The 60096-nt window shown below is 41.1% G+C and overlaps 1 long non-coding RNA gene across 1 annotated transcript; it reads right to left on the bottom strand.

Moving 5' to 3' along the window:
- Positions 1-52957: 52957 nt before the first annotated feature.
- Positions 52958-55906, bottom strand: LOC127657588 (uncharacterized). The gene is made up of 5 exons (XR_007972310.1): positions 54264-55906; positions 53892-53968; positions 53526-53741; positions 53202-53360; positions 52958-53115 (listed from the first exon to the last, which is right to left on the bottom strand). It is a non-coding gene; the product is annotated as an uncharacterized LOC127657588 (long non-coding RNA).
- Positions 55907-60096: the final 4190 nt, after the last annotated feature.

Here is a 60096-nt window from a genome sequence, read left to right as displayed (position 1 = left end):
TTTAGGGGTGGGGTTAGGGGATAAAATCTATAGTTTGTACAGTATAAAAATCATTATGTCAATTAAGAGTCCTCATAAGGATAGCTGCACCAACGAGTGTGTGTGTGTGTGTGTGTGTGTGTGTGTGCGTCTCAAAAATGGTGGTGGGGTGTGGGGGTGGGGGGGCACAAAACTGTTTTTGAAACAATTTAAATAAACCTGTAGTAATCATAGTCTGGCCTGTCATTTAGGAACCAACTGTGCTAATGTTGTGGAAGAGAAGTAATTTACTGCCGCTTCCACAGGTTGCAGTGTACAGTAGAAGTGGAAAGTGCACACACAGTCCCATCATATTCATCAAAGAGAGCTAAAGAAAAACTGTACAATACATCATCCACAAAAGAAGGGACATGTGTTTGCTTACAGACACCTAAGCCCATTCTAAAATATTTTACAGTACATTACTAAGACAACTCTCTACGTAAATGTACATACATTTCCAGTGTCCTGGACTGGTTTATTTAATAGGCTGTTTAGTTCATCACATCATTTAAGTTTATAATGAAATTAACACAAGCTTGTGACATAAACTATAGCATGCATGCTACAATTATAACAGTTAGGAAAAGGCACATGGTAAATATAATATACAGTACATCAAAAATAAATAAATTAATTTAAAAAACACTTTATGGGCATTACATAATGGGATACACACACATATATGGTGCTGATATTTAGTTGGTTATAACAGCACTTGGACATCACTTGTGGTGGCGTAGTGGGCTAATGCACATAACTGTTAATCAGAAGGTCATTGGTTCGATCCCCACAGCCACCACCATTGTGTCCTTGAGTAAGGCACTTAACTCCAGGTTGCTCCGGGGGGATTGTCCCTGTAAGTGCACTGTAAGTCGCATTTGGCAGACGCTTTTGGATAAAAGCGTCTGCCAAATGCATAAATGTAAATGTAAATGTAAACATATAATTTAATTGTGTGTATTTAGGATACATAAAATGTTAAGCAAGACAAAGGAGTCTGCCATTATTATAAAATAAAAAAGTAAAAAAAATAAAACCTTTCACCACAGAATGGTATTGAACACAAAACAAAATATTTATGTCATTTGTGTGGACAGATGTTGTTGAAATAATAATGTAATGGGAATTTCTATTTTTAAAAAGTTATTAAGAGTTTGATAAATTTTATAAAAACACTATTCTTTCTAGAAATTCACAGTGCAAAAAGTGCCCGAAGTTGAAGAAACGCCATATACAGAAACAAGTTCAAGTAATATCACACCAGGAGAAAAGCTGTTGCTAAATATCAGATGTGATTCACCTGAAGGTTACATTTTAGATACAAGACGGTCACTCATTTTGTCTATTTTCACTTCACTAATGTAAATAGTTCCAAATGAAGTCAAAGCCATTGCATGTTGCTGAGCAACGCACAGACTGACAGCCTGTTTAATGTAAACACAGCAGAGAAGAATGCTTAAGTGATCTGTCCAAGTGCTGTTAGTGCTAAATATCAGCACTCTTGGAACACCACTTATCCATTCAGACAAAGGACCAAAATTAACTGATGTATAATATATAATTAGACATGTTAGATAAATATTGGAAGTGCATCAAAATATTAATGTATTTCTTTACTAGGTAAAGACATTTCCAGCCTACTTTTTTGGCATAACAAGGGATTAAAATTAATCAACACATATTTATGTACTCCTTAACATAGATTTCAAAGTACTGTACTGCAATGCTCCGTTATTTCTTTATTCAGTGGCCAACTAATTATTGTTCGAATGCCACAAAAACTTAGTGACCATTCAATTATTCATAGGACATGTTCTGAACAGTTTTGGTGCAAAACCTTTTGTTAATATTTTATACTTTGTCAACTAGTTCCTGAAGCTTATGCAATACACCAAAAAAAAAAAAAAAAAAAAAAAGACTTAAGCCTTGCCAACAGATTCCCATTCCCTAATATCAAGAGAAAAAAAAAAAATACAAAACAAATGGACAACAAAATGCACAACATGAGATGGAATGTATAAACACTCACTTTGGCAGGATCTGAGGCCATATGCATTGAAAGCTCGTGATCAGTCCACGGCTGCATTCCCTTCACTGCAATGGATATGAGAGTGCTCCACTCTAGTGCCCGACAGTAAAAATGCTCGTAAACTGCACCACATGCACCATGATGATCAACGCTATTGAAAGCACTTTAGCTGACAAACGACCACGTCATCCATCGACCGTCCACAAACACGCAGATGCTCGTCACAATAATAAAGCCCACGCTGCAAGTACGAAACAATTACTACACTATTTATACACCATGAGCCTGTTAAACCTGCATAACAGAGACACAGTAAAGCAGTGAGCTTAATCTAGTCCACCTCTAAGATCTGTATTTCAAGAGTGCTGTTCAAAGTAATCTTACCCACAAGACAAAAGCTGTCTTATCTTCCTCCTTTACCTGATTTTCACCTTCAATCTCAGTAGACTGAAAGAAAATAAGCTGTATTCCCTAATTCTTTTACTAGTGTTTAACAACATGCAGGCTAATCTGGCCCAGCAACATTCTGATTCTTTAGTGTGTTTTCCACACATCAGTGGTGGCCCGTGCATTTTAAATCTTTTGCGATTCATGCCATTAAGAAAACACAGTTTCAGAATTAATAAGACACCCTATGGACATCATTCATAGCATCAAAGCCAACTTCTTCTTCTTCTTTCGGCTGCTCCCATTAGGGGTTGCTACAGTGGAACATCTGTGTTCCGTACAGGTTTTTACGCCAGATGCCCTTCCTGACGCAACCCCCAGTGGCTGGGGGACTCTCACTCATGCCTACGGGGTCATTTAGAGTCTCCAATTAATTTAACCTGCATGTTTTTGGACTTGTGGGGGAAACTGGAGCACCTGGAGGAAACACATTCAACACGGGGAGAACATGCAAACTCCACACAGAAATGCCCAGTTGAGCCAGTACTTGAACCCAGGACCCTCTTGCTGTGTGGCGACAGTGCTAAACACTGAAAGCTCAATCAAGCCTAATTTTAACTGCAGCATGATTGTTTTGTGAAATGAACTTAACTTTAAAAAAATCATAATTGGTCACACGAATCTACCAAAGAGGTCTATAATACTTGGAAAAAGCTATCTAATAGTATTTGTTTTAAATGTTGCTTGCAATAAATGTTTTTTTCGGGGTACACTATTACTTTTAAAAACTTGAAGTGACACTGAATGCTCCAGCCAAATATCACGGTTTCACAGTATCATGGTATATGGTATAACACAATTACTATTATTAGTGAAAACAAAAGGGTTCTTTTTTTATAAAAAAATTTATTTTGAGCAAACACTTTATTATAATTGAAACTTGTTTTTTTTTTTATTGAAGTATGTGTAAAAAAAGTCTCCCTTTGAAAATAAATAAAATAAATAGAAAAAATAAGAAAGCTAACAGAATTATAATAAACCGAATTATAAACATGATAAAAAATAGCATGTAACTATAACATGTTATATAACTAAAGCATGTTAGTTTACATGTTAGTATAGCTTTTTAAATTAACTACTAAATGAAAAATAACATAAGCTGTGTGAGCTTTTAAAGTAATGTCCTATGATTATTAACAATTAACATATTCTGCTCCTGTCTGTACTTGTAACTCAGTGGTTCTGAACTGGTTTTGCTTCAGGACAGATTTTACATTGGAAATCAAGTGGCGACCCACCATAATAAAAACATAACCTGTATTGTATCCTGGGTCGCATTTCCTTTTATGTTACATAGATTTGTTCATAGTTTTCCAGTACAAGGACATGCATCAAATGACATTATTTTTGTTGTTGATGTCAACATGTTTTCTCTCCCCCTTTTAAAAATTGAACAGCATATTTACTTATATGGGCCCATTATTATCCCGTTTGTTACCTAATATTAAATATTTATACACATATTACACAGAAGTAAGGTCAGTGTAGCTAGTCTTAAATAACAGTAATAGTAATAATAACAAGAATTCATAAAAAATAAATAATAGCTGAAACACATCTTGAAACTTTAACAACAACTGCCACTGTTCATATAAAATGAAGTCTAATCACTGACGTGCGGTCTGGGTAGGCAAACTTGGCACTGCCTACCCTGCCAAAATTCAAAAATAAAATGATTATTAAATAATAAACTTGTATTTGTAATTTTACATTTTATTCTTGTGATTTATATATGCAATATGTGTGTTATTCCAGTTGTTTAGACGTTATGATGACAAATGTAGCAGTTACGCATAATCAACTAAAAACAAATGGTAGAATAAGCAGTGCTTTTACGGTCCATTCATTGCAGACGACACGCGGAAAACCCATGTTGCGCATGCACACTTCGATCCTGTATTCTTTAACATGTACGGCAAAAAGCACAAATCTGCTGTGCCTTTTGACATAAATATGTTATGCCCGTAATCATCTCCGTTACGTATCAGACCTGGACCAATTAAAATCGAGATATTCCTGGACATTTGCGTAGCTAACGTCATTACACCACAGCTAGCGTACATGCCTAATCCCCGCCAAATTCAAAATAAAAATGACAGCACCGGCCGTAATCACGGAATTAAGAAATTTTTCCAAACAAAAGTTAATTGCAAGAGGGAGGTCTACGCCAGCCTTAGATGGACTAGTACAGCAAAAGGGCCCAAAAATTATCCGATCATTTCAAACTGATTGGTATGTAAGAAAAGATTGGCTATGTGGCTGTGCTAACAATCAGCGGCTGCTATCCCTGCCTGCTTTTTTCAACCAGTCAGACTGTTTGGACTTCAGCGGGATATTGTGATTTGAACAACATGCCCGCAGATTTAACCAAGCATGAAAAGTCGTCAGCTCACATCCAGTGTCAAATTACACTGAAAACCTTTGGAAAATCTCGGATCGACCTTGCACTTGACGAGCAAAGGAAGCTCAATATAACCTACCACAATGAAAAGGTAAAGGAAAACCGAGAGGTTTTGAAGGATCTGATAAATGCGTAACGTTTATTGTTTACGTGCTTGTGTGTGTGTGTGTGTGTGTGTGTGTGTGTGTGTGTGTGTGTGTGTGTGAGAGAGAGAGAGAGAGAGAGTACACAATATACATCCTGATTTGTACATTTCTTGATAAGCCGCGCTTGTGCGTAACGTTCACTGTTTACGCGCTTGTGTGTGTGTGTGTGTGTGTGTGTGTGTGTGTGTGTGTGTGTGTGTGTGAGAGAGAGAGAGAGAGAGTACACGATACATACTTCCTGATTTGTAAACTTCTTGATATGCCGCGCTTGTGCGTAACGTTCACTGTTATTACGTATTATTAGCTTAAACAATAAATCAGGTAATCTGGCTTTCATAACTCAGTGCCTAGCCTCTTTAAGACATCACCGCACGTCACTGGGTCTAATAGATTCTTCCTTTAGATTATTTCATATGAAACTATAATATTTTGTCAAAATATAACAGTTACTTTTACTCATGTAAAATCGTGAAACAATTTTGTAAAGGTGATGATTATTTGTATTATTTTGGCGCATAGCACAGTGTTGTTCTTTTCGTCCTCAGTACTGTTTGGCATGTCAGGGCTGCCTACTTTTTGAGAGGTTTGATTTGACAACCTCCATAACGCTTTAAACTAGAAAAGTCTCACTAGAAGTTCTGATGTCTGCGCGCCGCAATATCGAGGGAAACCCAATTGTTGCACGCGCACGCCAGAGAGAAGAGCAGATCATGATCGCGAGCTCGTCACACTCGTGTGAAAGTGCAGATGAGAAGCTTTTAGCTGTTTGCAAGATTATCATTAAATCTGCCTCGGCAGTCCTAAATAGGCTATCCCTTGGGCGGCCACCAAAATATCTTCAATGGGAGAACCATGGCAATGTTCTTTCACTGCTGTCTGCGACCCAGTCCGAATAGACGAGTTGAGAAACATTGCTTTAACTCACACATACGCTCACTTATGGCAGACCCCCTCCCTCGCTTCTCTCTGACATTTTATCCGCTACGTGTGTGTGATGCAAGTTGACGCGTCTGACAGGCAGACAAGGAGGTAAGGAGATGTGCACGCGCATGTAAGATTCTCCGTTTTCTCAATACCATAGATAAGCAAATGTACATAACCGTCAATATTCATACCGTGGTATACCGTGAAACCCTACAGCCAACTCGTCAGCATGATCTCACGATCTTCACTTTCGAATTAAGTACATCACTTAAAGCGTGATTTTGTCACTCAAGGCCAGCTAGAAGGCCTTGACTGGAACATATCCTAAATACCACACCCACCAAGCATAAATAAATCAATCTTATTAGTTGATGAATATGACAAACTGACATTAGAGCCATTTATCGAAATTCTGAAGGCCTAACGGGGGAGGAGCTCAGACTCACACGCTGATTCGGCATACGATTTGTGAAACAGCTAACATGCTTCACTTGTAAGCATCGAGGAATAATTTCTGATTGGATCAACTTTTTGTTTCCCTTCTGTCACTCACTCGACGTGTCAGTGATGTGACACTAGGGGTCTTTCTTGAGAGCCTCAGTTGCCTCTGAGCTTTGAGAAAGGCCAATGAGAATTGGCAAACAGAATATGCATGTCCCTCCCCCTGACATACAGGTATAAAAGGGGGGAATTGTGAATCTGTTTAGCCAGATTTTTTCTTCAGAGCAGAGCGGTTGTGTGTCCATCAAGCTGGTGTTCACGACTGTTCCACTCAAACCTCTACAGAGCTTTTGCTGTTGGATCTTACGTTGTGTTACCAGCGGCTTTCTCTTCTCTGCATGGCCATGCAGTCTACACCCCTGAGTGCTTCCACAACGCTTCTAAAAGAGCATAAATCCTCTAAAAGAGTATCATTTTCTCTAAAAGAGTAAGACATTTGGCATTGAACGTCTTATTAAAGACAAGTCTTTTTGAAGATGCCTTTCCGCCAGTGTGTAGTTCCAGGAAACGGCAGATTTCTCTCCACCTCTGATGGTCATAGGTGCAACCTGTTTGTCTGGATCGTGATCACACCGAGGCAGCGTTTGTGGAAGGTTCTTGTTCTCACTGCGAGAACTTGACCATGGCAACGTTGCTTTCTGAAAGGAAACGCCACTCCAGCCGCCCCTACATCGCGCCTTCCTCCCACGGGATGGAGGTCGACCCGGCTGGCGATGGAGGTGATTTGGGGATTTCAGCGGGCACGGCTTCGCTGGTTAAAACCTCACAAACCACCTGCCCCCAGCATGCTTGTTTGCTTCCGTCCAGGTCCGAGATGATGACCGGCTCGCCCCATGGCCAGTCTGATGTCTCCTTCGGCCCGCCCAGTTTGAGGCCGACACGCAGATGGCCGACATGCTTGCCCGGGCCTGCGTGAGTGTGGGGCTGGACTGGAACCCTCCATCCTCCCCTCAACCCTCGTGGCTAGATGACTGGTTCCTTGAGTTAGGGCGCCGCTCACAGCCACATACCCCCCCCAGTCCCCCTCTTCCCGGAAGTGCACGACAAGCTGACAAAGTCATGGAGGGCACCTTTTACTGCCCGAATCCGATCTCCTCGCTCATCTGCTCTCTCTATCCTCGACGGCAGGGCGGCCCATGGGTACATGGAGGTTCCCCAGGTGGACAAAGCGGTTGCATTGCACCTGTGCCCACAGAACATGACCACATGGAGGGATTGTCCGACACTCCCCTCCAAGGCCTGCAGAATGACATCGTCCCTGGTGCTGAAAGCCTACGGTGCCACTGGACAGGCCGCCTCCACCCTGCATGCCATGGCCCTCCTGCAAGTTCCCCAGGCCAAGGCACTTAAAGATCTGCACTTGGGTAGTCCTGATCCCGACGTGCTGCAGGAGCTGCACTCAGCAACTGACCTTGCCCTCCGGGTCACGAAGGTCACAGCACGGGCACTCGGACAGGCGATGGCCACCCTCGTGGTCCAGAAACGACATCTGTGGCTGAACATAGTTGAGATGCGTGACACAGACAAAGCACCCAATACATTTGCAAGATCAAAAACCTCCAACGGTTGAGTCGGGACAGCTGACAGGGTGTACCGCTTGCGCATAGCGCCTTTTCCCCTCTTCTGAGGCGAACCCGTGCACTTTTACCCCCAGGTGAGTCCACAAAAGCTTGCGCTCCCTGGATGACATATTTGCCACATGTGACCTCCCCAGCCTGGGTAGGATGTGGTCTCCATGGGTTCTTTTCCCACTGAGAGAATAGAAGTCATAAAAATCTGACTAAATAGATGCATGTTTTAGCGTTAGCTTGCTTGCACCTGCATCAGCAGTTCACGTAACATGGTTCAGTGTCGTGGCATTATTGGGTGGGGACCCCTAGTGTCACTTCACCAACACAACGTCGAGTGAGTGACAGAAGGGGAACATCTAGGTTACTGTCTTAACCCCCATTCCCTGATGGAGGGAACGAGACGTTGTGTTCCTTTTGCCACAACACCGTACCAACCACTGTAATGGCCGAAACGTATTCTCGGCTCCTCAGTGCAAAACCTGACTAAACAGATGCACGATTCCCTCCTTTTATACGCGTATGACCAGGGGAGGGACATGCAAATTCTGTTCGACAATTCTCATTGACCTTTTCTCAAATCTCAGAGGCAACTGAGGCTCTCAAGAGAGACCCCTAGTGTCACTTCACCGACACAAAGTCTTGTTCCTTCCATCGGGGAATGGGGTTATGACAGTAACCTAGATGTTTTTTTCCCCATTTGTTTGTAGATGAATTAGGAGTGGAAATTGATTGAAAATACATAGGCAAAAAGGTGAATGAGAATGAACATATTTATTTTTTAGGCATGTTACATCAGCAGAGAGTGCTTTGCCTGAGAATTTGACACTGCCACACATCATATAAATACCAAACACCAAAGATTGGTAAATGGTGTAGCCTGGAGGTCATAGGCTCTCAGCTCATAAGCACAGGGTTGTGGGTTTGAAACCCCAAAAGGGGAAATCCATGAACTATCACCATTGTGCCCTTGGGCAAGACACTTAACCACAGGTTGCTCCAGAGGGACTATTCCTGTAATAAGTGTACACTCTGGATAAAAGTTTCAGCTAAGTGATAAAGTAGCTGAACGACACCTAGTATATTATTTCGAAATACAGAACTGTTAGACTCTGACAGAGGTCCATGAAGTAACGAGGTTAGTGCACTATAGGGGCCTCATCTCCAAAGCTTCACAATTTAACAATACACAAAATTAAGAGCTCATTTGGATTGATTCCCACCTCTTTTAAATTATTTTATTCTAACTGTAGGCAATGCAACCCATATGTTGTAGATCAGCAGAGACTTTTGTTGTCAAGGAGTTATAATATACAGTACCTAGAGAAAGCTATGTGTTAGCATTCCAGTTCATCTCAATGGCATTTGCTTGTCTGGCACATGACCCCCCAGAAACAAATGATCTGGAGGCTGCGATCTTAACCAATCAGTACTAGAACCATTTATTATGTTACTCATCATTCATCAATTCCAGAAGAAAGGCAAAAATTTGTCAATTTCACGCCTTTAAGAGCCCACCAAAAACAATCATTCACTGTAAAACATTTACTGTAATATAATTAAATACTTGCGCTGCTTGGAAAAAATACTTTCATCAGAATGCAGGGTTATTTTTAATGTCCATCGATGGGGAAACATGTTTTTTGTAGGGCCCTATGATTTCCACGATGCAGAAAAAAATGGGTTAAAATTAATGTAGGGCTGCTAAATTAATCAAATTACAATTACAATATGTGTCAAGTGTGCTTTTTATACTGCAAAAGGTTGTGATTCAATTGAAAAATTGTTTTCATTTATACTTTGATGCTCAGTTACCATTTTTAACATTCGGTTAACTACAAGGTTTCATGGAAGTTTAATAATTTTTTATTGGGAGTCAGGACGCAGGAATAAAGAATGTTTATTGCAATGGAATTTCCTCAAACACTATTCAAAATATCAGCAAATAAAGTGCACAGTGAGCTATGAGCCTAAATAACACAATGCATAGATCAAATGATAAAATCTCACATTAAACTCAAACAAAGATAATACATTTGTCATTGCTTGTACTTGCGATAATACATTTGTCATTTCCATGATGGATCGAGTGCAAGTATTGTCATGGGCATGCAGTTACACTGCTGTGGTAAAATAGCATTTGATTTTTTAATGATTTGAAAAATAAAATGGCATTGAAAAGTAAAAGCAGCATCTGTGAAAGAACAAAATAAAACAGGGCCCTATTTTTGCCATCATATTGGTGTACATAAACCAGCAGGGGCAAGAAAGGTAACACAAGCCAATTCCTGTTACCACTGCTGAACGTCTAGGTTACGTATGTAACCTCCGTTCCCCGATGGAGGGAACGAGACGTTGTGTCAGAGAAGCGACACTAGGGGTCTCTCTTGAGCGCCGATATTCACCTCTGAACTATGAAAAAAGGCCAATGAGAGTTGGCACCCAGTATTTGCATGTCCCGCCCCCGGACATACGGGTATTTAAGCGGCGCAAATACGGGAGTTCATTCAGGATTTTTCTGAGGAGCCGGAAATGGTCCGGCCACAACAGTGGCTCGGCTCAGACGTTCCCCTTCTGTCGCTCTCTCCACGTTGTGTCAGAGAAGCGACACTAGGGGTCCACTTATAAAAGTGCCATGCGCTGAGCTGTGTACGTGAACTGCTGATACAGGAGCGAGCAGGTATTCTTACGTGCAGGACGACCAACTGTATTCAGGCTGCACGTACCCTTCCCCAATGCCCCAAGTCTGGCCGGGCCTCTTTTCTCTCTATGTTTCTCGCATAGAGCAACTAAGGCCGGGGCCCTTACACGCACTGAGGGAAGGGGGTCTTAGCCCTTATTCAGGGCGGAGAAGACCCTGTGGAGGCCACGCCTACCCGAGAGGGGAGGCAAGTTTAAGTGGCAAAACCATCAGAGGCCTGAATTAGGGCCTAAGTGGAAAAGTTGGTGCAGTGGTGGATCCAGCCTCATAGAGGGGGGAACATACAGCACGGCAACCGAGGCAGCCATGACTGCCTAAGGGAAACATGGGAGTCCGCTCGCCAGAGGGGACAGAACCGTGGTGTTACACACAGGGGGAGTCCGAAGGAGGCCTTACCTGTGGAGCACCTATACCAGTACAGGGTAGCTTGCGGTACCCGCAGTGGCTTGGGTCGGCGAGTTCCTCCGCTGAACTGCGACCCACGAGGGCTAGGGAGGAATCAACCAGTGTCCCAAGCCTGGGATCTCCTGGGAATGAAGGCACTGTTTCCCTGGTTAGGGGAAAGAGCTAGGTGCAAGCGATTCAACCGGTCAGATCGTGGGCGTGCTACCGAGTTCTACGGGCTCCGTACCTGAGAAAACACAGGACGATACTGACTCAACTCGGAGATTGTAGAATCTCACAAAACTGTTAGGTGTTGCCCAGCCCGCTGCTCTACAAATGTCTGCTAGGGCAGTGCCCCTAGCCAGTGCCCATGAGGACGCAACACTCCTGGTGGAGTGGGCTCGGACCCGCAAGGGGGGGGCACGGCCTGGGTGTGATAAGCCAGGGAAATGGCTTCGACAACCCAGTGGGCGAGTCTCTGCTTGGAGACAGCATTCCCTTTCTGCTGTCCCCCAAAGCAGACGAAGAGCTGCTCAGAGCGTCTGGTGCTCTGTGTGCGGTCCAGACAAATCCGTAAAGCACATACTGGACACAGCAGTGAAAGGGCTGGATCTGCCTCCTCCCGGGGCAGCGCTTGCAGGTTCACCACCTGATTCCTGAAGGGTGTGGTAGGAACCTTGGGCACATTGCCCGGTCGCGGTCTTAGGATCACAAAAGTGTCTGCCGGACCGAACTCCAGGCAAGCGTCGCTAACAGAGAACGCATGCAGGTCCCCGAACCTCTTGATGGATCACCTTGAGGGTGGAGGGGGACAGCCTCCTCTTCAGCCTCTCCTGAAGAAACATGAGCACTGACCTAACTGCGTACTTCTGCGGGTCTTCGGCTTGGGAAGAACACCAGTCCGCGAACAGATGCCACTTCAGAGCGTAAAGATGCCTGGTAGAGGGGGCTCTGGCTTGATTGATTGTATCTATGACGGTTGATGGTAGGCCGGCTAGATCTTCCGCATCCCGTCCAAGGGCCAGACGTGGAGGTTCCAGAGGTCTGGGTGCGGGTGCCAGAGCTTGCCCCGTCCCTGAGAAAGAAGGTCCTTCCTCAGGGGAATTCGCCAGGGAGGGGCTGTCGTGAGGAGCGTGAGGTCCGAGAACCAAGTCCGGGTGGGCCAGTAGGGGGCCACCAGAATGACCTGCTCTTTGTCCTCCCTGACCTTGCATAGCACATGTGCAAGAAGGCTCACTGAGGGAAATGCGTACTTGCGCAGCCCCGCGGGCCAGCTGAGTGCCAAAGCATCTGCCCCGAGGGGAGTCTCTGTCCGGGCATATCAGCGCGGGCAGTGGGAGGTTTCTGGGGAGGCAAAACAGGTCTACCTGGGCCTTGTCGAACCTGTCCCAAATCAGCTGGACTGACTGGGGGTGGAGCCTCCACTCTCCGCCGGGCGAGCTTTGTCTTGACAGCGCGTCCCCTATCACATTGAGGTTGCCGGGGATGTGAGTGGCGCACAGTGACTCCAGTCGCTTTTGACTCCAAAGGAGGAGACGACGGGCGAGCTGTGACACGTGGAGGGAGCGTACTCCGCCTTGGCGATTTATGTAGGCTACGACTGTGGTGCTGTGTGTCCTGTCTAGGACGTGCTTGCCCCGAATTAACGGGAGAAACTTCCTCAGGGCAAGGAAAACAGCCAGCAGCTCTGGGCAGTTGATGCGCCAACGCAGCCGGCCTCGGTTCCACTGGCCTGCGGCTGCGTGCCCGTTGTACACGGTGCCCCAACCCAATTTGGAGGCGTCGGTTGTAACCAGAACGCGTCGGGACACCTGCTGCAAGGGTAGTCCTGCCCGTAGAAAGCAGAGGTCTGTCCAGGGTTTGAAGGTTTGGCGGCAGGCAGTGGTAACTTTCACGTTGTTCATGCCGCGGCGCCATGCTCGTCTCGGGACTCGAGTCTGGAGCCAGTGCTGAAGTGGTCTCATATGCATCAACCCCAGCGGCGCGGCCATCACGGAGGATAGCCATATGCCCCAGGAGCTGTTGGAATCGTTTAGAGGGACCACGGCACCTGGCTTGAAGGGAGCAAGGCATTTCAGCACTAACTGAGCACGCTCGTTGGAGAGACGTGCTATTATTGAGACTGAGTCTAACTCCAAACCGGGAAAAGAGATGCTCTGGACCGGGGTGAGCTTGCTCTTTTCCCAGTTGACCTGAAGCCCCAAACGGCTGAGGTGCCTGAGCACCTGGTCTCTGTGCGCGCATAGTAACTCTCGCGAGGGGGCCAGGATGAGCCAGTCGTCGAGGTAATTGAGTATGCTTATGCCGGCTTCTCGGAGCGGGGCAAGAGCTGCCTCTGCGACTTACGTGAAGACGCGAGGGGACAGAGACAGGCCGAAGGGGGGGACTTTGTACTGATATGCCTGGCCGTCGAACGCGAACCGTAGGAAGGGTCGATGTCGAGGGCGAATCGAGACGTGGAAGTACGCGTCCTTCAGGTCTACCGCTGCGAACCAATCTAGATGCGGACGCCAGATAGAGTTTGTTTCTGGGTGAGCATTTTGAACGGGAGTTTGGACAAGGTCCGATTAAAAACTCGCAGGTCCAAGATCGGTTGTAAGCCGCCACCCTTCTTGGGTACAACGAAGTAAGGGCTGTAGACACCCTTCTTCATTTTGGTTGGAGGGACAGGCTCTATCGCGTCCTTTAATAGAAGGGAGGCGATTTCTTCATGCAGGGAATGGGCATGTTGGCCGTGTACTGCGGAAAAATGTACGCCCACGAAGTGGGGCGGAGACCTGGCAAACTGAATTGCGTAACCGAGTCGAATGGTCCGGTGCAGCCAGCGTGACGGGTTGGGCAGTGAAGGCCACGCCTCTAAGCTCCGTGCTAGGGGCACCAAGGGGACGAGTTTTTTGGACGTACCCGGCGGGGCTTCGCAGAGGTGCGGAACAGGTAAAGCAGCGTCGGGAGGCAACGTGGCGTCCCGAGGCTCTGGTGCTGAGAATAAATGCAAAGCACTTACCTTGCTCCGCACACCTGGCAGGGGGCGGGTTCGTGACTGAGGAGGAGGTCTGATGCTGGCATCCTCTGAACTCGTCTGAACCGGCTGGCCTTTTTTTTTTTTGCTTGAAAATAGCCTTCGTCTGTTTCTTCACCACTGAGGACTGCTGGGCGAAGTCGTCAAGTGGTGTCGCCGAATGGACGGAGCTGGGAGACGGGGGCGTTTGAGAAACAGTGCTTTGTCTGCCTCCCGTACAGCCAGTCCATCGTTGCGTTTCTGGACCACGGAGTGGCCATCGTCTGTTTGAGTGCAGTTCCTGCAGCACGTCAAGAACAGGACCACCCAAGTGCAGATTTTGAAGTGCCCTGGCCCGGTGGACTTGCAGGAGGGGGCCATGGCGTACAGGGGGGAGCGGTCTAGGACCGTTCTACCACCGAGGCTAGCGAGAGCGGAGGAGCGAGGAAGCTGGGCTTGCTCAGCTCGTCATGCACGTCCGGGAAAAGCCTACGACCGCAATGCTGTCATGTCTATGTTCTTGTACTGAAAACATAGACCATTCATAAAAACGCTGCCTGCGTGTGATCGCAATCCAGGAATGCAAGGCAGTTCTTATGGCCGTCAGAGGTGGGGAGAATCAACGCATCCAGAAACTAGACAGAGGTGGAAAATCGTCTTTAAAAAGACGCGTCCTGAGAAGGACGTTCAACGCCGCTGTGTTTTGCTCTTTTAGAGCGAAATTCACTCTTTTAGAATAACTCTATCGAGTTGTCTGCACTGTCGAAGTGCCCAGGGGCAAGAATGCACAGCCGTGCACGAATGAGAAAGCCGCTGTTATGCGCCGTCAGATCCAACAGCATGCAGAGCGTCAGAGGATTAAACAGGAACTGGGTGTGTAACTCGCAGCAGACTGCATGCACGACCATCGGCTCCGAAGAAATTTTCTGAATGAACTCCCGTATTTGCGCCGCTTAAATACCCGTATGTCCGGGGGCGGGACATGCAAATACTGGGTGCCAACTCTCGTTGGCCTTTTTTTATAGTTCAGAGGTGAATATCGGCGCTCAAGAGAGACCCAGAGTGTCGCTTCTCTGACACAACGTGGAGAGAGCGACAGAAGGGGAAATCAAGTTTATAATAGAGCTTACTGACATAATAGAGGTATTGACAGTAAATGTGTCTGCTTTCTCTCTTCTGACTGCTGTAATCCAACATGCTCTGTTTTTTTGTCTTCTTTTGGAAAGTTGTAAAAGAGCAATAGCAGATTTATTCTTTAACTGTTGGAGCAACGGGTAAGCAAAAGTTATATTTGCTGTGGTCTCCCATTTACCGCTAAAAGAGTTTACACTGCTATCTTTTAAGTCCACATTCCGAACCATGGTCTGTGAAAAGATTGTCCATAGAGAGCACCAGGCATTTTCCCGGTGGGTCCCTGGGTAATTTAGGCAGTCCCCCTGCTACAAAATTACCAGCCCGTCCTACAGGCGATACAGGCAGGTGCCCTGGGCTTCAACATGACCGCGTGGGCCTCATAACAAAGCGAATATTTCATAAACTCTGCAAGACAAGCCGATACAATGGTTTTTCTTTTTAAATAATGTTAATGGATTTTATTTTAAATTATGACATGTCGGAGCACATATCAGTCAATCAACTTTGTACCTTGCATGGACCTCATTATTTGACATATCACAATAATGGTGACAACTAGGGCTGGGACGGTTACCGCATTACCGCAATACCGCGGTCACGTGACTCCAACCGCGGGTCTGAGCTTGTCACCGTCGTCACCGCAAAAAAACAAAAACAAAAAAAACATTGGCCTGCACATGTGTGCACGTTGTGTCTAATGACATGGATTCGTTGTGTCTAATGACATGGATTCATTGATTCTAATGATATGGATTATGTCTAATGATATTAGCCTACATGGATTCAAGGTTTTCTAAACAAAACTTATCAAAATATGGAGCAAATCCGACCTTTCGCGAGTTGGGGAGCGCAATGTTCCATGACACATAATAACATTCCATTTGTATTAGAGATGCGCGGATGGGCTATTATTTAATCCGCAACCGCATCACAAAACTCATCTGTCCGCACCAACGTTTTTTGCTAAATTTTCAAAACCGCATCCGCGGCGCTGACTGTTTTAAGGTCTGAGCGATGCAAGGCGCTGCTGCCGCGAGGCTAGAAAGCTCTTGGCTGTTCTAGAAAGGAGGCTGATCCAATGCAGCAAAGATATTTTAAAGGCTAAAGTCCCAAGTAGGCTATAGCCTATTGGCTATGTTGTATCCCCAGAATATCAGCAGTGAAGTCCGTTTCCGATTGGCGCACAGGGATAAAAATAAATAAATAAATTGTACGCTTACATCGGCAAACCTGACTACTAGGCTACTGTAGCCTAAAATTTTATCATTTTGTTTTGAATTTTGTTTAAAATGCATTTTAAGATTTCTATTTATTTCTCATGTCTGTGAGGCAGTAGGCCTAGCCGCCGAGTTTCGGTTCATTTATGAGAGAGCTCACGCGCAAGAGATCGCATCGGCGCTTCCACGTCCTGCTGCTGATTATATGTCTGCTATATTTGCTTCTTATTTATTAATTCCAGGCAATTAGTTAATGAAACAGTGATTAAAATTAAGATACAATTTATACAAAACGAAATTTTAAGTTAAAGAAAGGCTTTCTACAAAACAAAACTTAATAAAGTGGTCAAAATCATGTCTGACCCATCTTCAATGCGAATGTATCTGAGAATAATCTTAAATAAGGAAATCTATACAGTGATTAGTTCATGCCAAATTACTGCTTGATGAAAATTTGACTATTTAAAATTGTGCTCGTTTTTTTTCTTCGGATGTAGGTGACAATATTTAAAGTCTGTCTATCAAAAGCGACTTCTGATGTGTGCGCCAAAGTCTGTTGGGGGACTTCTCTGATCCAATGTAATGTATTTAATGCGGTTTACCGCTATACCGCGGGAATATCTTGCTTTTCAACCGCGGTTAGGAAAAATCCATACCGCCCCAGCCCTAGTGACAACCAAAAACAACATATTAAGCATAAGATGAGCTCTGAATAATCACAAAATGACAAATAACTGCAAGTTACATCAAATACAATAACAGTAGCATAAGTAAAATTAGCAAACAGTAAAGTTGTAAGTGAGCGGTATATTGACATTTGCATAATTTATTAATACAACAGGGAGCTGAAGAGCGGCTGGTTGAATAATGCTCACACCTGATACAAATGCAGAAAATAAGTCATGAAAAATATTACTTTGTAACTATTTGAGTCTTTGTTTAAAGGATAGCAGAAAAAGCACATACATATATATATATATATATATCAGAATGGTGCCGGTCAAAGTGACCGGCAGAGGTTTTGTTTTACGGACATTTTGATGATATGCCGGTCAAATATATCGCCTCTTAATTAGTCAAGTTGAGGAAAACTGGAGGCAGTCTATGTAACTTAAAAAATGACACAATCAGGCCGTATAGAATGCAACATATTATTATTAGCTTAACTTAAAAATAGACGAAAAAAAAAACATGAACGTCCGATTGGCGTCAATCAACGGCAATTGTTTTTTACTGTGGTTTCACACACATTCACTTTTTGAAACATTGAGGCACGGATGTACCTAATACAAATAAATAAAACATCTCCAGTTAACTAGCAGATCATTCATTTAGTCCGTTATTAAATAAGAGATCTAGCGCTAAAATCTGTTGTTTTTGAAATCAAGCTGGCGCTCGTGTCCGCTGCTATCAGTTGCATGGACGACGCGCTGCGCCGAGTTGCGCAATCTTCACTAGGACGCAGCGTTTCAATCTATCGCCGTTGCGGAGACTCTCTATTAATTCGGTGAAATCACAAAATAAAATGCACACAAACGTGTCCCTGCTTGATATAGACTGTAACCATGCACTGATGAACATAGGCTATTCAGTTTTGATGATAGAGAAAAGAAACTGCACGAATCGCGCGGATTAGAAGCACTGATCTATCTATAATGAGATGTTCCTGATTCACCATTGTCTGGCCTCTGAAAAAAGCTTTTAAAGCTAGTCTGCCTGGGCCTGGCCATATTTGAAACGTCTCACTCAATGCGTTCGTTGTTTAGGTCTATATTGCAGCCGTTTTAGGCGTGCGCTTTATTTGAAATGCAGCATGCGATGTTGTTTCATAACTTTCAAGCGATAGAGCCTGTTCCTTTATAACATAGCAAGAGATCGGTGTATTTTTGCTTTATACATTTTAGGCTTATTCTCAAATTCAGATTGTGTTAGGGGGACGGGATTATTAGGCAATTTTAATCGGACAATTTGACCGGAGAGATTTAATTTTGTCGGACATTTAATTTTTTTACCGGCCAATGTCCGGTAATTACCGGACAACGGAAACCCTGATATATATATGTATATATATATTTGAGCCGCTGCTGATATTGTTGTACATTTGCCCAATGACAAAGAAATGATCAGTCTTAATGGTAGGTTAATTTGAACAGTGAAAGACTGAATATCAACAAAAAAATACAGCAAAAATGCACGTTATAAATTCAATTGCATTTTAATGAGGGAAATAAGTATGCGACCCCTCTACAAAACATGACTTAGTACTTGGTGGCAAAACCCTTGTTGGCAATCACAGAGGTCAGACGTTTCTTGTAGTTGGCCACCAGGTTTGCACACATCTCAGGAGGGATTTTTGTCCCACTCCTCTTTGCAGATCTTCTCCAAGTTATTAAAGTTTCGAGGCTGACGTTTGGCAACTCGAACCTTCAGCTCCCTCCACAGATTTTCTATGGGATTAAGGTCTGGACACTGGCTAGGCCACTCCAGGACCTTAATGTGCTTCTTCTTGAGCCACTCCTATGTTGCCTTGGCCGTGTATTTTGGGTCATTGTCATGCTGGAATACCCATCCAGGACCCATTTTCAATGCCCTGGCTGAGGGAAGGAGGTTCTCACCAAAGATTTGACGGTACATGGCCCCGTCTATCGTCCCTCTGATGCGGTGAAATTGTCCTCAACATTCTCCTGAGCATTGCAACTCCACGTGGTGAGATCTTGCATGGAGCCCCAGGCCGAGGGAGATTGACAGTGCTTTTGTGTTTCTTCCATTTGCGAATAATCGGACCAACTGTTGTCACCTTCTCACCAAACTGCTTGGAGATGGTCTTGTAGCCCATTCCAGCCTTGTGTAGATCTACAATCTTATCCCTGACATCCTTGGACAGCTCTTTGGTCTTGGCCATGGTGGAGAGTTTGGAATCTGATTGATTGATTGCTTCTGTGAACAGGTGTTTTTTATACAGGTAACAAGCTGAGATTAGGTGCACGGTGCTCCTAATCTCAGCTCGTTACCTGTATAAAAGACACCTGGGAGCCAGAAATCTCTGATTGAGAGGGGGTCGAATACTTATTTCCCTCATTAAAATGCATTTAAATTTCTAAAATATTTGGCATTTTTTTGTTATTCTGTCTCTAACTGTTCAAATTAACCTACCAATAAAATTATAGACTGATAATTTCTTTGTCAGTGGGCAAACGTGCAAAATCAGCAGTAGATCAAATATAATTTCCCTCACTGTGTATATATATATATATATATACACTGTCTGTATACGACAGACAAAACGCTTTTGGACATTGGTTCTACAATTACACACCATAAACCGGACTTAAAATTCCTCAATGCCGACCCGCTGTTTACAAACACACCAGCGGAGCCCTTTGTCTGGGCTATCCGGCCACGGAAACGCAGAAGGAAAAGGGGAAAAAGAGCCAGCATTCTCATCAGAGTAAGACATTGCACAAATCGACCCACGCTACCCAGTATACTACTGGCAAATATTTAGTCTCTGGACAACAAGCTCTGCGAGCTGAGAGCGCAGATCTCTTTCCAACGAGAGACGAGGGACTGCTGCGTTATTTGCTTTATTTGCCTGGTTGTCTGTGGAGATTCCAAACTCGGCCATCAAACCCACGGGGTTCTCTGTGCACCGAGCGGACAGAGCAAAAGACCTCTCAGGTAAAAGCAGAGGTGGTGGTGTATGTTTTATGATCAACAAATCATGGTGTGATCAGAGGAATGCACATTTTATCAAGTCTTTCTCCTCCCCTGATCTGGAATATCTCATGCTTCTGTGTCGACCATTCTGGCTACCGAGGGAATTCACAGCGGTCATTATCACTGCTGTGTACATCCCCCCAAAAGCCGACACAGACCAGGCACTCAAGGAACTGTACGGGAGTATAAGCAAGCAGGAAACAACGCACCCTGAGGCCACGTTCATTGTTACCGGGGACTTTAACAAAGCCAACTTTAAAACAATCGCACAAAAATACCACCAACACATCAGCTTCAACACACGAGGGCAGCAAATGTTGGACCATTACTATTCTCCTTTCCGGGATGGCTACAAATCCCACCCCCACCATTTGGCAAATCAGACCACTCTTCCATTCTGCTTCTGCCCGCTTACAGGCAGAAACTGAAACGGGAAGCACCCACCCTTAGAACGATCCAGTGCTGGTCGGACCAATCAGACTCTGCGCTACAAGACTGTTTTGATCACGTGGACTGGGAGATGTTCCGGTCCGCCTCTGATGACGACATCGAGGCTTACGCTGATAGCGTAACGTGTTTCATCAGGAAATGCGTAGAGGATGTTGTGCCAACCAAAACAATACTGATCTACCCCAACCAGAAACCATGGGTTAACAGCGATGTTCGTGCGGCACTTAATGCGCAGACCTCCGCTTTTAATTCCGGGAACTTGGAGGAGCATAAACAAGCCAGTTATGCCCTCCGTAACTCTATCAGTGCAGCCAAATGCCAGTACAGGCACAAAATTGAAGGACAGTTCAACACCACTGACTCTAGAATGTGGCAGGGAATTAACATAATTATGGACTACAAAGGGAATACAAACTCCACCGTGAACACCGCTGCCTCTCTCCCGGATAAGCTTAATACATTTTATGCTCGTTTCGAGAACAATATCACCGCACTCGCGGCTGACTCTACAGATGATAGTTCACTCTCCATCTCTGTTGTGGATGTAACCCGATACTTCCGACGGGTGAACATCCGTTAAGTCCAGACGGCATCATCAGAGTGTGCGCGAACCAACTGGCTGGTGTTTTTACGGATATTTTCAACCTGTCTCTCTCCCTGTCTGTAGTTCCCACATGCTTCAAAACGTCAACCATTGTGCCTGTACCGAAGCAAGCCAAAATCACTTGCTTAAATGACTGGCGTCCTGTTGCTCTGACCCCCATCATCAGCAAATGCTTTGAGAGGTTAATCAGAGATCACATCTGCTCTGTGCTGCCCCCCTCTTTGGACCCATTGCAGTTTGCCTACCGCAACATCCGCTCCACTGATGATGCCATTGCATCTACAATACACACTGCTCTCTCCCACCTGGAAAAAAGGAACACATATGAGAGAATGCTGTTTGTAGACTACAGCTCAGCATTCAACACCATAGTGCCCTCCAGGCTTGATGAGAAACTCCGGCCTCTGGGCTTAAACAGCTCGCTGTGCAGCTGGATTCTGGATTTCCTGTCAGGCAGACGTCAGGTAGTTAGAATGGGCAGCAAAATCTCAACACTGGAGCCCCGCAGGGCTGTGTTTTCAGCCAACTCCTGTATTCCCTATACACAGATGACTGTGTGGCAACACATAGCTCCAATGCCATCATTAAGTTTGCTGACGATACGACGGTGGTAGGTCTGATCACTGACAATGATGAAACAGTCTACAGAGAGGAATTGCACACACTAACACGCTGGAGTTAGGAGCACAACTTCTCCCTCAACGTCAGTAAAACCAAGGAGCTTGTGATGGACTTGAGAAAGACAGAGAACACAGCCCCATCACCATTAATGGAGCACCGGTGGAGAGAGTCAGCAGTTTCAAGTTCCTCGGTCTCCACATCACTGTGGAATTCACATGGTCTGTCCAGGCCTTTGTGAAGAAGGCTCACCAGCGCCTCTTCTTCCTGAGACGGCTGAGGAAGTTTGGAATGAACCACCACATCCTCACACGGTTCTACACCAGCACTGTAGAGAGCATCCTGACTGGCTGCATCACCGCCTGATTTGGCAATAGCACTGCCCACAACCGCAAAGCCCTGCAAAGGGTGGTGCGAACTGCCAGACAGATCATCGGAGGTGAGCTTCCCTCCCTCCAGGACATTTATAACAGGCTGTGTGTGAAAAAAGCTCGGAGGATCATCAGAGAGTCCAGCCACCCGAGTCATGGGCTGCTCTCACTGCTACCATCAGGCAGACGGTATCGCAGCATCAGGACCTGCAACAGCCGACTACATGACAGCTTCTTCCCCCAAGCAATCAGACTTTTGAACACTTGATCTCTCACAATCAACCATCAGCACTGCACTATTCACTTAATCTTCATCTTATTATCTCACACTGGACTGTCAAATATATTCCCCTCAATACAACTACTGCATATAAATATTTTATATACTCTTATTTTTCTTTATTGTATGTGTATTCTATATTGTGTGTATTGGTTAATGTACATTGTATATTATATTGTGTTGTGTAAATATGTTGTTTATTGTAATTGGTATATGTCTCGTCACTGTCATGACTGCTATGTTGCTCAGAACTGCACACAAGACTTTCACCTACTGTTGCACTTGTGTACATGGTAGTGCGACAATAAAGTGATTTGATTTGATTTGATTGATATATATATATATTTCCAGATCCTCATATTTCTTTGCATTTCTCGTTTTTTTTTAAAGGCGATTAAGATCTTAAAAACTTTGAAAACATGCTGATTGTCACAGCATCTAAAATACACACTTTCCCTTGTACTTTCATGTACATATCTGTATAGATATCATCTAACATCTGTAAGTTGAAAAAAATAAAACATTTCTGACATGTTATTTGTCTGATTTATAAAGTACTTATTTTTAGTGTTTTCTCAAAAAAAAAAAAAAAAACACTTGTCACATTTACAGTGGTTTTATATGGTTAAAATTTTATTTGATAGTTTATATAAGTTTATAAATTTGTGCAGTGGTGGGGCCCGTTATCATGACTAAAATTTGAAACTGAGACGGAAAATTAAATCAAAGAGCCAGTGTGTTATGGTTTGGTGTACTATAGGCCAGTATTTTAGTGTCTCACACCTAAACCGCTGAGAATGTTTCACAAACCAAGAGAAATGGAACTGAAGTGTACACCATTCGTGTGAATTGTGTGAGATATCGGCTGTCACTACATTACATGGACGCAACACTTGACAAATGCGGCCGGAGGAAAGATCAAAGACAATCAGCACACAGTTTCTGTCGTGTTTTCTGTCAGAAGCAGGAGAATTTTGTCAAATATACAGCATTCTAGTGCATGAATATTGTTTCTCACCCTTGTGATAAAAAAAAAAGAAGTGCACCTTTTCATGACATGACATTACATTACATTGCATATGTCAGTGCTCGTTCTGAAAGAGATATTCCACTAAATGACTGTGAGAAAACTGCAGTTCTTTCAGGACAAAAGTACAGTACAGGTTTAGTTAACACTTAATGTAATTTTCTAATAATGTTTAACATTATTTACTGCTGAAAAACAACACAGTAATCCAAGGAGAAATACATTATTTTCATGTTAAGCATTTTCTCTCCGATAAAAATGAATGCATGTGTAACCGGTCCTGCTCGACTTGCTCTGACTGGAAGTGAGGTTTACACATACTACAAAGCACATACCAGCTGGTTCCCATAACACTCACCTCCCTAAACCTCATTCCAATCCAGGACATGGCACCACTGTAACCGGTCCTACTCGACCCACTTCAAGTGGGATTTGAACAACCGTCTCTGGCATGGGATGTGGACGCACTAACAAGGAGGCTAAAGGCTACAGCACCTAGCGTCAGTCGCTAGTGCGCCTCTTGACTCCCATTACACAAGGTTGCTAAAACAGTAGACTTGTGCAAAGGACAAAACAATACTAATATATATAATTTTTTAACATTAACACATTGATGACTCCAATTTTTAACAGAAAGCGGTTTGTTGAGCTTTAAAAAATTTTTAAAGCTTATGGAACTAAAAACTCTTGACAGAAAAATATTGTTTTTCTTAATTTATTCTTCATTCTTTTGGCAAAAAAGTAGCTTACTAAAAGTGAAGATTGATACAAATTAAATTCTTCCTGGTATTTACATTTAAGCTGTTTTGATTTTATGCGTTTAGGGGCCGTTCACATTGAGCAACGTTTTTGCATCTGTCCACGCTGTTTTTCAGTTGTTTTCATGTGTAAACAAGCTCTAAGTGTACCACTACAACTGTTGCAAAGTGTCTTTTCGGAGCTGAAAAATATTATTCCTGTATTTGGATCTGAAATGTCCCGCATTTGGCTGGAACAAAGTTGGCAACCCTACATGCACTGCATAGAGGTGTACAAAGCTCCTAAATAACATAATTTTCCACAATTCATGCTTTCTTGAGTTTTTTTGTCTACAGAAATTTCTTAGAAAGATGTTTTTTTTTCAATGGAACGACCCATTGACATCGAACAAAAATGCGCGTGTATGCGAATTTCCAAAGTTTGAGTAACCTTGTGAACTTTAATTGTCTATTTCTCATTACATATGATTATCAGCATAAGTATGGCACCGAGTATGGCCGCTGCGTTGCGAGCTCTGACCCAATGTTGCAGTTTTTTGTTTGTTTTTTGTACAATTGTTGTTTTTTGTCTTTGATGTTGTCTGCCTTATTGTCTACAATAGACAAACACTTTGGACATTGGTTCTGCAATAGCACACCGAAAACCGGACTTTAAATACCTCAAAGCCAACCTGCTGTTTACAAACACGACAGCGGAGCCCTTTGTATTTTGCCTTTTGCCACGGAAACGCAGCCGGAAAAGAGGAAGGAGAGCCGGCATCCTCATCAGACTAATACATTGTGCAAATCGACCCCCGCAACCTGGTATTCTACTGGCAAATGTTCAGTCTCTAGACAACAAGTTCTGCGAGCTGAGAGCACAGATCTCTTTCCAACAAGGGACTGCTGCATTATCTGCCTTACAGAGACTTGGATGTCTGCGGATATTCCAGACTCAACCATGTGTACTGGGCACCGTGTACTGGGCGGATAGAGCGAAAGATCTCTCAGGTAAAAGCAGAGGTGGTGGCGTATGTTTTATGATCAACAAATCCTGGTGTGATCAGAGGAATGTACATTCTATCAAATCACTCTGCTCTCTTGATCTGGAATAGCTCATGCTTCTGTGTCGACCATTCTGGCTACCAAGGGAATTCAAAGTGGTCATTATCACCGCTGTCTACATCCTGCCACAAGCCGACACACACTAAGCACTCAATGAACTGTATGGGAGCATAAGAAAGCAGGAAACCGCGCACCCTGAGGCCACGTTCAGTGTGACTGAAGCCAACTTCAGGTCAATAGTACCAAATGTGGCAGTGCGGAGGGCGGGCCGGGTGGTGATTCTACACACCCGGTCCCTTATCAGGCTAATCAAGCATCTGAGAGGGATAAAGGCCGACTGCGGAAGCTGGTGCGGGAGAGAGAGATCGTTTACAGTCAGCTGACTGTCGTGTTTGTGTCTTTTGTTTATTTCATCATTAAACTATTATTTATATTGTCAATTGGGTTCTTGCCTCCTGCTTGTCCATCTAAATCCCTTTACACTGGTGCCGAAAACCGGGAAGGAGGAGGGATGCCCATCATGGAGTCCTCGACACTGCCGTCCACCCGGGGGAACGCCGCTGCCATCCGCCGGGGGATGGAGTAGGGGGGCTGTACGTCATGCCGGGGGCTCCCCAGCCTGAGAGAACGAGGGAGGACTGTGACAGGGCAGAGGGTGGGGCCGGGTGGTGATTCTCCCTTATCAGGCTAATCAAGCCTCCAAGAGGGATAACGGCCGACTGCGGAAGATGGTGCAGGAGAGAGAGATCGTTTACGGGCAGATGACCGTTCTATGTGTGTTTGTGTCTTTTGATTTAGTTCTTTATTAAACTATTATTTATATCGTCAAGCCGGTTTTCGCCTCCTCCTTTCCTTATTCTCTTTACACAGAAATACTACCAACACATCAGTTTCAACACATGAGGGGACAGGGTTTTGGACCATTGCTACTCTCCCTTCTGGGATGGCTACAAATCCCTACCCCGCCCACCATTTGGCAAATCTGACAACTCTTCTGTTCTGCTTCTGCCCGCTTACAGCCAGAAACTGAAACAGGAAGCACCCATCCTCAGAATGATCCAGTGCTGAATGGAACAATCAGATTATATGCTACAGCACTGTTTTGATCACACGGACTGGGAGATATTTCCGGTCCACCTCTGTTGATGACATCAAGGTCTACACTAACGTGTTTCACCAGGAAGTGCATAGAGGATGCTGTACCAACCTAAACAATACGGATCTACTTTAATCAGAAACCATGGATTAATAGCAATGTTCGTGCGGAACTTAATGTGCAGACCTCTGCTTTTAATTCTGGGAATGCGGAGGAGCATAAACAAGCCAGTTATGCCATCCGCAAAACTATCAGAGCAGCCAAACGCCAGTACAGGGACAAGATTGAAGGACAGTTCAACACCACCACATCTAGAAGCATGTGGCAGGGAATTAATATCATCACAGACTTCAAAGTAAATAATGCCACTCTCGCTTGAGAGAGCAATCGTTGCAAAAACTACAGAGGTTAGTTCACTCTTTGTATTTGTAGCGAAAGTAACTCGATCTTTCCGATGGGTGAATACCTGTAAAGCCGCGGGGCCGGACGGCATTCTAGGCCACGTCATCAGAGCGTGCACGAACCAACTGGCTGGCGTTTTTACAGACATTTTCTGTAGACAGGAATCACTGTCATTGTTATAGTGTCTGCTCTAATAAGACCCATTTGCCATGCAGGTGGTATTAACATTTTCACGAATAGCACAAACTCCCTGTCCCCTGTCTCGCCACCAAAGGGCTTTCTGAATGTAGTCTGTGAAATTTTAAATAAATCCAAGCTATTGAAAGTCACATTTTTTAAATCAAATTGATTATTATTTTTCCATGAGTGTTCACAATTTATGTTTTTGAGACGTTACAGGCATGTTAAAATAAAATTCAGCATTATAAATTCTGAAATTCTGTACTGATTATCATTGTCCCACATCTGACAAACATTTTGAGTGGTCCAAACATCATCTGCAGCCTGAAACTGAAGTTTTGATTGGATTTTTGGAGTGAATTCACCTTATGTTTAACCAAACTCCATATAAAAACAAAATTCTCAATGTGAAAATGCACAGTAAATATAGGATGTCTAATGAAAAACTAGCACTATTGTCCACTATAGTGGCAATTGTGTTTAACAGCTTGTCATTTCGCAATAAATCACTCAAATAAAAAAATTTAAAAATGGCATATTGGATGAAAATAAAGACCCTAATATTTTGACCTAATCAGGTTTCAAAGGAAAAACTAGGGGTGTAGAGGTTCATTCATCTCACGATTCGGTTCAGTTCATATACTCATTTTATGGTTCAGTTCAATTAATGATTATTTAAACTAAGCCTGAATCAAGAAAAGTTAAGATTGAAAGTTTTATTATTATTATTATTATTATTGCTGTTGTTGTTTTTGTTGTTATTATTACTTTAAATACACATGCAAAATTAAGCACTGTTCATAAAAGTGCTATAAGATCCACCTGAGATGTAATGGGACAAAGAAAAAATCAGCCAAGAACAGAGCAATGGTGACGCTGGAAAAATTAGCTAATAATTTTGCTTACTGAAAATACTGAATTATGTAATTTACTGTTACACAGTATAAATGTAATTAGATTTCTTACTAGATGTAGTTATGTTTTGAACTTCCTGACCGCCAGGGCAGTGCTTTTGCAGTTCCCACAAATCGAGAGCTGTATTCCAAAAAGGTCGCTCTGTGACCTCTGTATGTGATGTCACCGATGTTATAATATGGGGCGTCACACAACAGACTTCCTCATTTCTCTTATCACGACTGATCAGATCAGAGATAAAACAGCAGACATCAGCAAACATGCTGGTCACACATTACCTGCTCTTACCACAGGCCATTCCATTAGAGGTGTCGCAACATCCTGGGAGCACCACCCTGGCAGTCAGGAAGTAAGAATCATAACGCTAATTACGTATGTAACTGTGGTTATGTGAGAAGTGGATGACCACCAGGGTCACTGATCACACTGAGTATCTGAGGAAGTCTGTTATGTGATGCCCCGTATTATAACATTGGTAACGTCACACACAGAGGTCACGGATTAACCTTTTAGGTATACAGCTCCCAATCTGCGGGAACTGCAAGAGCACCTCCCTATCGGTTGTCCACTACTCACATAACCACAATTACATATGTAATTAACGTTTTGTTAGATTTTCTCCCAAAGACAAACTCTGCTGTGATCAGCTACATGTTGTTTTGTCACATGACTTCGCACATCCCAAGTTTAAAGGGTTTGTTCACCAAAACATTTTAATTAATTAATTGTTCACTCACACCTGTGTTGTTATAACCTTGTATGTCTTTCCTTCTTTTTCCTAATGGAGACCTAGTATGCAAAATTCACTTTTACATGCTGTTTGTACATAAATGTACAAGTGTGTACACAGCCACCTTACAATGTTAAAAGTCCACCCACTCCTCTTTCTTATATTTCTATTAATCAAAAAGAGTGTGTCAAAATGAATGGTTTTCGCCCACGACTGGTGATGGACTCCACCTATTATCATAGATCCTCCCCTAAGTTATCTACATACAGCCCGCCATTTTTTCCGCGTTGGAGCAGATAGAGTGTGAAGAATAATGTCTAAGCTTCGTAAGCGTCATAAGTGTTCTGTTGTTGAACATAAATGGTCTTCATGTACTCCCGGCACCAGAGCCACTGAAGATGCAGTGGACAAGTTTTGAAGGAAATGTGCCCCAAAACATAAAAAAATGTGTGTATGTTTGTTCAAATCATTTTACACTGGACTGCTTTGTGAATTAGTGTCAATATAAAGCAGGATTTTCAAAAACATTTATTCTCAAGCATGGATACCAAGTACCAAGTGTTCGTGTTCGTGTTCCAGCTTTATATCCTGAAGATGTAAATATCACACTTTATATTTTGTGAATGTTTGAAAATCGCCTTTCCGAATGTGCTTGTTAGCTGATTCCACGGCTAATGCAGCTTAAGTTACCATTGTCTCTGATTGAATTCATGGAGACCAGAGCTATGTCGGGGGTGGGGAGCAGCAGCTCATTTACATTTAAAGAGACACACTCGAGAACACCGTGTTTTTGATTCCACCCAAAAAGAGGCATTTACAACATGGTATAGTAAATGATCCGTGAGGTATTTTGAGCTGAAACTTCACAGACACATTCTGGGGACACCAGAGTCTTTGCAATATTTTCTGATTTAAAAGACTTTTATGCAGAATCCTTCAATAATTTGAACAAAACATTTGTGGGTGCTGTTTAAAAAAAAAAAGAAGGCTTTGCATCATATCGTATCATGAAATTTGTGTATTGTTGCATGCCTAATATATATATATATAAAATACATTTTCACTTAAGGGTGTACTCACTTTTGTTGCCAGTGGTTCAGACATTAATGGCTGTGTGTTGTTATTTTGAGGGGACAGCAAATTGACACTGTTATACAAGCTGTACACTCACTACTTTACATTGTAGCAAAGTGTCATTTCTTCAGTGTTGTCACATTAAAAGATATAATCAAATATTTACAAAAATGTGAGGGGTGTACTTTTGAGGGATACTATGTATATACACTCACCTAAAGGATTATTAGGAACACCTGTTCAATTTCTCATTAATGCAATTATCTAATCAACCAATCACATGGCAGTTGCTTCAATGCATTTAGGGGTGTGGTCCTGGTCAAGACAATCTCCTGAACTCCAAACTGAATGTCAGAATGGGAAAGAAAGGTGATTTAAGCAATTTTGAGCATGGCATGGTTGTTGGTGCCAGGTAGACGGGACGGTCTGAGTATTTCACAATCTGCTCAGTTACTGGGATTTTCACGCACAACCATTTCTAGGGTTTACAAAGAATGGTGTGAAAAGGGAAAAACATCCAGTATGCAGCAGTCCTGTGGGCGAAAATGCCTTGTTGATGCTAGAGGTCAGAGGAGAATGGGCCGACTGATTCAAGCTGATAGAAGAGCAACTTTGCCTGAAATAACCACTCGTTACAACCGAGGTATGCAGCAAAGCATTTGTGAAGCCACAACACGCACAACCTTGAGGCGAATGGGCTACCACAGCAGAAGACCCCACCGGGTACCACTCATCTCCACTACAAATAGGAAAAAGAGGCTACAATTTGCAAGAACTCACCAAAATTGGACAGTTGAAGACTGGAAAAATGTTGCCTGGTCTGATGAGTCTCGATTTCTGTTGAGACATTCAGATGGTAGAGTCAGAATTTGGCGTAAACAGAATGAGAACATGGATCCATCATGCCTTGTTACCACTGTGCAGGCTGGTGGTGGTGGTGTAATGTGTGGGGGATGTTTTCTTGGCACACTTTAGGCCCCTTAGTGCCAATTGGGCATCGTTTAAATGCCACGGCCTACCTGAGCATTGTTTCTGACCATGTCCATCCCTTTATGGCCACCATGTACCCATCCTCTGATGGCTACTTCCAGCAGGATAATGCACCATGTCACAAATCATTTCAAATTGGTTTCTTGAACATGACAATGAGTTCACTGTACTAAAATGGCCCCCACAGTCACCAGATCTCAACCCAATAGAGCATCTTTGGGATGTGGTGGAACGGGAGCTTCGTGCCCTGGATGTGCATCCCACAAATCTACATCAACTGCAAGATACTATCCTATCAATATGGGCCAACATTTCTAAAGAATGCTTTCAGCACCTTGTTGAATCAATGCCACGTAGAATTAAGGCAGTTCTGAAGGCGAAAGGGGGTCAAACACAGTATTAGTATGGTGTAAAGTATTCAATGGAAAGGAGGAGGCGAGAACCAGCTTGATAATATAAATGATAGTTTAATGGTAAACTTAAAACAAAGACACAAACACATATGACGGACATGTCCGCTAACGATCTCTCTCTCTCGCACGGCCCTCTGCAGTCAGCCTTTAAACCTCACGGAGGCATAATTAGCCTAATAATGGACCGGGTGTGTAGGTCACGACCCGGCCCCGCCCTCCGCCCTGCCACATATGGTGTTCTTAATAATCCTTTAGGTGAGTGTATGTATATATATATATATATGTATATATATTAGTGCTGTCAAAATTAACGCGTACATTTTTGCGATTCATTTGAAATATTTAACGCATTAAAAATAATTAATGTGGTTGTATTTTTTCAACTTCCTGTGGTGGCTGACATGTGTGCGACGTGCGCGCCATTCTAGTCCCGAGTTCGCCCGAACCGATTCATCCTGGCAAAAGATGGATAAGAAAAAGGAAGGCTTTTTAAGCGGAAAGTTTCACTATAAAACGCTGCCCGATGGATCTTTGGATAAAACAAAAGTAATCTGTGCATTTTGCAAAGGCGAAGTAATTCGTCTTTGACATATCACTTAAAAGCAAAACACCCTTCCGAAACTATCTCTACGGGGCCTTGCCAATGTAAATTACAGGAGTGTGTTATTCATGGGCAAATAACAAGATCTGTAAGTGATAAGATAACAAATGCTTTGGCTAAAATCTGCCACCCAGTTAATATAGTAGATGACTCATTAGGTACATACATACATATACATATATATATATACCCATACATACATACATATATATATATGTGTGTGTGTGTGTGTGTGTGTGTGTGTTCTGTGTGTGTGTGTGCATGTAGCGAGTTTCTGTGTAATTAATACCAATTTACTGACATATTTACAACATCTTGTGTTTTCCATTGCAGATATGTCACTAAACTGCTTGGGGGAGAGCAGTATGTCTCCTGTTCAGTGGTGTTGCCAGCCTTGTGCCACTTGTTCAGAATTATGGAGTCCACAGACGATGATCCAGTTTATGTAGTGAAATTCAAAAAATACTTTACCACAGTCCTAGCTAAACAGAAGGACAGCACCAACCTCACATGGCTGAAGCTCGCTACTGCACCTGACCCAAGGTTTAAAGACCTGAAGTTTCTTCCCAAAGATGAAAGAAATGAGGTGTGGACTTCAGTAAGCAACCAGATAATGACAGAAAGTCCTGAAAACAACCATCTGAAGAGACAACAGAAAAACAGCTGCCAAAGAAGAGAAGGATGTCTGTCTTGGTGGTTTCTTCTGATACAGATACAGATGAAGAATCCATAGAACAATGTCTGAACCGCTACAAAGTAGAGCCCAAAATGGACATGGAGGAGTGTCCACTAAAGTGGTGGACAAAGAGAAAAGAAACACATGCCAGGCTGGCACCCATTGCACACAAGTATCTGTCAACCCCTGCAACCACAGTGCCTTGTGAGAGGTTGTTCTCACTCTCAGGTCACATCATTCAAAAGAAGAGAGCTTCATTGTCCACTGATAATGTAAACAGACTGGTCTGTCTCAGTAACTGGCTGAATGTAAAGGAGGACTAAGCCGAATTGTCTCTAGTTAATATTCTGAACTCTCAGCTATATTATTATATATTGAGTACAATTTTTTGTTATTGTTTATTGTGGATATTTTTGCAATTCACTTGAACAATGAAAACATTTTAGTTTTTTTATTGGCCTTGATAGTTTTGAAATTCAAATGGCACTTTAACATAAAGGCCTGTGTTTTGTCATTTCTGTAAGAAATATGCCTTTCAAGCCAACAGTCAATTTTGAGGGCTTGAAGGTTTATTGGAAATATGTTGTTCTCAGGAGAGAATCTTTGTTCCAATTAATAATAAAAAAAGCAAATAAACAATAGTGTTTGAATGTAAATATAGTTTAATTGTGTTGATTTTTACATAAATTACCATTTTACATTTAAATATCCATTATTATAGGCTTCTGTCTTAAGAAAAAAAAAAGTGATTAATCACGATTAATTGCACACACAAAAAACATTAGGAAATATAAATGTTAGACTCTCAAACATTACTTTTGTAAATAGAAAAGATTAGACTAGAAGAACAGGGAGCCCTGCAACAGATGTCATGGCCCCAACAAAGCCCCCCACTGAACATCATGCCAGTCTGAGATTACATAAAGAGACAGAAGCAATTGAGAATAAATAGATAGAAGAACTGTGGCAAATTCTCCAAGAAGCTTGGAACATCCTATCTGCCAACAACCAAGAAAAACTGTGTCCAGGTGTACCTAGGAGAATTGGTGCAGTTTTAAAGGAAAGATGGTCACACTGAATATTGATTTAGCTTTTTTTTTTATGTTTACTGGACCTAAACTATGTTTACTTTGTATGATGTTAATTGATAAATTAAAACTATTCATGTCATTATTTTTGAAGACATCCTCACTATGCAACATTTTTCACAAGTGCCTAAAATTTTTGCACAGTATTGTATATACACTGGTGGCCAAAAGTTTGGAATAATATACAGATTTTGCTGTTTCGGAAGGAAATTGGTACTTTAATTCACTAAAGTGGCATTCAGCTGATCACATAATATAGTCACATTACTGATGTAAAAAAACAGCACCATCACTATTGAAAAAAGTCATTTTTTTTATCAAACCTAGACAGGCCCCATTTCCTGCAGCCAACACCTTATCCTTGAGTAATCATGCTAAATTGCTAATTTGGTACAAGAAAATCACTTTCCATTATATCAAACACAGTTTAAAGCTTTGGTTCGTTAAATGAAGCTTAACATTGTCTTTGTGTTTGTTTTTGAGTTGCCACAGTATGCAACTGGCCTATATACAACTATAGACTGGCATATCTTAAGGTCAATATTAGGTAACAAACGGCAAATAAGAAACAGCTTTTTCTAGAAATTCGACAATCATTGTTTTGAGGAATGAAGGCTATACAATGCTTTAAATTGCAAATTAATTGAAGTTTTTATAAAAAGGTGTACAATACCATCTTCAAAGACAAAGGACAACTGACTCTAACAAGGACAGAAAGAGATGTGGAAGGCCAGATGTACAACTAAACAAGAGGATAAGTACATCAAGAGGATAAGATTCTCTAGTCTGAAAAATAGACATCTCACATGTCCTCAGCTGACAGCTTCATTGAATTCTACCTGCTCAACACCAGTTTCATGTACAACAGTAAAGAGAAGACTCATTCAGAGAAGAATAGCAAAGAAAAAGCCACTTTTAAAACAGAAAATCAAAAAGAAAAGGTTAGAATGGGCAAAGAAACACAGACATTGGACAACAGATAATTGGAATAGAGTGTTATGGATCTTAAACCCATTGAATGTTGTGGGATCAGCTAGATTGTGTGAGAAGTGCTTGACAAGACAGCCACATCTATGGCAAGTACTACAGGATGTGTGGGGTGAAATGTCACCTGAGTATCTGGACAAACTGACAGCTAGAAGGCAAAGGATCTGCAAAGCTGTCATTGTTGCACGTGGAGGATTTTTTCATAAGAACTCTTTGAAGTCGTTTAAGAAGTTCTGAATATTTTTTCAAATTATAATAGTAATTTTTCACATTATTAATGACCTGAATATACATTGTGATCAGTTGAATGCCACTTTGGTGAATAAAATTACAAAATGTCTTTCCATAAGAGCAAAATCAGTACATTGCTCCAAACTTTTGGCCACCAGTGTATATATATATATATATATATATATATATATATATATATACATATATTTAAGCAATATTACACGAGCAAGAGTGCAACATGGCCCTACATCAGCATTGCTGTGATTCGGCCAAGTGCTGTAGGTAATTACAGTAGTGCTGATGTAGGGCCATATTGCACGATTGTGAGTGTGATATTGCTTATATACAACAGCTCAATGAACAAGTGCATTTAAAAAAATTCGGGACGGTCATAAAAACGCATTTATGCATGGAACTACTTTATTACGCGACCGATCAGAATCTGCCGTTGCTGGTTCAAAACAAATGATGCGTCCAAGCCTCTGTTGGTAATTAAAAATTTTCACTTCAGAAATAGTGTCACGGCTTGTGCTGTTTCTAACAAGTCATTGAATAAACAAGGATAGACGGATGATGTGTGTGTTTGTCTGTGTGTGTGTGTGAGAGAGAGAGAGAGAGAGATGCTTACAGCTTTCTGAAGGTCAGTTTTCGCAGTGGAATATAGATGCCCAAGCGGGTATTCCTTTCTATTTCGGGGTAGCCGGTGCGCAAATGTCATTCACTATAGATACAGCGATGTCCTCCGCCATTTTAAACAGTATGTATCCAATGTGGAAACTCACAGATCGCTGTTCTATGTAAACTATGACAAACAGATTCACTTTATGTCACCAACTGGCTCATATTACACACAAAAATTATCTTTTGCCACCACCTGCTGGCTAACATATGTAATTTCAAAAATAAAGACAGTAACTCCTAACACATATGCACTACGCTTACACTTTAGTTTAGAACAACACGAACACAAATGGAGTGATACACACAGAGAAGCGTCAGAGTACTGATGCTGTCACACAATCAGTGCTCATGGAACGTCTCTCGTCCAATCAGATTCGAGGACCAGAACTAACTATGGTATATATATATATATATATATATATATATATATATGTATATATATATATGAGAATAATATATCTTAAGTATGTTGATATTGGTCTTAAAAATAACCACTTGCCTTTATCATGGGTCAAAACTACAGAAACATGTCAGAAATAGCAAGTCCTTGTTTGCAGACTCTCTATTTATCTAATAATTTATTTTAAAGATGAAAGCAGGAAGCAGAGATGTTTGAAACAACATGCACATCTGAGCAAATAAACAAGAATGGCATTACCAAAAAAAAAAAACCTCTCAGCATTAATAATTTTGCTCAATTCATTCTGGACAACCTGAGAGCTGAAATAAGAAATATGTGAGCTGCCCTTTCCACACACACACTTTCCCACTCTCTTTCTGCTTTCTGTTTGGAGGCCCTGAACTGCTTTAGAGGTTGAAGAACACTATGTTCATGTGTAGCACGGTGGCTGATCATACTGTGACTTTACCTCTCACACATGCATTTCCCAGGATATGCTGAGTAGATTCAATCCAACAGACTCCTCCTTCCCCATTCACAAAACAAAGAAAAACCTACGAATCCTCACATTCATAAATCAGCACCCTAATAACCCATTCAGTAAAAACTACTCTCATGGCCTCAATTAACATAAACTAAGTCTAAGGGTGTAATCACACTAGGCAATCTGTTTTGTGCCAGAGCACTTTTGACCCCCAAAGTCCAGTTCATTTGACTAGTGTGATCACTCTGTACCGTGCCCGGGCACTATACACAGAACCAGCGAGGGAGTGGGGAGCATATCTGTCAACACTCCCTTTTTTATATTATTCCAAGGTTGTCCAGTTGCCAGATCTTGTATGAAACACATCCTATTCACACAATCGACATATCACACAAATTTCAACCCATTTGTGACCTCAGCCTGGCAACCCAGTGGCACTGTTGAATCAAGCATCACTGGTAGATGGAAGGAGAAACCTCAGGTGGTGCTCCGACGAAAAACTACAAATATATACATGTAAATTTAACAACAGCTGGACGGAAGAATTTAATTTAATATCTCAAACCATATCGACAATGCCCACACCTTTTGCATAGTGTGTTGCGGATACGGTGGGAAAAATTACGTACTCAGCACATTAAATCACAGTGCCACAGTTTGTATGTCTTTAGCCTGCCCCTGCCATCAACCCAACCCCCCTCCCCCCACCTCGCACAGAGGTCTCCAGGATTTTTGTAGCCAAAGTTGACAGGCATGGTGGGGAGGGGGGACAATCGTGCTTGGGCTAGGTTCAACGCAACCGGGCCTAGTGTTAGCACATTCATTAGCTGTGTTTACAAAAGAATGGTGGTCCCAAATCGCCTTGTTTTCTCCTTTTAAAATAATAAGGGTCCTTTAAACTTGTTAAATTAAAGCAGCCCCTTAAAACAATATTTCAAACAACACTGTGCCCTGTATCCACCTATTGTCACCATCTACAATATCCAACATTTTTCCTTTTCTTAAATATTTGGCTTCTATTCAGAGGCTTTGCATTTGATGAATGGGCTCCTGGAAGCCACTACCAGCCTGCAGCTGGCTCCGAGGACTCTCACGTAGAGTTCAGCCCGATTAACCTCTGTGGCAGTCTCTACATGATGCCCTGCCGGGGTTTGGCTCAACCAGCACATCCCATAAGCTTCCAGGCCCCATTGAGAGCTTTCATTCTGCCTTTCTGTCAAGTACAATGGAGTGTTTTAAGGATTAGAGCTGTTCTAAGGACACACTGGGGGAAATGCCTTGAGTCAACACAGATCATAAAGCATCCAAAATCTATGAGCCTCTGGGCTGCATCTGCCCTAAGACCTCCCATCACCCTCAATAATTTTATGAATGTTCAGAAGATCTGAGGTTCTGCAAGAAACAAAGAACTGAAGCACTTCAAATCTGGATATAGATTTTCATCAGCAGTTTGGGCCTCTGCATTTCCTTTTTCCTTGTACATGTGGATTTAACCAGAGCTGCTCATTTATTTCTGCTTTAAAAGATTTTTAGCCCTGAACAGCTGTAAATGATGTGTGTAAGTCAAGCTTCAGCTGTTAAATCAAGGCTTCGCCAAAGATACGGACTGCTCAAACTGACTTTTAACTAAAATTAAATTATAAATGACCAGGAGTGGCCTCCTTCTGCCTCTATCCACAGATAATTGACTGACCACCATGAGCATTAGCCATTCATTGGTTGCCAAGATTAATGGCACAGTTTCATTTTCATTTAAAATAAAATAAAAACCATGAACAACCTTATCAAGTTGGATGGGAGTTTAATAATAATAATAATAATAATAAAAACAGCTTCCCTGTGTTGTGCTGTTCTACCATTTGAATATAATTGAGATTTAAAGTGGAAATTGCCCTGGAAAGAAAAAACATACTAACCAAGAACTGGGAAAATAAACAAGCCAGGAGATGCGATCCATCAGGGGGAGTGGCCTGTTCTCTGAGAACTACAGAGAAAAAGTTCATTACCCAGCAAAAACAAAGATTTAGATGCAATGATAACACAGCAGTTGTGGAATCCATGATGCAACTGATGTGTATTTTCTTTTCCCTCTTGAAAGAAAGATTGGCACGTTTCGCTATGTGCTTTTTAAATAGGAAAACAACATTCCCAAACAAGCATACTGTTTTACATTTCTGGCAAATCAAGAATTAACTCTTTCGAAAAACCTAATGAAGCATCTGATGAGCATCCAAAAATGAAAGCCGGCTACAGTTATATAGGAGCCAAAATGAATGTATTGCTCCTACTGTATCTGTTCAACATGGTGTGGAGTGAACGGATCAGAAGCCAGTGGAGTGGCACAGGATGGGTGGGAGGTGCTGATGAGGGGAGATGAAGAAAGAGAGAGGTAGAGCTGAAACGCAGCAATCTTACAGCAGCCCTCCTCACACCTCTCAGACACTGCTTTGAGGAAAGAGATACACTGACAAGAGCTGCATAATAACACTCAATGCACACATTCAGTAGTAACACAATGTCATGGCAGATTCACAAACACATTGAAATGTGCACAAACTCACATGTCCACTGCACTAGGGCTGCACAATTAAAGGTGCACAGCCATTATTTATTTATGTCATCTTGGACTTACAGTGACACATAGTGGTTTGGATGTAGCATCATTCAAATGCAGTAGTTTTCAGTGACTGATGCCATTGTAGAAATTTACTGTTCACAGTCAGCCATGAGTCCATGAGTGAATATGTCCAATAAAAGAGGGGTTACTGAGGCTAAATTCACACAATCAGTGTTTGGGATTGACAACTGTATTTACTTACAGTACTTACAGTTAATCTTGAAATGTCCTGCTCATACACCATCTTACAGTTGCAGCTTCAATACTGTCTGTATAAACGGACAACCGAAGTCACAACAATATTCTTACAGCTGTAATCACAGTAACAGTGTCTAAAGTAAACATCAAAGATGGCAAACACCAAAACACCGGCATGTCTTATCACAATTGACACCGCGTTATTAAATAACAAGTCCAATCGAGGTGCGAATTCATCCATCAGATCATAATTAATCAAAAGCGGCTTTGAATGCTTTTTAACTGCTTGCAGAATACAGCTTTTGTGTCCAGCCGGTGGAAAACAGTGGCAGAATCTTCGGATGACAAGTAGCTACTATCTCCATGAGTTAATGAAACCTCACATGAAACACACAAGACACACATGTGTACAGTGCATCATGGCTCTCTCACATTAAAAGACATGACAGAAAGCTAGTTGTCCAGTACAGTTCAGTTCACACAGCACAGGTTTGCCGAGAATGCAGTTGTGAGTTCTTGAATGTGGTTGTCACTCTCGTAAATAACCGAACTGTGTGTAAATGTAAAAGTATTAAGCACTCAAAACATGACTGACATCCGCATTCTGCTGCTGTATGAACGTGGCCTGAGATTAAACAACCAGTATTCAGTTGGTCGGTCATGTGATCCTAACATGGCAGCCCCCAAGAGGGGGAGCCTCTCCATGTAGAAAAATAACTGCTTTAAAAGGTTATTGATATAACTGGAGTCTTCTTCTCATCTGAGTGGCATTGATTTCATACATATGTTTAAAAATGTATATAATTTTTTTTAGGAATTAAAATCGACTGCATTTAAGGCATGACGTTGATAAAAAAAAAATATATATATATATATTCACATATATTGCTTACGTAAAATGGGTGTATTTAAGCAGTTATGGACTTCCATTGTGAGTGCCTTACTGTAACCACAATGTTTTTATATTTTTGCTTTAAACAAAACAAGGACAAGTAAAAATGATTTTTGTTGTAATCAATATCATGCAACAAAAGCTGTCAAATGAGCTTGACTCGTACGGAACCTGGAGCATTCCTTTAATCAAATAAATAATCAAGATTACAATTAGAGCTGTCTTTACTGTATTGCTGAGGGTTTGTGAGGCAACTGCAGGGGGTCGAAGAGAGAGTTGCGTAAAAAATATTTCCATAATTTATCGAATTTTAAAAGCATTGATGAATAATTCCATATGTTGCCCTTATCGTGATGTTTCGTTCGTGAAAAAATCATTATTTTTTATCAAATATTTTAAGTGAACAAATTGTTCTCATTCACCTCCATACACTGACTCATATTTCTCATTCACTGAAGTCTCTCCCTTTTGAAGCCAATGAGCAGTAGTTTTAAGTGTTAGACAACTTTGGTGACTCTTAAAGACTGACTAGCATGAGCCAATAGCATTCGAGTGCAGGCTGTGAGGCAGCATATCATTGGTTCAACCCAGTGAACAAATATGTCCCTTTACTAACTGGGTAGTTTAAGCGAATGAGATGAGACGTGTCGTTCATAAACAAACTGAATGTACTGGTAAACCCATTTGCAAACTAAATGAATGACTCAGTCATCATCTCGTTCGTGAATGGGGATCTAATGAACGACAAGAGGAGGCATGTTGTTCGTTTCAGTTCGGCAGGTGAGTCACTCATGTTCATCAAGACAAGTTTATAGGTTTGCACAAAACATAATCCCCAATTTATGAAAGTGTAAAAAGGACTAAATACCATACAGTTAAAATGTCATGAATTACAAATGGAAATGTTTTGCTTTGGTGCACAGTGTAATATAGTTTTAGGCTTCTTTTTTTTCTTTTTTTTTTTCTGTTTTGGTAAAAGACCAGCATTTGACAAAAGGAAAATATAGACCTACCAACGGTTGTGGTGTTTCAACTAAAGTTAAATTGTCTTCGTGCATTTGTAGACATGCAAATTCCATTTGTGTTGCTTTTTAAGATTGACTTTAGCCAGAGATTATTTAGCATAGATGGGCCACTTCTATTAAAATTAATGTGAGAAATTGTAATGCTCAACCAAGGAGCTCTGAGTGCCCAACAGTCAATCGATGTAGAAAGGAAGAGCCAATTAACTTTTAGAAACAGACATAACTTGTCAATCAACTCCAGAATGAGCAATCGCCAACAAGCCGTGAAAATTTCGTTTTTTGCGTAATATGAAGTAAAGAATCACTATTTATGATACCAGTATTATCAGATTTTATTGCTGATTTGAAATATGTTCTTTGATCATAATCTTGACCAACCGTTACCGTCATGACTGCGAATAGCCTTCCGAGAGCGTTCCAAAGATGGCCAACAGTGGACTGACTTGCTAGAAAAACTTTGCGAGTGGGCTGTGAAGGAGCATATCATTGATTTGACCCACTGAACGAAAACACCCCTTCACTGAACTTGTCGGTCATGTCATTTTTGAATGAATTGTATGTACTTGTAAACTCGTGCACGAACGATATGAATGAATCAGTCATCATGAATGAGGATCAGCTGACTGGCTGAATGAGAGGAGGAGCTGCATTTTGTTCGTTCGATTTGTCAATCTCATTTAACAAGGAAAGGCGCTGGACGAATTGTGATTAAAAGTGAGTGATGACACATATTACAATGACATCCGGACGTTATTGAAGCTCATAATAATTTTTTTGGCTAGTACTCTTGTCTTTTTTGTTTTTATTTAGCTTGATAAAAAGTTGTGCCTGGCAGTTCACATTATAATATACTGTATATGCTTTACTGTGATTTGTGGGGAAAGGCTTATGATGCTTAAACACTGCAGTGCTGAAGCTAATTTTATAGCTGAAGTATGTAATTTCTGCACCACTAGCGCCAACAAACAGAATTGCAAAAATAAAACTTTGTTTTCAAAATAGCTTTCTGATTACACAACCGTCTGTCCTTAGTCAAACAAAGAGATAGTTCCTAAGCATCTAAGGGTCTAAGTGTGTTGTTCTAAACAAACACAGAAATTTTCAAAGCACTAGAGGGAAAGAATGCTTCCAGTTTTTGAGAAAATTTACCTATGAATGTCTTTCTTATAGTTGTCTCTGCACATTAAGCTTGGAAAGTATGCTAATTTACAGGTTCATATAATTTATTTTGGGGGTCTACTAGAATAGGTTTACATGCTTTAATGTTCAAAAACACATAATGTTTCTCATACTGTACATTTCTTTTCCCCGCTCTTCATAATCTGATTTACCTCCTGTCTCTTTAAAGCCCCCCTTTCCGAAAAGCCCAGTGTGCTCTGATTGGTCAGCTGGCCTAGTCTGTTGTGATTGGTCAAACACGTAGAGCATGTGACAGAAATGTAACGTAAATCCCTAGTCTTCCTGAGCAGCTGTAAACACTACTGTAACTATGGTAACAGTTTTTGGATTTTACCGTACCAGTTCGTGCCAGAGTCCGATAATGAATGAAATAATGAAAGTTTGGAAGAACAAGCTAATCGACCAGAACCACCTTCGCAAACACGACTTGAGCAGGACGTTTCACAGTGGTAAGTTTTAATTTAGTAGCTTTCTTACACTGTTGATAATTGAGAACCTAACAAAGCTTCAAGTAAAAGACAAATAGTGCATCTAAGTTAGTCATCTTTTGCTGGAATGGGTGTATCTATGAACAGAGAACAGAGGCTTAATTCCTCATTCACGTGTGCATTAGAGAGTTAGTGAGCAAGTTAGCCATGGACTACAATGAATAGCAGTCGTAACAGTACAGCTTGTAATTAGATAATTATATAAGATTCTTGAGATTTACCATTTTGTTACAGTTTTAGGTAAAAACCGGCCCACAGCTGAATAGTAAACCCTTACCAAACAATAACATTACATAGCAAGCACTACCATGGATTGCAGTCGTAAAATGACCATTCTTTAAAAAAAATCTCCACACTTGATCACCATTCATGATAGTAAGAATGACAAACAATCTGCATAATTCTACACAATTGTAGGTAAAAGTGGGCCTGCAGCTGATTAGCAAAACTATTTCAACACAATAACATTAGCTATCTGGTTAGAAGAGGCCTACAGCTGTGCACTGCTACAGCTACAATACAAAACTCCGCATTTGAACACTTGGTAGCAGATAAATCCACAAATAATCAAACATACTCACAGGTTGTGATTCTGAAGTGCCAGATGGTCCCAACAAAGTGGGAACTGCACCAACTTTCAGGGGTAACCAACTTGAAAATCCGGCATTGGTTGTGGTTGTACTGCAGAGGAATACTGGTAAAAATACATTTTAACCACTGATTCTTCAATTCATCTGCCTTTGGAAGTCCAAACAAAGAGATTTTGCTTTTGAAGTGAAGAAAACAGCGACATAGTGACAACACTAACCCAACTCATCCTGGCCTCTGCTATAACTATGTTGGTTTGAGGATGGGCCAAAGTAGTCCTAGCGGGCTAGGCGGGCATTTGCATAATGCTAGTAGGCAGCATTATGCAAATGTGTTACATAGTGAAGTAGATACTTTACAGAAGAAATTGCTGGACTACAATCCAGCCATTACATGTAAATCTTGAGCAGTCTTGTCCCTTTCCGTGGACTTTGCGCTTTGTAAATTTGCAGACCTTTTACATGCACAAACAGCTATTACAAAGGAAAGGTAAAATCCCCAAAAGCATAATAGTGCCTCTTTAAAACAAAAAAGTTACATACATCAGCTGTAATAAAGGATATTTATACTTGTTCTGGTCATGAATGATTGCTTTTGGTGCAATGTGATTACTTAAAAGACGGTAATTTGGTGCTTTCTACAGTTGCAAAGGCATAAAGAAATGGTCAATGAACAAATCATTGAACACATATTTTTGGTGAATGGAATCAAAAGAAAGGAGTCACTGAAATGAATCAAAATCACCACCACAATGTCCTTAATTTGAAGAACAATAAACAAGCGCACAAGTTAATGATAAAATATGTAACTTTTTCAGTGTTAAAATACTTCCTTCTATCCCAGCTTAATATGCAGGGACAACTACAAGTGAATCATTCAGAAGTTCATTTTCTCAAAAACTGTAAAATCTTTGTCTCTGTGGCGCTATTCAATTTATTTGTTTGTTTAGAGCGACCTGTTTAGACCCACCCCAACAACGTTACTCAAGCAATAGCATAAGTTGGGTGACGGTGAAGAGGGGCGTTTTCAGAAAGCTGTTTTAAAAACATTGTTTATTTTAGCAATTCCGTTTGATGGCGCTAGTGTCCCAGAAATTACATACTTCAGCTTTAAACCAAGCGTTGTGTGGTTAAAACCTTTTAACAATTCCTGTGGTATGCAGTCCTATGCAGCCCCACTCTCTTCCTGCACACGCTGCCTACAGTCTGTGTGTGAGCAAGCAAGAGAGTGTCCTCTCATACAGTGGCTTCTGCAGCTGTACGGCCGTCCGTACCATGAGCGCTCAGACTGACCTGAGAAATATTTACTCTCAGAATATTTCACCAATCATTAAATTTGCCCCGTATTTCTGTTGGCTGTTTAAAAGAACTAACAATGCCCAATTTGCGAATGAATCATTCTTTTGAGTCGGCTATTTTCAGTGAATTGGCCAAACGGGCTTGCAAAACTGTCTGAATCGATTCGTGATTCAGTACAATTCGTTCAGATTGCTCTCACTGAATCATTTGGAGCGGGTTTCCACACAGTAAAACAGTATTGGGATTTTTACGAATACAGAGAACAAATAGCGCTGAATACAGTGGAAATTCACCTACAATCAACTGAGACAAAATGCTGTCTTTCTGAGAGGTAACTTTGAGAAACTTCCACTGTGTTGTGTGAACAAGGGGCTGTTCAAACTGGTCGTGTTTTGCGTTAGCTCGCGCTGTTTTTCAATCGTTTTACTAGTAAAACATTTGCTGCGTCATGTTTCACTGTATTTTTTTCATCTCTGTATTTTTAGACGCCGTGTCAAGTAAAAAAAAATTCTTCAAGTGATCAATAGGCGTCTCGAGACACCTGAATTCTGCTCCATACAAGTTGTTGTGCGTTTAGCATTTTAGCACGAAAACGCGTCTGTCTGAACGGTTACTGGAAGAAATGCTTTAGCCAATAGTTACGTGAATGCTACTCATACTCGAGACTATAAACCAAATGCTTATCTCAAAGTCACCAGAACGGAACGTTGGTGTTGTTTTTTTGCAACAACAAAAAAAAAAATCTCAAGGGAGGCATGATATAAGGTTTATTAGGCAGATTTTGAGGTCTGCAACCCGGGTTCGGGTAGTTTTTCAAGCAGAGCTTCGGGTTCGGATGAATGAAAATATAAACAGGCCTACCAAACTTGTTTCGCCCTCACACACAGACACGCGCAAATAGACGAGTTAGGGGCCGTTCAAACCGAACGTGTTTTGTGCGCATCTGTTCTGTTTTCCCATTGTCTTTGACATTTGCACCGTGTCTCGCGCAGAATCGGCACATTTTAAACACCATATCAAGTTAAAAAGAAAGACACCGACTCTGTTTCATTCTGTGCGCTGCATCTATACTGTTTTTAGCGCAGTTATCAAGTCAATCATTTCCCCCGCCCTTTCTGCTCTAGTTTAATAAGGGGCTGCTGTGCCTTGTTAAATTTGTATATGTTTACTGTTTCAGTACTGTTAAGAATGTTGCCTATATGTTTACATAAAATACAGCTTATTGTAACAGTACTTGCCAGGAGATTAAATTAGATGGTAAGCGATTTCGGGGTCGGCCTTAAAATCTGACGGGGATAGGGTCGGGTCACACCTTCTCGGGTTTCATTTTAAGGTCGTGCAGACCTCTACTGCAGATTTCTGTGCGTACCCTCAGATTAAATCCTGCAGGCGCCAGAAGTATTACTGGAGAGCATCATAGGTGGATAAGAACATCTTTACAACATGATCAACCATATGGCATACATTTCCGGTACACGCACATATATTACCAAGGGCATTGCTAGACATAAAGGTCTACTGGGGCACAGGCGCGCGCCCCCTCCCCTCCCCCATTACTCATATCGCTTTTTTTTTTTTCTTTCTTTCTTGCGTGCAAGAAGTGTGCAACACAATGCACTATACAAAAACTTGCTTAACCAACTATTCCTACACTGCAACAAGTACTGGGAACGGTAAACATGTAGAGATATTAATCTTTATGAAAATATTTAAGTATCTTCAACATACAACTGTACATGAATATACTCAACATGTTTTATGGCATTTAAAGCATACACTGTATATGCAAATAACAAAACCAGAGAAAACTTTATTGCACATTTGTATTCTTCTATATTACACATTACACTTAAGGAAAACCTCTGTCAAGTAATTCTATGGAATTGCATTTTCCAATGTCAGGCAAAATGGCCTCGGACGAAACGGCTTTAGACAAAAAGGCCTCAGAATGAGCAGAGAGTTGGTTGCTAGGTAAGCGTTGGTCGCTAGGCAGAGTTGGTAGCTAAACTGGCTGAGTTTGATTGCTAGCTTGTGAATCTAGCTGAGCTATCTCTAAGTTTATAAATGCAGAAGCGTCGTTTCTATAAATTAATAACTAGCTAACATAATTGTTGTAAGTTTAAACTGATGTTTGAAACTCGTTGAGTTTACTTACAACAACAACTCAAAACAAGCCAAACTATAGTCCTTTTTAGTCGCTAGGTAATTAACACACAGCAGCCATAGTTACTGCTAACTGTTTATGTAGTGTCCTAAACTAGCGCTAGTGAATTAAATGATTAATTTAATATCCAAAAGATTGATTCAATGTTATCATACACAAAGACAGTACTACAGTTTATTTTCATAGACTTGACGCTTTTTCATCTGATGTCTGAAACCTGATTCTGATGGCTGAGGATGTAGTTTGTTTACCTCCCACAAACTCATCTCTCCTTTCTGTTTCCTGTCCCTGCTTCATCCAAATAAGTTTCTGATGTCCATCTTTATACAGGAGCCAATGCCAAAATAAGACCATCACTATTATTTAGAAACGTACTTTAGTTTTAGTTTTCATCGCTTACCTCAATTCTGACTTGCGTGCCGACACCTGGGCAGGGTTGCGTTAGCTTTGCGTAAGTTCTCACGTAAGTTAAGAGGTAAAGTTTACACTAAGGCTTAGTACTACTAGTTAGTTTGTTTCTAAGTTGGTGCTTAATTTGGTTGCACCACCTGTTCTTAAGGCAAGACTTAACTAGGTCGTAAACTCTCGTAATGCGTAGTCACATAATATGACGTTTACCTGTATTGATCCAATAAAAAGCCTTCAAATTTATACACAGAAGTGTTAAAAAGCCATTCATTTCAGTTTGATCTTGTTACTGTTGATGTTCAAACCTTGTCTGCTCATGTAACTGTCAGCTGTAATAAATTATATCCCCATTAAAATATGGTAATAAAAGTAGATTTAATAAGATTTAATATATTTGCCCTGTGTAAATAACAATATATAGGAACTGTATCTAAAATAAATAAGGGATGATAAATAAATGCTAATACAACAGGCTGGAAAAATGTTATTCATTTTAATATCTTATATATTTTGTATATGTTGACACTTGACACCGGACGATGCACCCTGAAAACTGCACCTTTGAACGGTTTCATGCTGAAGAGCCGCTTAAAAGATTATTTTTTTCTCTTGTAAATGAGTGTAAATGACAACATCATCATACATGTCAAAATGATTAATGACTATTACGCAAAACATGAGCTCATTGATGTCATTAAATGAGTCTGCCTTTTTATTCCAACCATTACTGCTGGTCGGAGGCTTTCGTAAATATTTAGTTTATATGTAGGGTTACGTCCTACCTATGTTTAATGGTGCAACGCTCAAATATGTAGTAGTGTGTAAATTGTGACTTAGTGCCCATTTACACCACAACTAGGCTAAGTTGTAACGTATGTATAGCTGGTGCAACCGACCCCTGAACTTGACTAAACTACGTTTCCACCCAAGGATTTTTCCAAAAAAAAAAGTTTTAGCACATCAAAATAAAGCTGATGGAAATGCAAATTATCTCTAAAATTTCACAAGTGTTGACATAATATTTTTCCGTTTAACTCTAGTGCATAAACTCTGTCAATACTTCAAATGGATTTTCCCCAATCGTTAGCCTACAGCATCGGTATGCATCCTTGAATGCCAATTTATTGTACGTTATTATGGATTGATCTTAAGGGCATACCTGCACTGATGCTGCAAACATGACACTTCCAGGAGTGCCAACAAAAATATCTCAAATCATACACATCAACAAGTGCACAGAGAACAAATTAATGGCCACTGTTTGTGATTCATTTAATTGCGGTAGCAATCCGTTTATTTATTAGTGTTGCTTTTACACCATTCAAAATAATAGACGGCAGTCATGCAATTAGCCCATTATACAAAAAACATTTAATTTATGTGCACAATGATGTTTAAAATAAAAATAAAATACCTGGAGAAAAACCTCAGTGTGCTTGTTTGGCCATAACAACCCAATTCTATAAAATTATTGTTTAGCTTACTTTTGAAAAATACTGGCAAAATTCCCTGTATGAAATTAAATAAATGAGAAAAAAGCATCACAACTGCATTATGTCCTTTTTGTCCATTAACTTTTAACAACCAACTGAATTTGATTGACATCTAAAATTAATTTTAGCATCATAATGCAATTTACATTTTCTTAAGAAGCTCAGCAAATGCGATCCAAGGTAAAGAGGGTTCGATTTAAAATATTTAAACGTTTTAAAATGTTCGAAAGCTTGTTTTCTGAAAGTGCACTCAGCATTTGGAACAGGTTGTTCCAAAAGGTAGATATCTTAATTATGCTGCCTCTCAAGATTTCTCGGTATCATTGTATGTATCCTTACATGGGTAGGTGATTTCAGAATGCACTGTGATGAGATCGGCAAAAAAAATTATCCAAAATGGTGGATGAAGCAAGAGAAATTTGGATTATAAATATATTTATAATCCATTCAGTACTGAAAATTATCGATAAATAACAGTTTAATATGACACTAAACGGATTATTTTACCCAAAATGTGCGTGTGCCATGCATATTTAGGCTCATTAGAGGATTGTGCCGTTTCTCTCACATCACCTATATTGAAATCAGTTGCGAGTCGAGTATGCCGTGTGCTGCTTGTGAAGAGCGTTATTTAAATAATGTGTGAAATTGTTGCCTATGTAGAGCATTCCAAATCGCTCTCTTATGAGGCATAATTTCCATTAGATTGCTGCTGTAGAAGACAGCTGCCTATGTAGGCAGGAGACAGAGAGGCAGCTCACTAAGTTTTGGAACAGACACTTTGTATCATATTAAACTGTTATTTATCCATACTTTTCAGTATTACGTATATTATTATAAATATATTTATAATAAAAATTTGTCTCACTTCATCCACCATCTTGGATTTAGTTTTCCGCCGAGTTCATTACGATGCATTCTGGGATCGCCTACCTGGGGATGTATACATACGAAGCTATCTTAAAATTTGGCCAAAACATGATATTTTCTGAGGAAGCTTTAGTAAGATATGTACTTTTTGGAACAGCCTTCGCATCGGGAGTGTGCCTATGATGTCTTAAAATGCTGCCTTCGGAGGATGATCACTAGGTTTTGGAACAGACACTAAATGTACATGCACAAATGGAATATACATTTATAAAACTACCAGGGAAAAAAAGACTGATAAAAACAGAATATGACAGAAAATGTCATCAGAGTGACGGATAATGATTATTTGTAGTATAAACTTTGATCAGGATAGAAATGCCAATGGTGCAATGTACATATACAATGAGCCCTTTACTAGGAACTCCTGTGCATCTACATCTGCAATTATCTAATCAACCAATCAAGTCGGAGCAGTGTCATGCATAAAATCATGCAGATACAAGTCATGAGCTTCAGTTAATGTTCACATCAACCATTAGAATGGGGAAAAATAATGATCTCAGTGATTTCAGCCGTGGCGTGATTGTTGGTGCCAGACGGGCTGGTTTGAGTATTTCTGTAACTTCTGATCTCCTAGGATTTTCATTCACAACTCAGAAATTACTAAGAATGTTGCCAAAAACAAATAAAATCCAGTGAACGGAAGTTCTGTAGATGAAAACGCTTTGTTGATGAGAGAGGTCAATGGAGAATGGCCAGACTGGTTTGAGCTGACAGAAAGGCTACAGTAAATCAGATAACCACTCTGTACAATTGTAGTGAGCAGAATAATATCTCGGAATGCACATCATGTCGAACCTTGAGGCAGATAGGCTACAACAGCAGAAGACCACATCAGGTTCCACTGCTGTCAGCCAAGAACAGAAATCTGAGGCTGCTGTGGGCACAGGATCACCAAAACTGGACAGTTAAAGACTGGAAAAGCATAGCCTGGTGAATTACTATTTCTGTTGAAGCACACAGATGGTAGGGTCAGAATTTGGTGCAAAAGGCATGAATCCATGGACCCAACCTGCCTTGTGTCAACAGTCCAGGCTGGTGGCAGTGGTGTAATGCTGTGGTATATGTTTTCTTGGCACTCTTTGGGCCAGTTAATACCAATAAATTATCGCTCGAATGCCACAGCCTGTTTGAGTATTGTTGCTGGCCACGTGCATCCCTTCATGGCCACAAATTACCCATCTTATAATGGTTACTTCCAGCATGATAATGCACCATGTCAAAAAGCAAAAGTTGTCTCAAACTGGTTTCATTAACATGGTAATGAGTTCACTGTTCTTCAGTGGCCTTCCTAATCATCGGATCTGAATCCAATAGGACAGCTTTGGGATGTGGTATAACGTGCTATCATGTCAACATGGACCAGAATCACAGAGGAATGCTTCCAACATCTTTTGAAGAATTTAGGCACAGCATTCTAGTTTTGGGAGCAAAGGGAGATTTGTATAGTATTCCTAACAAAGAGCTCAGTGAGTGTATGTCAGACAGACTTTGACTGCTGCATTACATCTCGTTGTTGTTCCAGTATCTTATTTATTTTTATAGGCTGTTATAATGTAGTCTGTTACAAAAAGTACAACAAATGGCATAATCACAATATAATGCATTATATTTTGTCATTATGTGAAGACTCAATGGCAAGCTCATTAAAAGAATGCTCAGAAAGCGCACATCCCTGCTCTTCCTCCAAGTTACCGTAATTGTCTTAAGCATGCACCACTGTTTTTGTCGTGGCTGGCTGAACCGTGAATTTGCAAACTGAAGCTGGCTTAACCCGATATACGAGAACTATCGCATTTTTTAATACGCCCTGCTACGTTGAAAATTGTTTTTGAAGACCCTGCGTTCTGTTCCATTCAGCTGCGCTCCATCCCAGATAGCAATAAGTCGGCGGTCCGCTGGCGGTGCGCCGGCGGCAGTAGAAGCGGCAGAATGGCGATATCGCAAACACGTTTGACGGCGGTCCGCCGGCCTTCCTACCGCCTTCGTTCCGTGGACGGCCCGCTGGCCAGCCGCCGCTCCGCCGCAATTATATCGAAGGCGGACCGTCGGAGGCAAACGCTTTTTTCGAGCGATCTGCCGCCGCTTATTGTATATATATATATATATATATATATATATATATATATATATATATATTTATAGCATGCAGTTTATCAAGAATAATGATTGATCAAACCAGACAAATTTCCATTTGGCGTTTTAATTCCACATTTCAAAGTACAGTAACTGTCAATGAAACAAGATGTCAGATCACTGAAATATAAATAACAGAAAAATACAAACATTATATATACACACACACACACACACACACAAAAGAACATGCAGGTTTCCAATTTCTTTTTTTAAAAAAAAACACTGTTGTAACACAATAATTGTTAATAATATAAAGAGGTCAGCTCTGGGATGAAAAGAATTACCAGTAAACACAAGCAATGAGGATATTTGGTACCAAAGAAAGTGCAGGATACCAAATAAATTGAGGTATAACATCATATTTACAAGTCATTTCTAACAATAGGTTAAGTGGTAATAATTTAGAGTAAAGCTCTGGAGTAGAATATACCATTATAACTGCAATGCTGACCTGTGGCACAAGGATTTACAAGCTATATTTAACAATAGAATAACAGTTAAGCACTGTGACGGAATGAAAGTAGAATTTTTGGTACTAGTTAATGTGCAATATGAAGTATCAGAGGTATGAAATAGGATTTACAAACTATAATAGAATTGTTAAGCACTGACGGAATGAAATAAGCCAATACTAAAGTCACGGTAAGTAGAATATTTGATACCAGATAATGTGCAAATATCAAGTATTAGATGTATAATCTAGGATTTACAAGCTATATTTAAAAATAGAATAATTAAGCACTGTAACAATGAAATAAGCAGCAAATTGTATATGAAATAATTGAGATCTTTGGTATCAAGGAATGTGCAGGATAACAGGTATAATATACATTTTGACATTCAACTTACACATGACAACAAGTGGGAATAAATATAATTAACAGCAGAAAATCTGGCTGTAGAGAACACAGCCAATCAGAATGTCTGGAGAGGTTGGGGACTGTGTGGCGTAGTGGGCTAAGAATCACCGGTTTTCCCGACCTCCAGAATGAGGCAGTGCAAATTGGCATATCTTCAGTGATTCCTCGTGCGCCTGTATAAAAGGACAAACCGTCCCATATTCATCCAAGGAGCTGCCCTCAAAGCAGGGTCACGAGAAAAAAAAAAAAAAAAAGAGCAATTTCCACAGTGAACAGCGTGGATTGGGTGAGTGTAGTCTGACACTTTTAGCAGGCTTTTTAGGGGTCTTGATGTTACTGACTGCAGGATAAAGAAAGGGTTCCAGTTGTCAGTGATGCTGGGGTGTCAGTAGTCAGCCTAGGTTTAAGGGGTCAGCTGTGGGTCCCTCTCAGCTGTGCGGCGCTTTTTCCACCTTCATGTTCAGATGCTCCTTTCAGGTAACGCGTAGCGTTAACCTGGATTGCCTCATCAGTGGCATCCTGTGTTGCCGGGTTCTTCCGGATGGCTCCTGTAGAAAATAAAGATCTGTCATTCCATTTGAATGGCATAAGGTCATACACATGTACTTAAATATAAAAAAAATATCCAACTTACTTTGAACAATGGTCTTCAGGAACATGTCTCTAAAACATGCTTTATCCCCTACACCAGTCCAGGTTGTATTGATGGAAAGGTGATTAGAGAAGATACTCTGAAGCATTCACACACGGTTGTCTTTAGGTCCCTCCCACATTTGATTGCCAAAAACCGAAGCTGAAAATACAAAAAAAACATGTTACAAATTACATTTCTCTGCAGCTTCTCATAAATTTAAAATGTAACAGGCTGTGGATTCAGACTGTAGAATATGCAGTGTACGATCTAAATTTTACTTTTTAGATTACCCTATACCGTTATAAACGAAATCGGCACACTTACAAATCGTTGCTGGAGCTCCTTATCCTGCCTCAAACTGTTGTCAAGCAACGCCAAATCTTCCTGGGTGTCTAGGGGGGAGTAACAGATCCCCTGGCAGGGATAACTCTCCAACAGACACATTGGCACTGAAACGTTGCAGCATAGCATTTTGTCGTCCATGCTACGCACAACATCGCCAAATTCCAAGAAGTCGCAGCATTAGGGTTTGATCTGCACCTACAGGGGTTCCCAGAATAAAAGAATAAAGTAGTCAGTCCTGGTCCTTCAACTACTAAACTATGACATTTATATCTAGGTCTACTACATGTACAGGTGGCCCCAGTGGGAATTAAACCAACAACCACAGGTGTTGTTTGCAAGTTGTACCTGATTGCCCAGTGCGAGCAAATGTCTTCAACATTGTCCCACTTGCTTCACCTGCTCTTGAAGTGAGCCGCTGTCATCTGGGAAGTAACAATATATTGATTAGCAATACACTAAATATAATAGTAATATAATATAACCACAATTATCATACCAGTAACTTTCCCTGTAATTTCTATCCACAGTATGTTATGCATGGCATACAAGTTCATAATGAAGAACCCTTATGATAACATCAATTTCATTTTTTTCTTTGAAGCAGAATATTTGTTTGTAAAAGGGAGGAAAAAGAAAATAAAGAAATTTTGGTATACAGATTTTGGTTGATATATCATACTGTACAGTGAAATGTGCTATTGTTGTATCCCTACTCACCTGAAGGACAGACAGATCAGGCAAATCTCCAGTCAGGCCTTTGTAGAGTGTGTGCTCCTGCATATCCACAGGTATTTTAATTCAAACATGCAACATATTGTAATAAATCTACAATATTCAGCCTTTACCTTGCACCCTCGGTTGTTGCTCTACACTTTTATTATATTAAATACTTATTTATATAGCTTGCTCACTGTATAATCATGATAGCCTAATACTTATAACACAAGATTGCATCTTAAACGAATGACTGAGTTGAAAACTTGAATAAGAACGCATTTTACACAGAGGGGACCAGCTAGGGAAACTTACCTGCCTACAATAACTGTTTTCATCTGATTTACATTAATCATGAATAACCTTAGCCGAGTCCCCAGGAACATCGGCCTATTAAAGTAACAAGCCTATAACTGCGGTCTTATTAATTCTAGCTTCACCATACACTCAAACTGTGAGGTTTATCTGCTTTCCTTATGGACCTGAAGCACAATGCCCTGACAGTGACTTCACCGGTGTCCTGATCTTTATTAGAAACTGAGAGGAGACCAAGTTAATATAATTGATATCACAATTATCACAAAAATTAACAAACAGTCTGCTTTAAAACTAAGAAAAAACAAGCTTCTATACTAACGTTACATTAAAAATGAACACGAGGCGAACTAGTTTAGCCGCTATATGCCGGCACACCACATTAGATTAAAATACTTACCCTTGTAGTTGTGCAGATAACTTGATATGTAGAGTTTAAAGCCCTTGTCCCTCTTGCTTGTCGGAGCAGGGGATCAGGCATCAACAATGCGATGAACATCGCTGACGCGTATTTTCGGAAGATTCTGGAGACATCGAGTAAAAAACGACATTTTGGGCGACGCGCAAGTAAACCGAGAAGGGTCTGGCTGCAGACTGTGGGCGATTGGAGCTCCACTCTCAAACAGGAAATACGTCACCTCCACTCCAGTTATTGTGTTGTAAAAATTTAAGATTATTTGTTTTTTTTTTGTTTTTTTTTTTACATAAAAACAATTAAAACTTAAATTGTGGAAATTATTCTTCATTATTTTACATTGGTTGATTTGTACATGTTATTTAGCTTTAAATAGAAAATTCTGAAATTATTTTTACTATAATATTATATTTAAAAGTCATAAACCGTAAAAGTGTAGTATACTGCTTTGATATTGTGTGCGAAGATTAGGTGAGGTCATGTATATATGCGCTCGGTTAAATAAATATATATATATACTGTCTATGACTGTACACACTGCCAGCTATTGTTACTATTGTTGAATGGAGCTCCACTCGCCCCGTAGGCCCTGTCCCAAATGGCACACTCCGGACTTGTGGACTTCCTCAGAGTCCACACTTCGGTGACGTCATGTAGTGCAGACTTATAGGGCCCCTCGCGCAAGTCCACAAGGGCGCATTGAGAAGTATTTTTGGGACAGACTCGATCGTGAAGCGTGGTTATTGTTGGACAGGAGCTGCAGGTTCGGTTCGGGGAAATATGCTGCCTATTGTTGTTGTTTTTACTATTGTGTTTGCGAGATGGCTTGCCATGCAGAGAAATCATATTTATACGCTCTGACGTCGTAGAAGACAAGATTATTTTTCATGCATACAAATGCTGATGTTATGCACGGAGGAAAGGGTAAGCAAGTAAATGTTATTGACTTTGTAGATAAATATATAACTTGTCAAAAGTCGTTAATGCATTAAGTCATTATTATTTGATTTACTGTTTAATTTTCTTTTTTCTTTATATACATATATATATGTATTTTATATTTTTTATGTGTACCTTGTTTTTTTTATGTCGTTTTTTCTCTTTTTCTTTTCTTTTCTTTTCTCTTGTCTTGTATTAATCAATACCAGTGAAAGGTGACGCTCATTCCATTTGAACTAAGATTACAATTTTAACACATAATGCAAATGTGCGTGAGTTTCACATGAATTTACAGGTTTAAATATCCATACTTCACTTACATATGACTCAGTAAAGGGCTTCGCGGAAGACCGCTTCAAGGGTACAAAGGGGGCGCTGCTGAGCACACTTCAGAGCGTTAAAATGCTAAATGGGACGGCCTACGGACTCTTAGACTCAGCGAGTACGCGCAATTTAAGTCCACGAGACCGAAAGTCCGCATGAAGTGCGCCATTTGGGACAGGGCCGTAGTCTGCAGCCAGCCCCTATTGGGTAAACCAGAAACAGATATGGCGACAGCGGAACTTCACTGTTCAGTTTTTGCCATGTGTTTTAGCAATACATTTTTAACATTTATAATGCGTTTAGATTTTTTTATTGCCTTTACAGGGACTTTAACACTTTCTTAAACATTTGTACAGGTCATAATTGCAAAACCTGTAAAAGGTAAAATAACACAAAAAAAAAATCGAGGTTGGAAAAAATGTAGACATAAACGAAATTTCTGCGCAACTGTGAAACCAGAGGATAATTTCGCTTTTTCATTGAGTTTATCCTTCACGTCAAAACAGGGATTTTCATGTTTATGATAGATATCACCATGGTTGCAAATTAATAAAAAAAATTAAAGTATACCCGATATTTTGGCCATGTTGCAGATGTCTTTCACTGTTCACTGATAGTCAGGCATTCGTGAAAAGTCTAACTTCATCAATTTATTCTGCTAAATTGTTCATACCATGAATTAAATATCTATTTTAAAACCTAATCAGAATCATAAAGATATTTATTGCCAAGTAAGTTTTACAAAAGGAATTATTTTTGGTTTATTGGTGCATGTCTCAAATGCGCAGCAATCAAAGAAATGTAAACAATTTTCAAGTGCATAAAATAATACAATATATTTTACAAATATTACTGTATAATCGCTTCAGAGTTTCAAAGTAATTTAAATGTCATTTCCTAAACCTTACCTTATCATGGAATCAAGAGTCAAGACTCTGTTATAAACCCTAATGGCTTTGGAGCAAAAAATAATAATAGCCAACATGGCTGGTCGATTTTGAGAGTAGAAATCCTTGCATTTCAAAGCGGCTTGCCGCCAGCCGCCCGCCGTCGATCAGCCGGAGGCAAACGCCAGAGAAAATGAAGCGGGTGGCCCGCATGTCGCAAGAAATGGGAGTGACGACTCGGCGGCAAACGCTTCATCCCCGCCAGTGGGACGCACCTATAGCCGACAGCTTAGGGACGGCGGCAAAAAGAAGCCGTGCGGATATTTTTTTCTATCTGGGAAATGGGCGTGACGAATTCGGCGGCAAACGCTTCATCCCCGCCAGTGGGACGCACCTATAGTCGACAGCTTAGGGACGGCGGCAAAAAGAAGCCGTGCGGATATTTTTTGCTATCTGGGATCTAGCAGTTTGAAAGGAAGAACTCGCCAGGTGTGTGTGCTATTCTCCTGAGTGTTGAGTGCTGTCTCTGCTCTGGACAGAAAGTCATGGTGAGCTCTGTTAAGGTACGTACACACTGCCAGCGACATCGCGCGCGACAGCGACTCAATACCATTAATTTTCAATGCGAGCACAGCGACTTCCGGCGATACGAGCTGTCGCGACCGTTGGCGCTAGATGTGGGCGTGTCCAGCGACGCAACAAAGTTGAGAAAAGTTCAACTTTGGAGCGACTAACGGAAGCGACAGCCAATAGGAGAGACGACGGGAGAGCTCACGTGATCCTTCTCTCTTTCTCTCAGCTCCTGCAGTAACGGAAAGATGGATGAAAGGCTAATTCTTGCTGTTAGAAATGTTCCAGTGCTCTATGATATGTCTCCTCCCACGTACAAGGACATTTTAAAGAAAAATACTGCGTGGAAAGGTGTATCTGAGATCGCGGGGATTTTATGGACCCAGACAGACCGACATTTGCATTTTACGCCGCAGATAAACAGCCGCTCTGGCAAACAGCACGCCTTGTTTCTCATTCATCTTTGATATAAAGCATTTTATGTACTGATTCCATTTATATTTAGTCTTTTCCCTACAAAATGTTTGTTTTTAGTGGCAAGAAAAGAGATTCGCTGTCAACAGCAATGGAATGACATCCGTGAATGTCATTTATAAACGTTACTAGGCAACCAGTAGTGGGAACACCCACTAGCGACTTCACCGCCAGCCACTGGCGACCTGCAGCGATAAAGTCGCTGGCAGTGTGTACGCGGCTTTAGAGCTTGTTGCTGTGATGATTCAGAACGCAAGGTACAACAGAAAGTAATGACATAATCAATCTCCAAATTAAAAAATAAGGCTCCTTTTTGACATGTTTGTGCATAGTTGTCACAGAATTTAGAATTTAGTGAAAATTCATGTCAAACATGATCATTATCAATCAGCATTTTCAAGAACGACCATCTCTGTCACTTTCGAGTACTCGAGTACTCATAGTTTTTGATGGGTTGCTTATACCTTGCAGCTCTGCAAACACTTAATACAGAGTAAATCATATCAGTTTGTGAGGTTTTCTCTGTAGGTCCTTATTGAACCACAGACACAACTTGAATTCTCAAGATCAGAACACAGACAAATTACACTCCCTCATTCAGTCTGTCTCTGTCTGTCTGTCTGTGTGTCTCTCTCTCTCTCTCTCTCTCTCACACTCACACACACACATACAGACATACACACACATGCTTTCACACCACATCTGGCCTGTCCTCACACACACCGGGTGCCAGAAAAGAAGCCGGAAACACACTGAGCACATCAACACAATCTTCATGGTCACTGATACACTCTCACAGCTGTCAGCTTCCTCCCGTGCCTGCCTCACAAACGAGCATGCACACAGACATACACTTGCAAGTGGACACTTGGCTCTTCCCAATAACGTGTAATTTTTTGCACAGATGCGCAGGGCAACCACACACACAAGCACACCTGCTCACACATGCAACACAGACACACCATAAAATCTGTGATAGGGACAACATGTTCTCAAATGTCATATGTTTAATGACAGTTACACCCATGTGCACTCCAGTGCATAAGACAAAACACAAACACACTGCGGTTAGCCCCAGTGCAATGACTGTAGTCTCTTGCAAATTGCTTTGGAGAGTGTCTGCCAAGAAAATAAATTTAAATGTTATCGGAAATGGTTGTGTTATTGGGCTGATCTGCCATAAGCAGAAGAAGCGCTGTGACTCTCTGTTTGACATGGTCATTATTAAAGGTCAATGGAAGTGTTGTTAACATGACAAAAAGCCTGTCGTGGACCTTTAATCTTTGATTTAACTGCTTTGAAGCATGCAAAATTTTGATTGTTTTACAAGTGACATGGAAACCTGCTGTGCTGCTTTATTGTGTCCTTTGGGCTGTCGTGGAAATGTCTGTTTGCTTACATGCCTTGAGGAGACATGGGAATGAGTATAAATTAATATAATGACACCTTCATCAAATAAAAATGCATAAAGAATATGAAAGAAAACAGCATATGAAAGCATAATTATCATAAATTAAATGTCCTTTTTTATCTGCATTGGTCAGAATCCTCAGCTAAGCCACACCCATCAACTTACAAATGTGACACTGTGTCACAAAATAAAATAAACACTGTGTGTATCAAGCTTTTTGGATTAAGCATGTAAAGTAATATGCTATTAGTATGTACAGTTAATTAGACTCTAATAGAGAGTAGAGAGAAAAAACTAGAGTAATATCTCTACAAAGGTTTTGTGCAATTGCCCCTAATTAACAAGTGCAGTAGGAGGAAAGAGATGATGAGAGAGAGGGAGAGACAGAGAGAGAGGTGTTTGACAAAGTGACTGAGGAAGCTCATAATTCCTTTACTTTTACTGGAAGTTGTTGGTAAAACTTCACAGAAGCAAAGCAAAACAGTGTTGGTGTCAGAGTTT

This window comes from Xyrauchen texanus, chromosome 17, assembly GCF_025860055.1.
Source record: "Xyrauchen texanus isolate HMW12.3.18 chromosome 17, RBS_HiC_50CHRs, whole genome shotgun sequence".
In the NCBI taxonomy this organism is placed as follows: Eukaryota; Metazoa; Chordata; class Actinopteri; order Cypriniformes; family Catostomidae; genus Xyrauchen; species Xyrauchen texanus.
The sequence above is the reverse complement of the archived record's forward strand: the minus strand, read 5'-3'. Positions and strand labels throughout refer to the sequence as shown.